Source organism: Chamaea fasciata, unplaced genomic scaffold, assembly GCF_029207755.1.
Source record: "Chamaea fasciata isolate MVZ Bird 193981 ecotype frontalis unplaced genomic scaffold, bChaFas1.0.hap1 SCAF_17, whole genome shotgun sequence".
In the NCBI taxonomy this organism is placed as follows: Eukaryota; Metazoa; Chordata; class Aves; order Passeriformes; family Sylviidae; genus Chamaea; species Chamaea fasciata.
In genome coordinates, this window is record NW_027094102.1 from 2,367,876 (window position 1) to 2,437,856 (window position 69,981).

Genomic DNA, 69,981 nt, shown 5'->3' on the forward strand with positions numbered 1-69,981 from the left:
TCCATTTTGTAATGATTTTCCTTCCTTAACACAATTCAGATGTCAAATGTGGAGCAGCTGACTTCTACTGCATTAGAGGATATCAAACACTGTGCTGTGGAGGCAATAAATACTAACAGGGTTTGATGGGATGGAAACGTGATTTTGAGGGGCTCGGGACAGAGTGGAAGGACAGGAAGTCAAAAGTGAGAGAAACTCCTGAGCAAGGAGATCTTCCTCTTTCCTGGGGCCTTTCCTACTCTTTTCCAGGTCCAAAACCATCTGTTCCCGGGTCTCCAGGTGGCAAAAAAAAAATCCGTGTGGCTTCACTGAATTCCTAAAAAAATGGGCAGAACATTGCAAATGAGAGCAGGCAGGGTTGACTGTGGGAAGCAAGAAATATATAAAATGTATTTCACATTAAAGATCAAAACCTCCTCGTTCTTGAGTATTTAGCCAAAATTGTGAAACAAAGGGTGATTTATTGAGAAGAGACCTTAACAAACCAGGCAGTCACTTCATCTTTGAAATTCTGTTGTAGCATCCAGTGTGGAACTGGGCAATCTTTATATTTAAGGGGAAATCAATATCATTGATTCCACAAAATAAAAGCTGCTCCATACAAAACTGTTATAAAATCTGGCTGCTGGGAAAAAAAAAATACAGAGTTTTTAAATCAAAATGATGGAAAACAGGATGAGTTTCCTCCAGCCAGACACGATGATGAAAATGCACCATGAGAAGCATTTATTTGATCAGAATAAATCTGCCAGGAGTTTGGGAAAGCTCCTTTTGTCCTTGTTTCTTTCTGATGCAAACACTCCCTGCAGCAAAGCAATTTGCTGAGGGCTTTTATTTAAGTGTAACATTTGCATGGATTTCTTTTTTTCTTTTTTTTTTTTGACCCCACTCTTCCACAGGATGCTCAGAGCAGCCAGTGAAATCAGTGTCAAAATCCTGATCCCAGCCAAAAATCCAGTTTGGGACAAATGTGGAAGGCTCAGATTTAACTCTGGGAGCTCCATCCAGCATCTCTCCCACCCCACACCTTTCCCAGGGGAAGGAAATCCAGCTGTGCCAGAACTAAAGGGACATTTTTCAGTTTCAGCAGCACCATTCCGCCCCAATACTGAATTACTTTAGCCCTGGTTTTGTGCCTGAGGTGTTTTGGTTTTCTGAAATTCTTTTCTCAGGGAATTTCCTGTAAACAACAGAAATGTTTTTGTAACTGTACCTTTGTTTTCATTCCTTTCCCTAGGAGGGACTTCTTCTTGATGTCCCTCTGCTCTGACCAATGCGATTGAAGAGGTTTCGCCTTTGTTTCACCAATCAGATTGGTCTGTGTAGAACAGTATAAAAGGGAGACACATCCCAAAAATCAAGGAGTCATTTTCAGCCTTCTGAATCTCAGAGTCTGTGCTGTTGTGGTGTAAAACAGCATCAAATTTCTGCTTTAATAGTTTGATCAGTCTTGTATAAAGCCACGTTGGGTAATTAAACTGGCATCGAGATCACCCATGGAAATGTACAAGGGTTTATTTAAAGGCACAGAATAAAGTAAATTATGACTCAGGCTGCCACAAACCCGAATTTTCTATGCAAAGCAGCCGCTCCTAAATTTCTTTAAGGAGGTTCTTTGTTAAAGCCACACAGTTCCTTAAGAGAAAAAAAAACAAACAAACAAACAAACAAAAAAACCCAAACCTGTCTGTCAGAGATACTTCAATTATCTGTATTTTACACTGGTTTTCTTCTGGAAATAATAGTAAAGAAGGTGCTCAGGATGCTTTTATCTGAAGCAATAGACCTCTAGGATGTTCAAGTGTAATTAATTGCATTGCTTAAAAGTGAGGGCTTCCAGCAGAATATACAAGCCTTGACATTTTTGTTATGCATAAACTCGATTAGGCTCATGCCAGAATTAAGCAGGAGGATTAGATTTTCATTCCATTCTTAAATTCCCATTAAAAAAAAAAAAACTAAAATAAGGGAAGCTTCCAACAAAAGCTACACTTGAGTAAAAAGTGATGACACATTCCCAGACTGAGGGATGTGGGGATTGAGATCGGCGTGTCATAAATACGTTTCTTTCAAGTTTGTCAGTTGTTAATTGACATTTGAAAAAAAAAAAAAAAGAAAAGACATTTTTAAGGCTCTAAAAGCAAGCCAGGATTTGCAAAGAAACAACAGCACGGCCTTCTTTTCCAACACAGTCAAATCAACTCCATTTGCTGCTGAGTTAAAAAGCGATCAAAGGTTGGTAGGGATGGTCCCAGCCCAGCAGGATTTTCATGGGGTTTCAGGGAATTTCACCCCAAAAGCTCCTCTGGGGCTCGGGAGGCCATGTTTTTAAGGCTGTTAATTTGATTTCTGTTGTCTACAGCTTTGCAAAGTTGTAAACGGAAAATCCCAGAGTGGTTTGGATTGGAAGATTAAAGCTTAAAGATCATCTCGTTCCACCCCCTGCCACCTTCCACTGTGCCAGGTTGTCCCAAACCCCATCCAGCCTGGCCTTGGACACATCCAGCATTTATTGAATGTGCAGAAACTGGAACAGGAATGAACCCAGCTGAAGTCCCAGCATGAAATGTGTATGATTTTCTCCCTCCATCTTTGCAGAAGCAATTCCATTTTGCATTTGGACGTGACTTTTAGTGTAATCTCAGGGGTGAATTAGGAGTCTCTGTGTTCAGTCCAGCTCCTCCACCCCTGGAAATCTGAAATTCAAGACTTGCAGCTTAGAGCTCTCTTCGCACATCACTCTGCAATTTGTATAATTTTCTGGAGGAAGTTTCCCATATCGGGGCAGAACTTTTCATTTTGAGGATTTGTTAGCTCCACAGATCATCTGTTGAGTCAGTTCTGGCCAGACCAATGCAATAAAGCAAAAATTCTCTTACTTTTGTGTGCTCACGGTCATATTCAACAAAAAAACCAAAGCAGTAGCAGATGTTCTTGTCACCTCACACACTCGCTTTAACTTGCTGCATTTGCAATCCCAGACTCTCAGTCAGTTCTGCTCCAGAAATCCCCCAAGGCTGGCAGATCCACTGCCCAGGGTGAATGTGTTGAGTTCAATGTGAGATGTATTCTATTCCCAGCTGTTGAAACCCATTGAAGAGATGTTTTCCTTATCCCATAACTCCACAGGGGAGTGGGTGTGTGTCCTTCTGTCAGTGGCCCAGCTGTTAAACCAGCTGGGGCTGTGCTCTTTATCCCTTCCAGGACCCATCCTCCCTCCAGGGCCTATCTGCTGTTCATGGGCCATCGAGGCTCACTGCAGGGCTGAGACAATCCCATCATCCCATGGGGAGAGGCTCCACCCAGGGGGAGGAGCCCAGCATTCCCACCTGGATCACACCTGGCATTCAGAACACCAGCACAGCCTGTTTGCTCTGGATTCCCAGAGGAAAACCAGACCCATCCCAGCACCACTGGATCCTTCTCCGGGATCATTGCACGGGAAGGGAAGGGAAGGGAAGGGAAGGGAAGGGAAGGGAAGGGAAGGGAAGGGAAGGGAAGGGAAGGGAAGGGAAGGGAAGGGAAGGGAAGGGAAGGGAAGGGAAGGGAAGGGAAGGGAAGGGAAGGGAAGGGAAGGGAAGGGAAGGGAAGGGAAGGGAAGGGAAGGGAAGGGAAGGGAAGGGAAGGGAAGGGAAGGGAAGGGAAGGGAAGGGAAGGGAAGGGAAGGGAAGGGAAGGGAAGGGAAGGGAAGGGAAGGGAAGGGAAGGGAAGGGAAGGGAAGGGAAGGGAAGGGAAGGGAAGGGAAGGGAAGGGAAGGGAAGGGTGAAAATTAAATCACTTCTGATTTTAGCTCTGGATGTGTGCTCCATTGCCTGCTGGATCCTGTCCTGCTTTTGTGTGTGCTGATTATGTAAAGATCCCCTCAAAATCTGACTCACACTTATAAATAGATTTTGGGATCTGTTTAGAGTCTGTTTTTCCTGCAGGAGGAAGATGGTGATCGTCAGGCATTTCTCTTGGTGTCTCTCTCACCATTCAGAGGACATCAATAATGGCCACATTTTTCAAGCTCATTTAAGTGCGATTTGGTTTGTCATCAGTTTATATCTCACTCTGAAATTCGATCAGTCTTTATTCAGCTTCAGAACGTGCTAAATTGTTCAGATATTTTAAAACTCTTCTTCCTTAAGGCTTCTGAGTGAATTTCTACATTTATTTAATAAAGCAGCCAGAATTTACTACACCAGTGCTGGTAAGCACTTTTTACTCTCCTCAAGATAGATTAGAGTTGACTGTAGACTTTTTTTTTTTTTTTTTTGCTACAGCTGCACAAGTTTACAAGTCACAATTGAATTACCAAGCTGAGGAAAAGAAAGATTATTCCTGTGGGTGCAATGCGGGCTGCAGACTTGTTTTCTTTTAAAAAAGGGTTTAAAGAATTAGCAATAAATGTTATCAGCTGCAGCTAGAAAATGATGCTGACTTATTACTTTGTGGGGACCCTCCGGGGCATCATGAAAAACAAATTCCTTAGCTGAGCTTTCTAGAAAAAAACCCAACCTTGCCCTTTTGAGCACCTTAAACCCAGATTTACTACAGAGGACAAAACTCAGCTCGTAGGCACCCCTGGCTTGCCCCTGAAGTTGCGCAACCTGCCATGCAGAAAGAGTTATTGATTTATTTCCTCTTTAAACAGTGTGCTCCTGTCGCGACTTTCTGAACGATGTTTTCCCAAGTTTTGCAGGTGCTGTTGCACGTCAGGCTTTGCTCTTTTATTCCTGCATCTAAAAAAAAAAAATTAAATATTGTGAGCCATCACCTTTTTTTCTCCATAAAATGTGTTTGCTGCTCTGCTGAGCAGCCTTTCCCTGTAAACCCTCAGATCAGGGAAATCTCTCATCTCAGGGTGAGTTCCTTTCCCTGTAAACCCTCAGATCGGGGAAATCTCTCATCTCAGGGTGAGTTCCTTTCCCTGTAATCACTCAGATCAGGGAAATCTCTCATCTCAGGGTGAGTTCCTGACAAATCATCAGAGTTTCGAGGTGCTCACAGTTGTCATCTTGGGCTGCTGTCATTACTGCAAGCCTCATTTAAGTCTGAGCCAGGACTGACACCTACAAGCACAGAAAAGCCTTTTCCACCAGGTGTATGTGCAGAATATCTAATCCAGCCTCTGAAAACCCAGGGATTTGGGCTGCAGCCTGCAAGTCAGGCTTTTAAGCTCAGCACATTTCCTGTTCCTGACACTGTGATGTGATCAGAGCTGTGAACCCTCAGCTGTCTCTCAGAGACCTGAAGAAAAGCTCTTCCTTCCCTGCTCTTTCAGGGAAATAATTCCTGTACAAAAAGGAGCTGACAGTTGAATCCTGCCCACTGAATCAGTGTTTGCAGCAGAATGAGCCCAGACTATCTCACTTAACCACTATTGAATTCGAGGGAACAAAGATAGATGGGCTTGGAGTTATCTCCCCCAGAAACCTTTATTATTTTTTGTAGAAATCCATTTAAACACTCCACAGAAAGTAAAACACTCGATGCTGGCGGTGAATTCATTTCTTACACAGCCCCTGATGTTCCTTAGCGCTCCTGTGCTTTAGGTATTCATTCTTCAAATGTTTTCATTACTTGGCTTTCTAGAAATGAGCCAGGGTTTTATTTCTCTGAAAGAAATGAGGGATGAGGTGTCCTTAAAGAGATCTGCAGCTCGGGTTATCTCCTGTTCTGGCTGGAAATTTGGATGCTTTAGGAAACCAGTTAGGGGGATGAAAGTAATGATTGTGGGAAAACATTTGCTTTATGTTAAAAAAAAAGAAGAAAGAAAGAAATGAAAGAGATTTGGAAATATTACTAAAAAATATCTGAACAAACTTACAAAACTGTAATTTTTTTCCTAGAGTAAATTCTGGTGACAAAAAAAAAAAAAAAAAAAAAAAAAAAAACAAAAAAAAAACCCACAATACTTTGGAGCACGCCTCAGCTCACAGCTCACATAAACAAACTCCTCCAGCCACTTCCCCATTATTCCCATCATCAATTTTATAACAGGCACTGATTTTATCATCAGTCTTTATATTAATTCCCCTTAGGGTAGGAAAGGGCTTTTATTCCCCTCCCCATTCCCAACCAGCACCAGATAAATAACTTCAGCTGAGTGTCTCAGACAATTTTCTTTTCTCTAAGGAGCCTTTTCTGCCTGGACAGCAAGAGCACAAAAAAAAAAAAATGTTGTTGTGGCATGTGCCAGCCAATAAATTCTGTCCCTGGGCACCTTCATTTATTCCCATTGAGTAATCTGGGTGATGCTATCTTTACAAGACAAAGGGTTTGAATATTTTAAAAAGCTCTTACAATACAAAGGGCAACACGAATTGTTGAGGTATAAAAATGTCCCCAGCTCAGAACCCCCTATAAAAGGAGGAGAACATAAAGGAGGAGAACGTTTTTTCCTGTTTCCTTCAGCCCATATTTCATATTAATGGCTCAGCTCCTTGGTGTGGTTATGGCACAGAGCTCCTTGCATTTATTTCTCCTCTCTAAAAGCTGCTTGTAGAAATTCTCTGTGTGCAGGTGTGTTCCTCTGGGGACCTCAGCAAAGACCTGGCAGCTGATTGGGGAATTCTTCAGGAATTTCAAACTCTTCCACTGCATTCATCTTTCCAGGAATGGTATTTAGATATAATATGGAAGGGGAAAACACAGCAGAATTCCACTTAGTCCAGAACCACCCTTTGCATTTAAAAAAATGTGTTTTTAAAATGTCCTGTCTCAAGAAAAGGATTGATCCAGCAAACTGAACGGGACCAGGATTGGATGTGTTGGCACCTGGGAGTCACTTCCCAAACCCTTTCCCCATTTTCTCAGCCAGAAAAAGGCCCAAGTGATGGAATTAACCCTCATAAAATGTTCAGACACTGCTAGAAAACGGTGTGACATAAACCACATATAAAGCCTGGTTAAAAAATAAAAAAGGGGGATCTGTTTTCCTTCTCTGTGTCTCACAGTTGGTTTTTCCTTTTTATGTAGAGGCAAAAGAGCTTGTGAAAATTTCAAAGCTCCCTCGGTGCCTTTTCAAAAATACTTTTGCCACCAAGTCCTTTTGAACAGGATTTCTGGGGGGCTCTGCAGTTTTTTGGCCTGTGCAGCCCAAATTCTTCACAGCACAGAGGATTCAAGAGACAGAGCGGATTTCTACACTGGATGAACAGAGGTGAGCAGGGAGACCTGGCTCTATCAACAGCATTTACATCACTGAGGAGTGAAAAAAGGAAAACAGGGAGGGGTTTCCCTCTTAGATCCACGAAAAAATAGGGATAAAAGATGGATAAACCAGATAAAAAAGTAACAATCCTGATGTCGTTCACTAAGAAATCACCGATAACAAAATCAATCGGTTATTTTTAGGAAGCAACTTCTTTCTTTTGTCCTCATCACACGTGGCTGAAAAGTTTTCTTGCACCTTCGTGAGGTGCAAAGTTCCCTGCAGAGTGGGTGAAGGATGTGGGTACAGATCCTGTGGGAGGGATTCTGCCCTCCCCAAAAGCCCCGGGCTGCTGGAATTGGAGAGGATCACAAAGTCGGCTCTCACCTTTGCTGTGCAGCTCAAAGCAGGGTTTAAGTTCTTTGAAAACAATCAAACCTCTCATCTTAAATGCCCTTTGAAAAGGGAAGTGTCTCCTGAGCTGTTTCTTCTCCGCAGGAAAATGCTGTGGCAGGACATGGGAAGGCAGAAGGAATTGTATTTTATTTTATTTTATTTTATTTTATTTTATTTTATTTTATTTTATTTTATTTTATTTTATTCATTTAGAATTTTTGTTTCCAGCTCACCTTCTCTGTTGTGGGAGCAGCTCCTGCTGACACCGCTGAGGTGGGACGACACAACAAAAATGAGGGCAAGATCTGGCAGCTCCAGTTGTGTCTAAACCCCACAGTTTGTTCTTATTTAAATGTTTAAATGTGACCTGCCTGTCCCCAGTGGCCACCTCTGAGTGCTCAGTGTGGTGGTGACAGCAACTCCACTTAAACCTTTCCTTTAACCAGCGGAAGAATTAATTGCTAATTCTGTTTTTAGAAGCTTTTCCATCAAAATGTTTCCCTTCACTGAATGACTTTCCAGCCTCTCCAGCTCAAGTCTAAATAATCATTAATGACTCTGAAGAAATCAGAAATGTTTTGCTGAGGGGCAGCCAAAGCAATACTGAGATAGCTCAGGGTTATTGCTGGGTGCTAAAGCAGCCTGTGAAGATCAAAAGTTCACAAATTAAAGAAGTTGGATGCATTTGATCATTTGGAAATTATACTGACACCTTTAATGCCATTTTTCCTCTGTCTCAGTAGCAACATTTCTTTTACATCACAGACATATCCATGGGCAAGGGGAGATGGCAGATTTTACCAATTTCATACAAAATACCGATGCTCCCATCCGAAATAGACTCTTAGGACAAGTAACCTCTTTATAACATCATGCAAACTATGATCTGCAATTCCAGGCAGTTTAGATATACACACATTTATATACACACATTTTGGGGGGTACAGCAGTGACACGTTTTGATTGGGCATCAAAACTCTGTAAGATTTTTCAGCAACGTGGATCGTTCACCTTCCTGCCAGGTCCTTCCGCTTCTTCCCCAAGTGCAGTGGCCAGTCCAGGAAATAAACTGTGAGTAAAAAAAAAATCACCTCCTATCTGACTTACAGGAGTGCAAAGTACCCACCTATCCTCCTGGAACAGCCCAAAAAAATCCTGCGTGGTGGGTGAGGAAAAATCAGGAATTTGAGCACAAAGCTCTGCCACCAATTCCCTGATGTTTTTACCAGGAGCACCAACCAGATTTCCAATCAGTGAAATACCAACAGGACACGCTGCAGTGGGCCAGCAAGGGAAGGAATTGGAAACAGATCCCGAAAGCAGCAAATCCCAGCCCAAAGCGGCTTTTAGGGCAGCTCCCAGGTTGCTGCAGATGCTTCCACCCACAAACATTTTCAAGTACACAGAGATTTGTTTTTAATTCAGAACCACATCCTTCATGATATGCAAGGCACAAAGATCCATCAATTCCGTGTGTTTGGGGCATGAGGGATGAAGGTTTCCTTAGCAGCTCATGTGAAAATAATTTTATTGAGTGTTCAGGCTGATGGTGCTGGAGTTTGATGCTGATGGCAGAACATAAAGCAGAGGTTTCATCCAAAATCCTTTGGAATCAATGTGATTCTTAACACCAACTTCAGTGAGGCCAGGATTTCTGCCTAAATTTTACTTTTAAATAAAATGCATAGGTTATTTCTAGATCACTCTGATTACCTCCTGACGAACTCATGGCAGATTTTCTGCCTCCCAGGATATTTTCTGGGAGTCCCAAAAGCTTCCATTTTGCATATAATAATTATACTCACTAAAAAAATAGTATGAAGCGAACTCCCAAAATCCAAAGGTCAAAAATTCAGCTGACTCATGTTAATCTTTATTATGGAACAATGAGATAATAAATAAGTTTATGGATTCACACGACCTGTACAAAAATGCTGGGAAGCTTCTGTACCGAATTAGGTACCAGTTATTTGGGTTTCATATTTCTGAAACAAATGATCTAAAACTTTATACACCTGTGGAGTTAAGGCAAAACCAGATCAGACCTTTAACACAACAGAAGGGTTGGAAAATGCACAGAAACACAAACAAGGGGGATCTCATCTCCAGCTGACGAAGAGGAAGGAATCCCTCAGGAGCTGAATGTAGGTGTAATTGTCAATCAAGTTAATTCAAACTGAAGAACAAGTGTGAGGTGTCCCGCAGGGCAAAGCTGATCAGCAGAGTGGTGCCTCAGTGACCTCCTTTAGCCCTGAATGGTTATAATCGGTTATAAGAAGTTATAATTATCATAGTTATATTCTGCTTTTCCTTTTGGGAATCAGCAGGTGGAAAAGAGGAACCCCTTCCCTCTCCAAGCAAAACACATCCATGACCCCTGACGCTGGCAGAGGCTGGACCTGATTGTGACTGAGCTTAAATATTTGGGTGAACCATCCAACACACACAAAACAGGCAGAGGAGGACTCAAGTCAGCCCCTTAGCAATGGGAATGACCTCTCAAAGACAATGGGATGGAGCATGGAGCGCAGGCCCAGGACAGAAACATGAGCAATATTTCAATACACAGGTCTTTGGCAGCAACACACACTAACTCCTGCTTGAAGTCTGAACTCAAAGTCTCCTCCGTGACAGACTTGGTGCCAGTCTTTCCACAGTTAGAGAAAATCCACTTCTTCCACGAATCCCGTAAGTCCAGGGAATGAAATTGGGATAAATCTCGCAGGCAGCTTCAGACTGTAACCTTAAGCTTTGATATTTATTGCCTGCTTTTAGTCCCAGCCCAAAGATACCGTGTTTGAGCACACAAAATTCTGCCGAACTTCTTGAGTGGTTCAGATGGGGCCAAAATCCACGGAGAGAATCCAAAAAACCACCCACGAGAAAGCAACAAAGAACCATGCCGTGGGTTGACACAGCCTGGTTTTCAGTTGAAGAGGGAACACAAGCCATCGCTCCCGTGAGGACAAAAATGATCTGCGTGTGACAGAGGCGAGGACGAGCCCACGCCCGGGTGAGCGTTCACGGGAAAATCGACTTTACAGGGGGAAGACCAGGAAGCCAGAGAACGTGGAGTACTGCCATCCACCCACCAGATTTCCCTTCTCCAGCTTCAGGTAAACCTTGTCCTCCTTGTCCAGGTACAGCAGGACCCCGTTGGTGGCGGCCTCACGGGTGACATCCTTGTCCCCAGCGAAAGCAGAGATCACTGGCTTCCCGTTCAGCATCAAATTCACCTGCAAGAGAGCCCCTGAGAAGCTCTAATTGACTGCAAAACATCGAGAGCTACCCCTGAATATTAACCACAGTCCAATCTTCAGTGCTTTTGGGGTTGTTTCAAGCTAATAATGACATTTATTTGGCACAAGCACGTGGATGTTCGTGAGCTGGACCTGCAGCTGAGTGAGGCATCACTTCAGTTGGTATCACTTTGCTTATCTCAAGGGTTATTTAGTCACACAGGAGGAAAAATAAAATATTTTCAAGAAATTTGGGCACCCAGAGATGTTACAGGAGGTGTCAGAAGCACCACAGCGGGCTGGGAGCTGCTTACACTTCACTGGGGACAAAATGTGTGTCCCTCTCAGTACTGATGGCAGCTCAGCTCTGAAGTTCAGAGCAGATTTTTAGCTTTATAAACTGACTCTGCTCTTCCTATAAAACACTTCTGCAAGGCAGCGCAGCCTGTGCTCCAAGAGCAGCATCTCTAAATAAATGTGGGCAGGGCCTGGGGGAATGGGCAGATCCAGGCATTTTTCATTTCCCCCATGGAAAGCCACCAGCTTTGCTGTTCCTCCTCTCCAAGCAGCCCTAATGCAGCCCCAGGGGGTGAATTATGGGATGCTTACCCACACGCACTGTGCTGGCCTGGCATGTGGTCCCGGTGATTTTAATGGGAGCCGCCACAGAATAAATCCGTGCACAGCAAGAGGCTGGGATTTATTTGGGATTCACCTATCTGGGAAATCCACTAAATCAGGTGTCTCCAGGGAACCAGCTGCAGTTCTAACGATGTTTAATGGCTCTAACAGATGTTTTGGGGGCAGAGGAACATCCCTTGTGTGGGAATTCCGCAGGTGATTTAGTGGGGCTGGATGTGGCTGAGGCTCAAATCAGTTGGATCCACTGCAGGGGTTTCTGCTCCTGCTCCTCCCCATTTACCTCGCAGAAAAAGGGCAGCAAAGGCTTTGCTCATTGCTTGGCTTGGGTTCCTCACTCTCTCTCTTCCCTCAGGTTCCCCTGGAGTCATCTGACAGGAATTTAATCACAGCTGAGATGATCTCACACTGACTCTTCCAAAACGGAGCCGAGCAAACCCATCCATCACTTCAGGATCTCTGATCCGTAAAAGGTTTCAGGCCACAGGTTGGAACCTTCCCTGCCAGGGACCCCAAACTCCCAGGACAGAGCTCCTGCTTTGTGAAATGGACTTCCAGAACCCAAGGCTTGGCATCTTGCTTGGTAGAGGTTAACCCTAAATCCCTAAATAACCCTAAATCCCCAAATAAATAACCCTAAATCCACAGAAGTGGCTGACATACTGTTGTTCAACCTTCAGCGTGCAAGAGAGTGTAAAGAACACTCTTTGAGCACATCAAACAGATTATAAGCTGTATATTATTGTAACAGAGATTTTTCTGTGAGGTCAATGTTTCATTTAAGGCTTTGCCATTGACCTGGTTGGAATTAGGATTTTGCACTGTAAACTGAAGGGGAATTCCAGCAGAGATGGGAGCGTGGCTTTCACCAGCTCTCTGCCATCTCCACTTTTCCCAGGAGCTTCTCCAGCAACCCGGAGAAATGCCTGACCCCTCCTCCTGCAGAAATCCACCTCAGCTCAGCCTGGCAGACTAAAAACCACCTCCAGGAGCAGGAGAGGGCGGGGGAAAGCATCAGACACCTCCGTGAACCTGGAGGTCCCGTGGGTGGAAACCAGGGAAGCCACAGATGTTCCTCCAGCCCTGGAAAGCCAGGAGAGGCCACAGTGTGACCTGGCAGGGAGATGAAGGAATTACACCAAGGAATTTGCTGTTGGCTCAGCAAGGGGATGTTCAGGAATTTAAAGGCTTTTTTTTCCCTCTTGTATTTAATTAGGCAACTCCATTGTTATTAAGCTACAGAAGGAAGCGCAGAATTATCCTATTTCTCTAACACATCACACAGTTTTCATACATTACATGATGAAAAAAAAGAAGTTTAAATTGCTGTAAAGGTTCCCTAGAAGACATTGCGATAGGGATATAACCAACCTTGGTCCTCAGCACACTGAGGGCATAACCAGGCACCGGATGCCAGGGCACAAATTGTTCCCAAATTCTCAGATCTGGCACCCAGAACTCCTGTTCTCCACACAGGGGGTTTAACCTGTGGCCAGACACGACTCTTCAGCAGCACTGAAGTGAAATTCAGAGCTCTCTTTTACCCTTGGGTCATTCATTCTGTTGAATGCTTTATGTCACCCCAGATATTCCTGGCGTGGAAGTGAAGTTGTGGTGATTTATCTGAGGTAAGGATCCTGCCTTGTTCCCGTTCACTTGAAATTAATGGATTCTACTGCTAGGAAGTCAACAGCACAGGCTGCTGTAAATTAAACTGTTTTTTCCTGAAAATCATGTTCAGTGCTCCCGAGCTCAGTCAATATTCTATCCGAAATGAGCAATTTAAATAAAGGTTTTGCAATCATACTCATCAACATACCTGAATTGTTTGGCTCTGGTAGACCTTAATGACGTGAAAATTGAAGCTGTAAATCCCTTTCCGTGGTGCTACGAAGACAGACTCCAACGTGAAAAAATTGCCCACGTTCACAAGGATCTACAAGGAGAAAAAGTACAGCATGGGGATCAGTGCAGAAGAAAAAGACAGATTATTGACTTTAGAAACCGTTCACCTGTGGGAAAAATTTAATCTGCATTTAAGATGGTTTATTCATTTTCACCCAATTACTTTGGAATAACCCATGAAATGGGTATTTAGCTGTATTTGTAGGACAACTTTACTACAGATGAACTAAGATGGGAATTACGTCTCACTTTGCTACTGTACCATACCCTCAAGTCTTTTCTTCCATAGACGTTTTTCAAAACAGGCATTTTTGTTCATCATTCCCCCAAAATGACAAGGAAACACCAGTTCTGGGGGTGGCTTTTGGCTGAAAAGCAATGGGAAGAAAACACCAATTTTGGCTTTTGGCTGACAAGGAATGGGAAGAAAACACCAATTCTGGCTTTTGGCTGACAAGCAATGGGAAGAAAACACCAGTTTTGGCTTTTGTCTGAAAAGCAATGGCCAAGCCAGCACTGCCTTCCCCAAGAGCCAGGTGTGAGCAAGGACTACCGGAACAACAGGAGTCATTCATTCCCAGTTCCCAGCCAGACTGCGTTACTGGAGCACACCCCAGCAAAACCTGGGAGCCTTCAGCTGCTTTTACGAGCACCGATAATAATTTGGGTTTAATTAAACAGAGAAAAGTGACAGAGGGGAATATACCACATGAGTGCATCACCCACGTGCTACATACCCTCTGTAATGACTGCACTTTGCTCTCTTTCCACCTAATTATGCTTTATTTCTAATTGATACTTCCAGGCTCCTCTGTGCCAGGCACAGCCCTGGGAAGCCTCTGGGACTGCCCCTGTTTTTAGGGTGATTTACAGTTTTAGGGTAATTTACAGTGCCAGCACTAAGCTGTGTGGCACATCTGGCCCCAGCTGTTCCCACAGGTTACTGCTGGCCACAGCAGGGTGTGAGAAGAAGGAGAACCATCGGTGTCGGGGACTTTGGGCTCGCCCCAGGACGGGAGCTGGGATTAAAACGTGTGTTGGTATCTGCACATTGATCTCTGTGCTGAGCTGAGCGGAGCTGGACCGTGAATTGTGCTGGGAAAGGTAAAAGGCTTTTCCCTTGAAATTCTCTCATTTTCCCCTCTCACGAGCTGCACAAACCGCCTAAACCCTCCCCAGGCTGCACCTGAGATCCCCCTGTGCCCCTCGGCGCGATGTCACCCCGCCGGTGCCACCAAGCGCTGCTGCCCCGGCACCTCCCGGGCTCTGTCCCCGCTTCTCCGCGGGGCCGCACCTGCGGAGGGGCCGGTGCCGTACCGGGGGGACAAACGGGGACCCTCTGCAGCCCCCCGGGCTCGGCCGTCCCTTCCCTGCCCCTCCTCCTCGGCGCGGATTCCCAACTTTCCGCCGGGATGCAGGGAAAGGACCCAGCGGCACCTGTTGCCGCGCGGGGGATGCGCGGGGGATGCGCGGGGGCCGCGCTCACCTGGTCGAAGTAGATGATGCGCGTCTTGTTGCTCATCTCGGAGGGCTCGTGGTTGGTGCTCCGCACGGCCGAGAAGGCCACCTTGGAGTTGGCCGCCCGCACGGAGATGCCCAGCGGCGAGGAGGACGAGCCCTTGGCGTCGGGGGCCGGGTTGGAGTCGCAGACCACCAGGCACTTGCCCTCCAGCACGATGGGCTCCGTGTCGTTCTGCGCGGCGGCCACGCGGCCGCCCAGCGCCAGGGCCAGCAGCAGCAGCCGCCAGCCCATGGTCCGCACCCGCGGCCGCTCCGCGCCCCGCTCCGGCCACCGCGGGAGCTCCGCGCACCCTCCGGACCCTCCCCGGTACGGGACAATTCCTCCGGGAAAATGATACAAATGGCAGAGTGATGAGAGTCCTAAGCCGCGAGTGTTGGATTTCGGATTTCTGGGCTGAGCACGCCGAGTCCTAATTCACAATTCCCTCCTGAGATTTCGGTAAAAGTCGCATTCGAATGCAGAACGGAACTGCGCTCTCCGCCGGCTCCTGCCCGAGCTCTGCTCTGCTCTGCTCTCCTCCTCCCACCGCCACCACTTTGTGCCGTCGTCGTCTTCTTTTTTTTTTTTTTTTCCTTTTCTTTTCTTTTCTTTCTCTCTGTCCCCGGCTCCTCTTTAAATCCCGCCGCACAAAGCCGCCCGGCGGAACCCGCGCTGCCCACAGCGCCCTTCCCTCCCCTCTCTCCACATCAAAAAAGAGCGTGAGAAAAAGGGAGGCGGGGGGCGAAAAAAGCCCTCAGGTGAATGAATTATTGCTGAGAGACACGAACGAGAGGAGAAATGAACCCGTTTGGCGCTGCCATGAGCGCCGACGATTCCAGCTGGAGATCCGGGATGCAGGAGCGGAGAGCCGGGAGCTTCCCCCGGAGCTGCCAGATGCTGTCTGTGGTAGCAGCGGCAGCAGCTGCACACTCCCCTCTCTCTGTCTGTGTCTCTCTCTCCCCGCCACAAATCCCCGCTCCGCAGCTCTTATGTCACAGCCAACCTGCCCAGTTCTCACCTAGCGCCGTCTGCTCGGGGTTTCGCTGCCAAAAACCCTCCCCTCGGCATCGCCCCCCGCTCGCACACACTCCCCGTCCTCCCCGGCCACTCCTGCAGCGGCTGCACAGCCCGAGGGAAAGCGCCAGAGCAGCGCAGCATCCCCAAATTCAGCAGCAGCAGGAGGAGGAGGAGGAGGAGGAGGAGGGTGGGGAAGAGCTGCAGCCCCCTGAAGGCAGCACCTGAACCTGCCGGGGGCTCACCGGGCACGGAGCTCCCGGGCAGGTGTTGGCAGCTGGGATTGGGGCAGGACAACCCCAGGAGGGAACAGCTTTCCCCAAAACCCCGGGCAGGTGTTGGCAGCTGGGATTGGGGCAGGACAACCCCAGGAGGGAACAGCTTTCCCCAAAACCCCGGGCAGGTGTTGGCAGCTGGGATTGGGGCAGGACACCCCAGGAGGGAACAGCTTTCCCAAAACCCCGGGCAGGTGTTGGCAGCTGGGACTGGGGCAGGACAACCCCAGGAGGAAACAGCTTTCCCCAAAACCCCGGGCAGGTGTTGGCAGCTGGGACTGGGGCAGGACAACCCCAGGAGGAAACAGCTTTCCCCAAAACCCCGGGCAGGTGTTGGCAGCTCGGATTGGGGCAGGACAACCCCAGGAGGGAACAGCTTTCCCCAAAACCCCGGGCAGGTGTTGGCAGCTCGGATTGGGGCAGGACACCCCAGGAGGGAACAGCTTTCCCCAAAACCCCGGGCAGGTGTTGGCAGCTGGGATTGGGGCAGGACAACCCCAGGAGGGAACAGCTTTCCCCAAAACCCCGGGCAGGTGTTGGCAGCTCGGATTGGGGCAGGACACCCCAGGAGGGAACAGCTTTCCCAAAACCCCGGGCAGGTGTTGGCAGCTGGGATTGGGGCAGGACAACCCCAGGAGGGCACAGATTTCCCCAAATCCCACCCCGAGCTCCCCGACAGGACTGTGCTGCCGGCTCTAGGAGGGTTAACGCGGCCAGGTGCCAGCTCTCGGTGCTCGTGGTGTGATTTAACCCCTCTGCCTGCGGTTAATTTACTTCCGTGGTGTGTGATGCAAGGATTGGGAGGCTGAGCAGGTATCTCAGCCTAGTTCTCCCACGAATTTCCACGAGATTATTAAAAACATGAATGGCTCGGTGCTGGTGGTGGCTTCCAGACAAGACCTTTCCTGTATCACCTGGCCCCGTGATTTTATTTGAAATAATCTCATGGTAAAACCTAAACTCACTTCAGGGACAGGCAGGAATGGCACAGTGCTCCCAGCAGCAGAATTGGCTACACAGATTTCCATCCAAAAAAAGAAGGAAAAAAAAAAAAAAAAAGCACCAATGGTTTGTAAGAAATTGAGCAGATTTTAGATTGATGCCTTTCAGTACAGCAATTTTTTTTGGTAAGAGCTTTGCAACAAATATTGGGTCAACCATTATCCAGCAGCAGACTCCATTCCCTGCTCGGCCAAGGCATCTCTGGGTGCAGACAGAAGAAACTAAAGAAGCAACAGGAAACCAAGAGGAGGAATCAAAAGCACCAAAATCCACCCTCATGCCAAAGCTTCCTGCAGGCAAAGGTGAGCTGGGACCCGTTCTCGGCTGAGGTGGAGAACTGAGGGTGAAGCATTCATTCTGCAGAACTCAGCAAAGTCTTCCAGAAGCCATAAAGCAGCCGAAATTCTTCTTAGCAAGCATCAAACTCCCTAAAATTCAGACGGCCAGACTCAGATTTTAAGGAATCCCGTTGATCAGGCAAGAGGCAAAAAAATATTTCTGCTTTCTAGGAATGCATCGATATCCTGCTGCTCAGTGACACAACAAAGGTGGGTGAAAGGGTCCAGCTGGGAAGATGCATTTACTGTGAGGAGAGGAAACAAGAAATCAAACAAATGCTGACAGCTCAGCTTTGCATCTCTTGGAGAAACTTGGATCTGCAGATTGAAAGATTCACTCCTGTGCACAGGAACCTCTGTTGGAGGACTCCAGGAAAACACAACTGTGGGGGAAATATCTTGTAAAAAAATACAAAAGTATAAATAAACAGTTCCACACTATTTCAAGATCTGCTTCAAACCTCTGCTGTCCCTAAAGCTGCTGAGCAGCCTTTGAACACTGCAGTAGTAACGGCAAATGTGACTCCATGTGCACAAAAATTTCAACTGGAACTTGACACTGCTGATGATTTTTGAGAGATCAATCGTTTGTCAGAGATTAAAAACTTGGCAATAATCTTAGAAATCTGGGTTTGAATTTGTTTTCTTGTGGACAATGACACCGACTGTCTCAATAGATATTGTTCCCAATATCCCACCCAGCCCTGCTCTCTGGCAGTTTGAAGCTATTCCCTGTGTCCTGTCCCTCCATCCCTGTCCAAGGCTTCTCCGTCTTTCCTGCAGCTCCTCCAGGCCACACCCAGCTCACCCCAAATCTTCTCCTCTCCAGGTGGGCAATCCCAGCTGTGCCAGCCTTTCCTCCCAGCAGAGCTGCTCCATCCTCTGCCCATCCTCTGGCCTCTCTCCAGCAGCTCCAGATCCTGCCCGTGTTGGGGTGATTTTCACTGGAGTCAAACGGGCTGGAATTTGGCCAGGGGACCCCACACCTGCACCTGTGCAGAGCTGAGGTGTGGCCACCAACTTTCCCCACCTGCTGCTCCAAGAGACATCAGGGCTGTAAATAATAATATCCATAATTCACAAATCCGCTCCCAAGGAAGCAGCCTGGAGAGTCCCTATCACCAAAATACCTGATCCACATCAGGAAACACCTCCTCCTTTTTTTTTTTTTCTCACCCAAACAGAAGGAAGAGAGCTCCAAGGTTATTTGTGATAATCCTCGTTTTGAGCTGGGCTTTAATTGCTGAGCTAAACAAGGGAAGTTTGCAGGGGATGCTGTGGGAGAGGTGAATTGAAAAATGGAGTTTGCATTTAATTCGTAAGCAACAAGGTTAATGACTGTTCTTATTTCACCTGACAAAGAATTTCTCAGTATTGATCCAGCTCCCTCTAACAGGGATTTTGTGTTTCTTCCTTTGAAGTAAAAATGAGCAAAATAAACAGCAACGGCGCACAACAATGGAAATTCAGTTAGATTAAGCCCACAGCTTCTTCCCCTTTCTGGACACACACTGTGAAAGCCTAAAACTGCCTCCAGTTGGGAGAGTTCTGCTGCTTCACAGGAGACTTCCAGCACTGAGGCAGCTTTCTGACAGAGGGAAGAGCCGCAGGGAGAATCAGGATAAATCCACGTCTGCATTTACATTTCCTTCCACCTCTCGCCTTGTAGCTGCGTTAAACACAATTTCTGTATCAATATTGCATGATACCTCCCAAAGCTCTTCGGAAACAGAACATCTTGCTTTGTGTAATTAGTCTTTTGCCTCACTAAAGGGAGGAATAATCTGCCTCAGACTTCCTCTCAGGCTTTCTGAGCTCCGTGCTCGGAGGCCTCTGGAATATTTCTAACCCCTCGGTGACGGATCCCTCCTTCCTCTCCTGCCTTTCTTCTTCAGCCTAATTATATTTTCCCTTCTGTCAGGCTGAGCTTTGTGTTTGCTGAGCCTGGAGAGGTTTCTGCAGGGAGCTGAGCACCCCCAGCCCCTCCAGGATCTCCCACCCTGGCCAGGAGATGTGGGGTGAGGGGGAACAGGGGTGTTCCATCCCAGAACACTGCTGGCAAACCCCAGAAAATCCCTCAAAAATCTTTTTCTGACCCAGAGATGGGGCAACTGAGAGGTGTTTTAAAGACTTCTATTCCATCTCCAGTCTCATGAGAAGGGTGAGACAGGAGAGATGTTACAATTTATGCTATTAAAATCAGAAGCCAAACTATTTCCTAATTACAATTCATTATGAGCGTTTTTTGGCCTATCAGCTTTTGCCACACAATGCTGCCAATGTGTTTAAGTCAATAATCTATTAAAATACCTCACGTGAGTCTTGCTACAACGCATCTCTCATATGTTCCATTTTCATATTTATATGTTCCATATATTCACCTTCCATAGTCCTGTTTCCCCGAAACATCTAGGCTGGGTCGTCATTTGAAACTTGGCCGTGCAAGGTCATCATTTAAAACTTGTTTCCCGTTCCATTTCTCTCCCGGCAATGCCTGTCCTATCCCACGGCGTTTCTAAACCAGCATTTTTTATCTCAGAGTTTGCGTGCAGGTGCACAAGACCATGTGAGAATTTTTTTTTTTTTTTTTTTTTTGAGAATTCCCTACAGATCTACTTCCCACCTGTGCTCGTGGCCAGGTTTTTCCCTGGGTTCTGGCATCCCTTCAGGCTGGCATTGCAATTCCTGAGCTGGCTGCTGTCTCCATCTGCCCGCTGGCTCCCGGACAGCTGGCCCGGGGCTCCGCTGCTCGGTTTGTTGGCCAAACCCGAGACAAATTGGCCTGGCTAATGAGCCTTAAAAACAGCCTGGAAATGGTTCTTAAAAACAGCCTGTGAGTGTTTTATAAAGTAAATCTCACTTCATTTACATGAGAGTAGAATGTAAACAGATCCTGTAGGAATACAATAAAATCTTCAGCTGTACACGTGACTGCAATGAATGGAAGGTTTGGGGGCTTTAATTCGCACTGATGGAGACTCGAGCCGAGATTTTCCTCGCTTTATTTTAATCTAAAATCCAATTTTCCTTGTTTGTTTTTTTTTAAGCAAGCTTTTTCTGTAGTTCGCCTATTTTAATGCACCTCACCTCGGTCCATCCCGTCTTCAAGAATTTTTTTTTTTAACTTTCTGCAGCAGCAGAACAGGGAGAACAATGAAAAACAATTTCCTGCCTACATTTGTCGGGCTGCTTTAGTTTTCCCTGACACTCTGCTATGATAAATCCGTGTTTTGATGGCCTCCTCGGCAAAGAGAATCTTCAAACTCCCCGTGAATTTTCGAGGTGATTAAGAAAATGAGTCAGCAGGATGCCTGCCTGTGTAAAGGTAAAAACTGCTCAGATCCGCTGACAGCTCTGGCACTTGAGCTCTTTATTCAGCATTTCCTGAGCAGCCAGACCTTCCCTTTGAGCAGCCCCGAGCGCCAGGTGAAAACTGGGGGTTGAAATTCTCCCAGGCAGATGCTGCCTGCCCTTCCTTGATGGATGTCTGGGAATATTCCAGGTTTTTCTGCTGCTCTGAGGCTGTCCAAGGCTTAATCTGGGTTTACATCAGTGTAAAAATGAGAGCAGAAAGTGACCCTGGAATTCTTCTTGCTCCTTCTGAGACCCCCAGGTCGGAGCCAGGTGTTTGGAACATCAGTGGGCCAGCAAATGTCACCATTAATCTTCACTAAACTACCCACAAATAGCTTTCTTCCATTTATATTTATTCAAAATATTCCCAGGAAACATTCACGTGTTTAACCCTCCTGGGAAAACAGAGGTTAGGTGGATTGAGACCATAAAACCAGGTGCACACATTACCTGCTTTTAAAGCAGGTATTTGCATTGTAAACTTGTCATGCAGCGGAATTTAATTCCTGGTTTGCTGTTGTATTTCAGTCGTTTTGGGGTTTTTTGGGGTTTTTTTTTTGTTTGTTTGTTTGTTTTGGTTTTTTTTTTTTTTTTGCATGAATTCCAGCCTTTTTGAGGAGGGTGTCAGCACAGCTTTCCTGCCTGAAGAAAGGGAGAGAGACAAACGCAGAAAAAGGATTTGCACACCCAAAACACAAAGTTTTGTGCATTTTGGGCCGAAGAAGTGGAGAGCAGAGTCATCCCAGCAGGGCTGTCCTTCCACGGGGCAAGCTCAGTCATTCCATCAGCTGAAGGGCTTTGGATGGGGTTTGATTTTCCTAATCAGCTTAATTCCTGACAGCAAAGGGAGAGATCAGATTGGTTTGGGTGGCAGGGTTCCAAGGAGCAAGCTCCAACGTCAGCATCAGCGACAGCAAACTTGGGATTTGGTCTGGGAGTTGTTTACTGGCCGAGAAAAGTTCCGGGGCTGGAATGGAGTCCAGCAAATTTCTATTTATAACTGCATCATTTCAGGCCAAGTCCTGCAGAGCTCGTTCAGAAAAAATTTCTAGGAGCTACGAGAAGAATTTTGGGATAAATTTGCTTATCAGTGCTTGATCTTTATGGACAAGAACCTTCGGGGGTTTTGTTTAGGTCAGTGCTCATGAGCAAGTGACATCACCACGGCAGAGATCATCAGTTATCTCCCCTTATGCAAAAGTGTCGGTGATTTGTGTTTCTGAACACTTTGCGGCACTCCTAAATTCCACCCAGGGACTTCAAATCCGCATCTGAAACCTTTTGTTTCGAACGTCTCATTCGACAAATGAGCTTAGAGCAATATTTAGCTACTTTTGTGGCTTTCTCTTGTTTAATTACTGCTGGCTGCCGATGTGTAAAGTGTCCCCGGTGGGCAAAATTCATCCCTGGGTAAATAGGCAGGGGTGTGGGAAGGCTTAAAGCTCCTTTAGCAGCGCCTGCAGTCACTTCAATGCGCCCAAAAAAGCTGCTCAGACACATCCCACCACGCCGTGAGGTGAAGGATTCGAGTCAGGGCGAAAGAAAATCTTCTTTTCACCAAGTGTTCGTACCTGAATTAGTGGGAGCTTCCAGAAATTCTCCTGGTTTTTGTTGCTCTGGGAATAAAGCAGCCGGTTCAGCCCTCAGCACATTCTAAACAGTGAAAAGAAATGGATATTTACATTGAATTTAGGGAGGAAAGTTACCAGCTGAGCATTTTGGCAGCTTGGCTGAGCCGTGCGTGCAGGGATCTGGTACCTGGGAATATCCACATCCCAAATTCTGGGAGCGAGGCAGGGCAGGAGCTCCTGGAGTCACCTCAGCTCCTCATCACAGCAGCCCCTGGGTTCGGACTTTTCCACGTGGTCTTCTTTAAGATGAGCACTTTAAAACTCGTTTGTGCTTTTTCGGAGCCATCAACAGCAGCAGCTTCTCGAGCACAGGGGGGATTTTCTAAGAACTTAAGGAATTAATTTTTTTTTTTCTCTGACTCTAGTGCTGGATAATCTCTGCTCTTTACTTTATTGGGTTGAAGAAACTCTGTGAGACTTGAAAAAAAACCTCACCCTTGTGCAAAATAAATTCAGAAATAAAGAATTAGAGGCAGGGAACAAGGTCCAGTTATTTTTCCATATAAATCAGGATGTCTCAAGCTCCCAGGCACTGAAGGAACAGCTTATCTGGGAAAATGGAAACATCTCCCCAACTCCCTAGGAAAGCTTTGTGCTCTCTCGAAGGGGACAGAACTTCATGCCAAGAAGGTTCTTGGGCATTAATTTCTTTTAATTAATGCCCCAGGACGTTCCCACAAAGGCACAGCTATCGACCACTGGGCAGGATATATTTTTAATTGGGAGAGGCCTTGCCAACTGAGCTATAAAACAAGCACAAGCTGTTGAACAGAATAATGGAGAAGAAAGACCTGGAGGAAAAAAAGGGTTTAAAAAAAAAAAAAAAGGAAAAGGGAAAATATCTTTAGTTAAATGAGACCTAGGCAGGATTTTGGAGCTAAAAAACCGTGAAATTTATCATGAGCATCACGAGAGCTGCTCAGGGATGCAGGGATCCCGGTACCATGGAAATGGTGTCCAGGATTGTCTGCTGTGATTCCCATGGAAATGAAGAGGGTTCAGGTTTTGGACCTGTGATCGCACACACACCAAAAGCTGCCCGTGCTGTTCGCAGGGCAGGGACACGCACTGGGCAGGGCGCTGTGGGATGGGGCTGCGAGGAATTGAACAGGAATTGAATTTTTCCTCTGGCAGGCAGAAAGGAGGGACGGAAGGAGGGATGTGCATCTTGTAGATATCATTGCTCCGATGCTGACTCGAGGCAAACACAGCCAGTTCTGTGTAAAATTAAATACTTGAGTTGATTCTGCAAATATTTTTTTATGTAGAAGTCGCAGGGCTGCTGATCTTGGTTCTGTTTTATTCCTTTTGCCCCTGAGGAGGTTAACTGGGAGCACAGTCCTGACGAGACTGTTGGGAAGCCCAAACGATACATTTTTCTGGTTCAGACAGGAAGAAAAACCTCCCATCCCCATATTCCAGGCAGTGTCCAATGATAGTTTAACTGGTGGCCAGAGTGTCCTGAGCCACCTGTAAATGTATCAATCTCTGAGGGTCCAGCCCTTGCGGATTGGCTTAAAGTAATTTTAGCGAGGCTGCTCTTCAGAGGTGTTTTGTGAAGCAAAAGGTTTAATAAATGAAAAATAACAAACCTTACAGGAAACAAAAGAAAAACTGCGCACAGGTGTCGGAGAAAACCTCAGACACCCTGCTAGAAACACTCCAAAAATCCCTTTTAACTTCCTTTGTGCTCCTTCCTAAATACTGAATGTTTTAGGAGGGACAATTTGGCTTGCTGTCAACAGGGAGAGGTGCAGGGTTTGGAGAAGGGTGAAAAGATTCAGTGGGTGCTTCTCTCTTGGCACTGAGTCAATCACTCTCATGACAGCAAAGACGTTTCTGGGTTTTTTACCTTATAAAAACTGCAAGGGCTGAGTCTTAAATTTTTTCCCTACATGGAAAACACTTGCTGGGTGTGGGAAATGCATTTCCACAGTCCCTGCACTGCTGGTGACGGTCTTTGCACAGAAATTCTGTGTACAGCAGCAGCAGCAGCAGCAGCCAGGCTCTGCCCTGCCCCTGCGCCCCTGGGTGTCGCAGGTCACTCCTGGAGCGGGATCAGTGTTAAATGCCAGCCCAGAGTGGGCTGTAAGCATGGAATTCTCAGCTCTCAGTGCATCCAAGCCTTCCGGAGGGGTCAATCCCAACCCCTCTCAGTGCCCCAGTCAAGGGGAGCGTTCAGCATTTCCATCAAAACACGGGGCAAGAAAGACCCGAAATAAATCAGAAATTTTCTGAAATAAATCAGGTTCGCTTTTCTCTCAACGCACGCTGCTTGCGAAACGTGATGAAACCCAGATTTTATCAACTTTTTATCGGAACTTTTATCAAACTTGTTGCAACTCTTTTCTTCTTTTAATGTTAAACGCACCCATTTTGCATTTGCAATTCTTTTCTTCCCATACATCGAGCTCCAGATAATCACTCTAATTAAAAACACGTTAAAAGCCAACAAACACAGCAGAAATATTTTCTCTTTTGAAAACCATGGATAATTCCCTCCCATATCCACTCCTTTGATGCTTCATGACACTTTTCTCTTTTGCTGCTCCGACGTTTTTCTCTTCCTGCCAATGCAAATCTTATGTATTGATTATTTCCTATGGCATTTTTGGCAAATACATGACATTGGCCATAAAAAGCATTATTTTATTGTCCTGCTTAGTGGGGACAATAAAGGCAAAATAAAACACTCAGATACTTTCTTCTTTACATACTTAGGTTGCAATGTTTTAATAGCAAAATAAAGAAGAATTTGTTTAAATATTCCCCTCTGTGGGTAACAGCTCCTCATTTCATTACAAGATGTGTGAAGCATTCTGTAGAAATTAGATCGAGAAAGTTAATCATTGAAAACGATAATTAAAACTGGGCCAGCAGCTGGGGCATTCAAAGGAAAAGATGGAAAAGAGAAATTATAAAAGGTCAAATGTGGGTTTTTTCTCAATATATGGGAATCTTAAGATAAAAAAGCACAGAATTGAGAGGCTCGTAAGTGATCTGGGATATTACAGGTCAAATACCACTTAAAATGACGCATTGAAAATTGAATTTCTCTCAAAACCAAGGTGTTCTTCTGCCCAGGTGAGATTGGCAAGGTGCTGCTTGTCAGTAAAGAAGAAAAAAAATTAAAAATTGTTTCCTGGAGTCCTCTTTCTGTCACCTCTCCATAAAATCTGTGTTCTTACGGTGTGACTTCAGCACGCGCCTTCCTGAACTCACTGATGAACGAAGAGATCCACCCAAAGAGTTCCTGCGAGTCCAGGTCTGGGGGCTCCCCAAACTTCACCTGGAAATTGGAAATAAAAGGAATGTTTAATATTTAGTGTATCTGAGTGTTCTCAACCATGTCCAGGAGCTTCATGAAATTTAAAGAGCAGAGAAAAGTTAAATACCTCCATTGTTATTAATATTAATATAAAGAAGAAGAGGAATAAGAGGTAAGAGAAGAAGGGGAAGAGGAGGAAGCTTTGAGCTGTCTGAAATCTCCAGGGAGCTGAGATCCAAAATATCCCAAATAAAAGTGATCTGAGGAGTTGTCATTGGACCACCTCAGTAACCTGGGTTAATCTCTCTGGCTGGGCTGCAAATCTCCAGCTGAAGAGGAGAAAAATCAGAAAATCCTGAAGTTTCCTGGCTCTGCAGCTGGGCAGATGAATCCATTCATTAAAGAAAACATGGACAAAAATGTCCCAATCCCAGGATCAGGATTTTTTTCCACTTCCAGAGGTTATCACTGCATTTCTATCCCTTTCCTTAACATCTCTGACCACTGTTAAAGATGGGATTTTCTTTCTTTTTCTCCAGCCAGTATAAATATAAAGCAAGTAGGAATTTTTTGCACTCCTTTCCCCTCCTTTCTTCCCTTTTTCCAAAAAAAAAAAAGAAATGTGGGTTTATTTTCACTGCATTTTAATATGATTCATACCAGCACGCTGCTATAAAGCTTCTTCATTTCCTCACATCTTTTTGACAGCTGGGAGAGATCCCCTTCATATTTCTGAATTAAATCCTGTAATAAAATAAAACCTCCTAATTTGCTGTGGGAGCACACGATTAAAGCAGGAATTAAACAGCAGCCAAAACAAAAATCATTCAAGGCGGAATTTTTCACGTCATAAAAATTTCACATTTCACAAAAGAGGAGCGCGCGCGCACATTCCCCTGCAAGTATTAAGGCATCAAAGACAAAAATAATAAAAAAAATGAAAAGTTGATGTTGGAGAATTTTAACTGCATTATAAAATCATAAAACCTAAGCTCATTAAAAGTGGAAGAGCCAGAGAAGCATCACAAGGTCCTGATGTTTGGTCTTTTTGCCTGCGCAGCAAACCCTGCCAGTTTCAGGTCCTTAAAGGGCAGAAAAAGGGCTTTAGAAACAAGCCTGGGAATAAAATCTCTTCATTTCAGCTTGTCTGGGACACCCACGTTTTCAACAGCTTGCAACAACTTCAAAAAAACATTTCAACACCCAGTGTCCCGCCCGTGTCCCTTCATGCTTCCAAAACCATCGCACAGAACGGCACAAAGTCCGTGTTTCATGTCTGCTCTTCCTCACATCACTTCCCAAGGACACACAGGATTCTGCAGACTCCAAAACCACTGTCTCAGATCAGGATTTTGAGGCCAAAATTCAACTGATGCCACAAGAAGCAGAAGCATCCTTTATTGACTTCCTCACTTTCTCTATCAGTGTCTTCCCCAGTTTTCTTTAGCTAAACACTCTTTTTTTTTCTTTTCTTTTTTTTTTTTTTTTTTTTTTTTTTTTTTTTTTTTTTTTTGGCTAATTTTGAAGCAAGAATCAGTTTCACATCAGGGTTTTTCGCATGTAAAAATGTTTATTGAAGAGTCTCACACGGGAGCTGGGGTGGGGAACAGATCCCACCCTGGTCCCCAGGTGTGAGCACAAACTCCCAGGTTACTCCTGCCTTACTCCAGCCCACAGGAAGGTTTTGTGGCTGATTTACCTTTAGCTCCTTGCAGAATTGGGTCTCCTGGGCTGTTGCCTTGCTGGCTTTGGGTTTAATGAGCCTCCTGCACTGGATAAGGTTCTCCAATTCTTTTTTTAAAACTAACAGAAGGGAAAAGAAAAGGAGGAATTTTCACCAGCACGAAGAGGTTCCTGTCCCTCCTGTCGACTTCGCTGGTGCTGGAGTCTTTTTCAAAGAAGGAAACCAGCTTGTTTCCAGAAAGTTCTTGAACTCCAGGAAGTTTTTCTTCGCCTCCCACCTCCCAGAGACTCTCCCAGCCATCCCTTGTACCACTTAACTTCTGTATTTTATGATAAACTCTATTTACCACGACCAATACATTTTATTTTTTTTTTTTTTTTACATTTCTAAACCACCTGGACACACTTCAATATTTCTTTTTTTTTTTCTTTTTTTTTTTAATGCTTCACAGTAAAATGGCAGGTTAAGCATCTCCATGGCAACACTTCACCTCAATGTTTTGAACCTTTAACTCTCTTTACAAACTACAAAGAGGTGCAGCGAGAAGCTGTTCCAAATGGCTGCACAGTGCATAAAGATCTGCCTGTGAGTGAAGAGACCACATTTACATACCATCAACCTCAGCACTGAGGCCCTTCATGGACGCTGGAAAGGAAGAGAGAGGGCAAAATCATGATAATAATAATAATAATAATAATAATAAATATCATTTATACAGCGAGAACGGGAGATTGGACAGAAATTGAAGGGCTTCATTTTATTTTTTGATTATTTTCCACCCCTTTCCCTCCTCTCACCATCAGGGACAGCTTCAAACTCCGCCAGCTCCTGAGGAAAGGTGGCCAGCTCGGGCTGGTGCAGGAGGATCTGTTCCACCAGGGCGTGCAGGAGGGTGAAGGTCCTGTCCCTGCCCCTCAGCAGAGGCAGCTGCAACAGAGCACAGCACACACACTGAGCCGCCAAAAAATAAATAAAACACGAGGGAGGGACGGCAGAGGCGCCGAGAGATCCCAGGTATGGAAAACAACGGAATGAAACTTCTCCTCTTGCTGTTTCACACGCGTTCCTGGTTCAGAGCTGGCGTCTGCAGCTCAGAAAATTCCTCATGCCAAGCGATTTTAATATCAGGGCAAGCAGCGTTTTGATGTTCTGCCTCATTAGAGGCACAGCAAATTCAGCAGCACAAAGCCGGCGCTGCTGCCTGAGAGGGGCAGCACAGCTTGTGATCACAGACAGGACAGAATTCATTGTGAGACGGGGTTTTGTTCTCTGTAACCCAGGGAAGGTGGTAAAATGCGAGCTCCTCATTAGGAATTATTTCCTCTCCACACTCAGGGAGAGTTCAAATGAATGGCAAACAAACCTCAGAGTGGGATGACTTTAATGACAAAGGAATATTTACTCACTTTGGCCAGAGACGACAGCCGGAATCCTTTGGCCCCCTCCTTCCCAGCTCTCTCATTCAGGTGGTTCCCCATGGCCAAAATGTACTCCAGGACGGCAACAAACTTTGGGCAGGACTGCAGCTGCCTGCTTGCTTGGGTGTTCTGGATTATCAGCTGAAACACACCAACCTTCCCTCAGAGGGAGCGAAAACGTGGATAAATCCGTGGGGTCTGTGCCTTCCCTGGGCCACCCCTCGCTGTCCCCACCTCAGGTCCCTCCCTTGCCCAAGGACGTGTCCCTGTCCAGGTCCCTCCGGGGTTTTCAGCCAGTCCAAACCCCCCAGGACAAAGCTGTGCTGGCACAGCCACCCCAAAAGGAGTCACATCCTTTCAGCCCTGCCAAGGGCACTCCAGCCTCCTGTGCACGAAAAAGAAAAGGGTTTTGCTCTTTGGTTGCCCAAATTCCAGGGATCAGGGGAAGCAGAGTCTGGAGCTCCATCCTCCGCCTCCCTCCCTTCCCTTTACACCAGCTCGGCGCTGTTATCGAAAGTGCTGTTATCAAAATTCTTAGCACAGTTTCCCCACAAGGAAGAATGATAATTTCCTGTGCTCAAACCCAGAAATTCAGTTTTCCCAGGGAAGCCACCTCCCTTCGAGGGCTACAGGCACAGGAGGTGGTTTTGTTCTCAGTTTAAAAAAATTTGTATTTTTTTAGCACCGCACCTCTTTTCGTCAGTCACCAACATAAAAATTAAAAAACAGGGCGAGGATGAAGCACATGAAAGATGCTGTTGAAGCATTTATAGCACAGCTCAGGGCCAGAGGGTGCTGAAAGCCAAGATTCACGTTGTCCCTTAGGATTTTAGGTGGTTTAAAAATAGGTGTTAGCATGCATAAGAACACACTCAGACACTAATTAGCTCTTCAGTGAACATTAAATATCCATCAAAGCAAACTGTGCACTGAATAACTTTCAAATATTCAATATTTGGCCTCAGTGGAGGACAGCAAAGGTGCAGCTGCACCAGGCAGGGTCAGGAATCTCTGCTTGTCCCCTGTGCTTTCCATCTGTTCCTCTTCGGAGCTCCCCTCACTGTTCCCGTGGTTTTGGTCACAGCCAGGCAAAGGATAACGACCTGATCTGTCAGAACTTTTCACATTTTTATTTTCATTCCCACACAGAACAAGGGCAAAACCTCTGAAATGTTTTCCATGGGGTGGAAATTCTTGTTTTCAATCAAAGCGTGGACAAAACCTGGCAGGAACAGCGGGACCCAGTCACCAGACTGGCCCTTGTTTATTATTTGCCTCTCCCCACCCTTAGGTCATCCTGGGAAAAGGCAGAGAGGGACTTGAGCTCTGCTTCCCAAAAGATTTCAGTCCAGAGCTGTAATCCTTAGAGGGAGCAGCTCCTTCAGCCTTCAGGAAATGATAAATCTCTTTGAGATTTGTCAAATAAACCTCCTCTGTGTCTTAGATTGATTCTTTCAGCTCATGGGGCCAGAACATCCCCACAAAGGGAATTGAATTTTAATGGTGAAATTCACTTCTGTCTTATCACCGGCCAGAGAAGGAGAAAAGTTGAATGACTCCAAATGAAATTTTGAACATCTTTTCCCCCTTCTTTTCTCCCTCTTTCGTGGAAGTTTATTCTACTGCCACGCCCAATATCTTGTAATTTGGTGGAACAAGGATGAGATTAAACACACGAGTGGGGGAAAAAAACAAACAAAAAAAAAAAACCAAAAAAATCCCCAAAAAGCAAAACAAAACAAAACAAACGAACAAAAAACCCAAAAACAAACAAACAAAAAAACCCCAAAAAACCAAAAACACCCCAAAAGAATCCTCCCAAACTCCACAGCTTTGAAATCTGCGCTGAGGTGATTTGACCCTCTCTTTATCAAAGCTGACCACAAACACACCATGACGGCTCCTTATGGAAACACCTCCTGGAGCCAGATGTTTTTGGCTCTACGAGGGTTCAACACACTCTGAGGGTGTCCAGCCCTCCTCAGAATGGCTCAGGATAATTGTGAGGTGGCTCTTCAGGTGCGTTTGTGAAGCAAAGGTTTTAAGGAATGAGAAAATAGCAAACAAAATAACAAATAACAGAAACAAGAGAACGGAGCCGAGTGTGGGCGCCAGAGAAGCCTCTGGCTAAGGATGCCCCAAAAAACACCTGAGCACCTCTGGGCTCGTTATTAAATACACAATGATCAAGGAGGGACAATTTGTCTTGCTGCCAATGGAAACTAAAGGTTTTGAGAAACATCCCAAAGCTCAACCAGTGCCCCTGCGCTGGCTCTGGGCCAACCACGGGAAGAGAAACACGGAAAGTTCTGGTGCTCCTCCTCAACAGTCAGGGGTGTGGTAATGCACCCCACACCTCCAGCAGGGGCTTCCAAAGAGGGAAAGAGTCTCAGTTTATCTTTAGACGTTTTAGGAGGTTTAACTGGAAAGTTCTGCGGGTTTCTCGCTGTAATTGGCTCGAGCCAGCCCAGAAGTGTGGATTCGGCTCCGGGAATGTGACTCAAAGCCTGTTGTTCATCTCGTTGGGCCAAGGGCCAAAAAGCCCACCTAAACTGTTGAGTACTGAAGAGAGAGAACAAAGAAACTCCACGCTCTTCCAGGTGTTGTAGCAAGCAGGAGACTTGTCTCTATACTGTGCTCAGCTTTGCCTTTGTGTTTGTATTGTTTTCTTTCCTTATTAAAACCTTTCTGATTTTTCAAGACACACTCGATGGTGCCCTCTCACTAATTAATATTAGCCACGTCTCTGCCAGGCTGGACCTCCAGAGGTGTGGGTAAAACCCATTCAGGGGTGAAACTGGAATCCCTTTTCCTTCTTTGGAAGCGTTTGCTCAGGTGTGGAAATGCCCTGGGACATCTCCTGGTACTCACAGGCTCCAGGTCTCTGATGCTCTGGGGGAGCTCACGGACACTGAGCAGCAGATCCAGCCTCTGGCCCAGCTGGGGGATTTTACACATCTGCACAGAATCCAGCAGAACCGGAATAAAAACTCACAGTTATGCCAAAACATGCACGCACCTTTCATTATTTATCCAGAAGTTCAGCTGTGCCATTGTTTGCCCGGTTTCTGTGCTCATTTATTCGTTTTATTCTTAATCCTGTGGGTACACTCTGGCACATACCTATAAATGCACTGCGTGCTCCTGGGCAGGCATTCTTAAAATCAACAGCAATTCATTCTTGTGAGCAAAACTGGTTAAATACACCGAATTTTATAGATGGTGGCTTCTAGATTTTTGGGAATCTAGATTGAGGTCGGGATAAATCAGTTCCTACTCTGTAGGGAGTAGGAGTGTGACTTGGAGACACAAAGGGACCCACAGTTCTCTTTTTGTTATCTACCTGTCTGAATTCTTCATCAGAATAATCCTTTAATTCTGATTCTGGGAGAGATTCATGAATTTAGGTTCTAAACAACACCTTCTCGCAGTGTTTTTAGCTTGGAGAATGTCCTAAAAGCAGGATGTGGTGTCTTTCAAAATTGAAACTCCTCGCTGTAAAATGAATAAAAATAAATAAAAGCATCACACCTCACCTCCAACATAAACTGGTCAACCACGTGCAGCTCAGAGCAAGACCCCTTGAAGGACAGGTACCTTTCTGCATCTTTGGGGGTGGGCAAATACCTGCAAACAGAAAAATCAAAATTAGGTGTCCTCTTCCCCCTCATTCTGTATTCTGATAAAATGATTATTCCATTCCTTGCCCTGGAACTCCCTGCATTTTATGTGGTTTATGTGTTTCATATTTATGCCTCATCCTGTGTTATTTGAACCAACCATGGGATGGGGAGCAAGAGTGACCTGCAGATCCCTCTGGATATCTGGGAATGCCTCTGTGTAGGGAAGGCTTGAGCAGAGCCAGGATGTCCAGAAAAGTGCCAGAGAATTTAGAATGACAGAATGGTTTGGAAAAGGTGAAACCAGGGGACAGAGGAGTTCAGGCCCTGACTTCCAAGGAGGTTGGATCCTTTCTTATCTCTCTTATCTTTCTTATCTTTCAGAGATGAGACTGGTATCACAGAATGATGCAGTTTTACACCATGACAACACAGACTCCGAGCTTCAGATGGCTGAAAATGACTCCTTGATTTTTGGGATGTGTCTCCCTTTTATACAATTCTACACAGACCAATCCGATTGGTGACACAAAGACAAACCTCTTCAACCACATTGGTCAGAGCAGAGGGACGTCAAGAAGAATTCCCTCCTAGGAAAATGAATGAATAACATAAATACAGTTACAAAAATATTTCTCCTGGTTACAGAAAATCCCCTGGGAAAAGAATTTCAGAAAACCAAAACGCCTCAGGCACAAACCAGGGCTACGACAGAATGTCCTGAGCTGGAAGTGACCCCAGGGATCATCCTGTCCATCCTGGCCCTGCACAGACACCCCAACAACCCCAGCCTGGGGCGGGGGGTTCTCTCCTTCATCCTGACTTTTACAGGGTTTTTTCCTTGCTTAAACAGTGACAGCACAAAACACAGACCCACAGCTCCCTCCCTCCTGCACGAGGTCACGGAACATCCTCCAGGGCCACAGGTTTTTAGGAGATCGGTGTCTTCAAACACTGGGAAAACAAACACAGCAGCACAGCCGCCTTCTTTCGGAGATGCTCCTGCCTGCCTGGGCAGTCACTGGGGGCATCCACAGCTCTCCTTCAGAAAAATGGAATTGATGGCGGAGCTCCTGTGTGAGGAGCGTAAAGAAGCTGAAATAAGTATTCAGGTCTCCTCTCTTTTCTTTCTCTTAAAACAAACTTCTAAATTTGCAGCAAGAGTGATTAAACATTCATGGGCAGAGCTCTACGTTTCCAGTAAAAGTCAGGGGGTTTACTCAAAGATGGAAAAAAGCAAATATTTTAGCACGTTAAGCGCAGGACAAACACTAAGATTTATTTTACTGTTGTCAATAATGAATATGACGTTTCAATTGTAAAATTGCTGGGGCTTGAATTAACTCAATACTGTAGCAGATTAAAATGTAATCCTTTCAGCCCACTCTACCATCAAAGAAAAGAAAAGAATTTTCATTTAAAAATAAGTGAGTTGTTGGCAAATGAAAGGGTGTTTACTCATCATTAAAAATAGTTTGAGCTTTTAAGCAAATTCATAGCAGGTCTTTTTAAAGGTGACAGCAAACACCTTCATTTAATCAGAAGTCTGATGCCCCATAAAATTCTTTAGCTGCATTATGCATAGAAAATGGAACTAACAGATTATCTGGAAGGTTTAAAGCTTAAAGCATTAAACAATGGGGGCCGCGAGAAGGGAGGCACAAAAACACGTGAGCTCATTCCATAAATATCATTTTACATGAATGCAGCTCTAATGGAATTAGAACAACAAAAGAGATCCCCATTTCTCTGAAAGAAAAATGAACTTCAGGGAGACGTGGAGTGCTTTGCTGTTGAGACATGAGGATAAAGAACTATTCAGAGATGGAGAGGTTTCCGGAGCAAATTCATCCCTGAAGTTTCCAGTGATATCCCAGCACTTCCACTGGGTGCAGGACACTCTGCTCCCCGGTCACAGCCTTGAAAACGGAATTTTGGCTTTGACTTTTAAGGATTTTTCACTTTCCAACAGTAGGATTTCCACACTGTGCCCAGGATCAGAGTCTCTGACAGAAACAATTTGCACTGAGGGGAATTTTCCAGCCCTGGACTAGTTTGATTCCTGTTCTGCCCGTGAGTTCTCAGTTAACTGGAGACCACAGCTCCCAAAGGTGAGATTTCCCACTGGGACACCTCAATTTTGGACCCTGCTAAATTTAGGTTACTTTTGAATTTTGATAAATTTAATTTTTATAAAATTTAAGTGATAATATATTTGTACCCTATTAATTTAAAGTTTTAACATGCGGGTTTTATTGTTAATACAGTTTAAGGTTCTTTTAGCCAAAGTTGACTCATGTTGAGTTGAAGCATTAAATGGAGCGGGAAGCTCTTCAGAAGTGCTGAGTGCCCTCCCTGTGTGGCGCCAAGGCCAGCACAGAGCCCTGGACCAGGGAAATTTGGGAGTGGTGATGCTCCATGAGAATTCCTGTCTGCTCCTTCACTTTTCCAGAGCCTTGGGAATCCAGTCCTTCATTTTGAGATCAATCTCAGCTGCTTCAGTCCCCCTCAAAACTCTTGGGGTGGAAAAAAAAAAATGCAGCTCCCTTTCAGTGCAAGATTTGCTGGTGGATTCATCGATTTTGGCAGTAAATAATAATCCCAGGGACAGAATCCTTGGAGCCAGAGTGCATCGTTTGAATCCTTGAAATTATACAACACAACAATCAATATCCCTCACACAGCCCACTGCTGGGAATACTCCCTCAGCATTATTGCCATCAAAAAAAGACATCAAGGAAAAAAAAATTATATTCCAAGCTTCATTGCCATTATTATTATTATTATTATTATTATTATTATTATTATTATTATTATTATTATTGTCTGATGGCAAAGAGCCCAGAGGCCATAAATTAGTGATGCCACAGCAGTTTCAGCAGCCTGAAGATCCTGGGCTGAGTCTGCAGAGCCAGGACTGAATCCTGAGCAGCAGAGTGGTGCAGCCCTGGTTTGTGCCTGAGGCATTTTGGTTTTCTGAAATTCTTTTCCCGGGGGATTTTCTGTAACCAGGAGAAATGTTTTTGTAACTGTATTTATGTTATTCATTCATTTTCCTAGGAGGGAATTCTTCTTGATGTCCCTCTGCTCTGACCAATGTGGTTGAAGAGGTTTGTCTTTGTGTCACCAATCGGATTGGTCTGTGTAGAACAGTATAAAAGGGAGACACATCCCAAAAATCAAGGAGTCATTTTCAGCCTTCTGAATCTCAGAGTCTGTGTGGTTGTCGTGTGAAGCAAAGTCAGAGCAGGTCCACGACTTCCCTCTGAGCCGAGGTGGGAGCAGGGGACACCCTGGGAAATGGGGCTGCAGAAATCTCCTTTCCTTTGCCTTTCCAGGAACAGCCCCGTGGCACTGGAGAGCACCTCGGTGTCCCAGGCATTTCCCTGCAGTTATTTCCTGCCCAATTCCAGCTCTGCAATGACTTATTTCTGTTCTCATGGAGCCTTTAGGGTCAGATTTTCAGCAGTCCCCCCGGTGGGGTGAGCCACCTTCCACCAGATCCTAATTCCTGTGCACCAGAGTGGGGTTTAACTGGGAGAGCTCTGGGACAGCAAGGAAATACCTTCCAGGATTCAAAAAAAACATTTCAACACCCAGTATCCCGCCCGTGTCCCTTCATGCTTCCAAAACCATCGCACAGAACGGCACAAACTCCGTGTTTCGTGTCTGCTCTTCCTCACATCACTTCCCAAGGACACACAGGATTCTGCAGACTCCACAATCACTGTCTCAGATCAGGATTTTGAGGCCAAAATTCAACTGATGCCACAAGAAGCAGAAACATCAATTATTTACTTCCTCCCTTTCTGTCTTCTTTTCCTCAGTTTTCTTTAGCAAAACACTCATTTTTTGTCTCATTTTGAAGGAAGAATCAGGTTCACATCAAGCTTTTGCATGTAAAAATGTTTATTAAAAAGTCTCACATGGGGGCTGGGATGTGGAACAGATCCCACTCTGGGATCCCTCTTCTTTCCTTTCTTTTTACTAGTCTCAAACTCTTCAAAAAGTTAAAATCCAGTTCCTGTGAATTTCACCTGGAATCTGCCCAGTTTTGTTAAAGCTGCAGAAATCTCCACTCTGCTTTAAACCCCCAAATTTTTGCCACCCAGACACACAAATATTCCCAATATCCCATCAACCTCCTTTAGCTCTTGCCTGCCTTCCTCCTCTCCACACCAACTTTCCAAACTTCATTCGCAGAAGGTTCTGCCTTCTCCAAGAGGTCCCAAACCCCAAAGAATTCCCCCCAAAATTACCGTCTCAGTGCCGTGATCTGCTCATCTGTGAGCCCGCCGCTCTCCTCGTGGATGATGAACAGTTTGTCCTTCAGCTCGCTCGGTTTGATACGGAAACTTTTGAGGAAAATGTCTGGAGGAAAAGGGATTCCTGGGTTACTTGGGAAGGAAAATCACTGAAGTTTCTCATCTATACTTAGCAGAATTAAAAAAGAAAAAAAAAATCCACAGAAAAACCCCAACAAAACAAACCAAAACCAAAAAAGACTAAAAAGAAAACAACAAAAAACCCACCCAAAACCAAACAAAAACAAACAAACAGAATAAAAAATATTTAGCAGCTGCTATCATAATGCCAAAACTCAGTCTTCATATTTTCTTTAAATTTACATAGCAGCCGTTAAGGAAAAACAAATCTGAGGATGATTTTCTTGCAGATTCCTGCTCCCTGTGTGGCAGAAATCTCTTTTTTCAACAAGAATCCATCAGAGAACTTGGCTTTTATTTGTATTTTCCCCTACACTGGCCTTGAATTTGGTGTGGGAATCTCTCAGAACTCTCATTTTCCCCTGGTGTTCACAACTCCACTCGAAATCCCCCAGAATTTTTAACCTACTGGCATTTTGGAGCTTCATCTTTCTATTCATTAATTTAAGGACTGTGGTTTGCAGCACTTGCAGGAAGATTAATCAGAATTCTCAGGATCAAATTAACTTTTGATCTGAGCAACGTCCATTATAATAAGGATATGCCGAAACTCTCAGAGATGAGGATAAGATTAAGAAAGGGATGTTAGAATGTCCCAGTGAAGAACACTGTAAGAGGAGCAGGATCAAAAGGAGGAATGGTGCTATTTGCAAAGCAAAAGAACGACATTTCCTCAAAGAAACTGCAGTAATTCACCAGATAAAAGTGCTATTACAAGATTCTTTTATCTGCACCAGCACTTTCCCGTCACTCTTCCTTTTAACCCTTCAAATTGTTAGTCAAGGGATGCAATAATCCCGAGTTATCCCCATTTACATTTCCCAATTAAAACTTTACACTCTCTCCAAGACACGATTTTTTTTTTCCTTATTCATATGCATCGAGATGAAATCATTAAAACTTCAGAACTGACTGCCCCAAATTCTTTACACGTGTAACCGTCTTAAAGCCTCTCTAGGTTACAGAAATCCTTCGTCGCAGAAATCAGAGTGCCCTTTGAAGAACAATTACTGCTGCTCCTTTAATACCCACCGCTCCTCGTCGAGGCAATTAAAACACCTTTACAATGTTTTATCGGGAGGACCAGGAGTGGGTGCTGAGCTGCTTCGTTAGCTCTGAAAGGCTGTCCTAGGTCAGGCTTGTCTTGGGTTTTGTAACCAAAAAGAAAAAAAAAATTATTCCATTCCATCTGTTGAAACCCACTTGGGGAGGTGTTTTTTTTCTTTAGAGGGAGGGTGCAACCGCCTTTCTGATAACAAGCCAAAAACCCTTCCTTGATCATTAAATACTTAAGGGAGAGCACCGAGATTTTTGGGGCATTTTCAGGGTGTTTTAGCAGCTGTAAAGGTCCTCCCTGCACTGTGAATGGCTTGTTCTCACTTGTTTTTTATGGTTCGTTATTTTCATCTTCACTAAAACCTTTTTGCTTTTCTAAACACCTCTTATCATGTTGTCTCACTATTTTTTATAAGGCATTTCTGAGGGGCTGCTGGCACCCCTCAGGTGTGACACACCTTCGTGGGACTAAAAACTTTCTGGCCCCACGAAGAAATTCATCACTGCCCCAGGACAGCAGCATCACAGCTCAGCTTTGTATAAAATCAAAGCAGCTTGGGGGGGGTTAGCTCTAGAGCATCCAGGGCCATGTTTGGAACAACTGAGTCATGGTTTTTTGGTGGGTTTTTCTTGTTTGGTTGGTTGGTTTTTGGGGTTTTGTTTTGTTTTGTTTTTTGGGGTTTTTTTGGGAGGGGAGGGTTGGAGTTTTTTGGGGTTTTGTTTTTGTTTCTTGTTTTGTATTTTTGTTGTTGTTGTTGCTGTTGTTTTGTGTGGAGGTTTTTTGTTTTTGTTTTTTTTTAAACCAAGAGAAAAGCACCGAATTAAAAAATGATTTGCACACAGCCTTGATCGCTGCCTGTGGAATTGCAAAAAGCACAAGCAGCAAATGCAGGCAGAGCTCAGCCCAGGCTCACAGAGAGCAGCACACAGCCCCTGTTCGTTCATCCACTTACTGAAGTTGTGTGCAACTTTTCTGTCCAGCAGGATGTGCTGACTCCCTGCAGGCTCAGTGCCCAGCAGCACTGCTGCGTCCTGGATCTGGAACTGCTCACAGAGCCGGCACACATCTATTTTCCTCTTGCACGGGTCACACGATCCCCAGACGGATTTTTGAATCTAAAAATACCGGGAGGGACACGGGGTAAACAAAAAGCCAGAAGAACAGAGGCCCTTTGTTCCAGACAAACACAGGGAGGGGCGTCCAGGTCATTCTGTGGCACAGTTGGATCCTTGTAACTGCCCGTGTCACACAGGCTGCAATATTTGGGTTTTGGTTGGTTTGGTTTTTTTCTTTCCTTTAACGGTCTCATCCTCACCTTGTCCCAAGGAACGACATCCCAGTGGAAGGCTTTGGTTCTCCTGGCTGCCGGAGAGAGGCTGCAGGGCTGTGGGAGGGCAGGTGGGGCTGGTGGGGGCTCAGCCCTGCCCGGGGCAGGTGACAGAGCTGGGGCTGGGGCTGTGTGTCCCTCTGCGCCTCCTGCCAGGGATGCTGCGGGCTGCCTCAGGCTGCTCCTTGCAGAACTCCCCCCAAAATTGGGACTCTCCTCTTCCTGCTCGTTCAGAGGCACGATAAATTCCTCGTAATCAGCCTCGGGGTTGGAGCATCCTTGGTTTCCCGGCTGGGTTTCCCCGCTGCCCGGCTGGCAGTGCCTCTCCAGCAGGGACAGCCACTCCCTGTGCAGCCTGACGGCGACCTCGGGGCTGCTGCTGCGGGCAGTGGGGGGAATCCGCAACCTGGAACGGGAAAATGCCATCGAGGAACGCCAGGAAGCGTAAATGACATCCTGAATAATGATAATAATAAACATTCTGCCCAACACAGGTTGTAAATAACCTGTAAATAAAGCGGGAAGTGTAAATAACATCCTGCCTCTGGGCACTTCCAGGGATCCAGGGGCAGTCACAGCTTCTCTGGGAGTCTGTACCAGGGTCTGCCCAGCCTCACAGGGAGGGATTTCACCCCAGTATCCCACCTCGACCTCCTCTCTGTCAGTTTGAAGCCATTCCCCCTTGTCGTGACACTCCATCCCTATAAATTGTCTCTCTCCGTCTTTCCTGCAGCTCCTCCAGGCCACGATGGGGTCACCCCAAAGCTTCTCCAGGCTGAACAATCCCGATTCTCCCAACCTTCCCTCACAGCTGGGGGGGTCACCAGTGCCAACCCCAGTTGGGACACTCAGGCTGGGGACGTTTCCTGTGTTGGCGGCAATAATTTAATAAACGATGAATTCCCAGCTGTACTCACAGGTAATGGTGGTCTGCGGTGTGAAGGGAGAAGGTGCTGCAGGCGCTGTCCCCGCTGACCCCCAGGCTCCCAGCTGCCAGGGGAACCGTGGCTGCAGGGCTCCTGCCCCCCAGCCCCAGGCTGTACAGAGCCAGCTCTCCTTCCCGCAGCTGTGCCAGGCACCTGAGGGACGAAGGGATGGACACACAGCTCATTCCTGGCTGGATTCTTATTTACACAGCCTGGCCCTCGTTAAAGCACCTCCTAAATGTCAATAAATCTCCACGTTTTTACAACATGCCCCATGGAACGGTCAAAAATATCAATAGTAGAAGACAAAAATCTCGGAGATGTTCTTATCTGAGAGTTTCCTGGGCTTTGTCTGGCACCTAAATAAAGTGTGACATAAAATCTGAACAGTCTGCCATGCCCAGTGAGAGGTAAAATTAATTCTGACCATCAATTAAAAATCACCCAAGTCCTGGTAATTTTTTACCATGGCCATGCTCCGTCCCTCCCTCTCCATTTACTCCTCTTGTTTGTTTGGGATGGTGGATCTTTGGGACTCTGAGCTTTTAAAGGAATCCACCTGTGACTGAGCAGTGACAAGGCTGCAGTTTCTGTGTCTTCCAGGTTCCACTCCACCAAGCTACAAACAAATCACCAAGTTTAGTTCCCAACCGTCCAGTCCAATGTCCCTCTCTCTTGGAAACCCAGTGGGAATTCTGGAGCCCCTCATTCCCAGGAGCCACTTGGCAGGAAAAGGTCAAAGTATTCTGCTTTTGAGGGCTTCCAGCAGAAGTGGCTGTGCCAAAATTTGGGGAAAAGCTCGTTAAATTATAATTAATCCTGGAAGAAATTGCCGGAGCATTCAGAGCTTCCAGTCCAGCAGAATCCTCTGCTTCAGCTTCTCCTCTGGAATTCTGCCCTGATCTTTATAACAAAGGCCCCAGCAAGAGGTTGGGTTTTACTGTGGTTTTTTTATTCTTATTTAAGCTTTTGCCTTCTCATTTTTCTGGCGAGTTTCTGCATTTTTTTTATCATTCTGGCAGTTCTAGCAAAACTCTCTTTCCCTTCGCTCTCTCTTCAAGGTGTGGCTGGTTGATGAAGGTGTTCTATGAAGAATCTAAATAAGTTTAGCTACTCCAGAACAAATTAAACGTAAACCATAAATTGCATCTATTCCCACACAAACAGTCAAAGTGATAAGGATTGTTTAATGGAGCTGGCAGCGCTATTGATCTCTCCTTTCTTCCAGGCAGGGACTTACGGATTAATCAGATCTCCAGATGCTTCCACCATCACTTACTTTTTCAAAATAAAATAAAATAAAAGGAGGAAGAGAGAGGATTAATACCAAGAAGAAAACAGCAAGGGCTTTGCTTCGCAAGATAAACAGAAATCAATTTTTGTTTGTTAACAAACCTGTTCAGTGTTGCAAGGTAACAAACCCTGGGCACACTCGAGGATGGTGTTTACAACACATACAGTGGTCGCCTTTTCAAAGCAATTAAAATCATTTGCTGTGAACTGTGAAGTCTTTTGAGATAATTGCCCTGTGCAGATAATTACAATGTGGATTTTTTTCATTAGCTAGACAGAATTTTTTTTTCCTCTCTCTTTCTTTCTCTCCTTTGATGGTTTAAGAAATTGCCAGGTGTTTAAGGAGCTGTCTCAGGGAAGGGTGGTTGGTTTGCAGAACGGAGAGCAAACCGTGGAAAATCACTGGATTACTGAGAATGGAGGGAAAAACCAAGAGAGAAACAAAGTCCCAGCATCAAAATCGTTGTGAGCACCATCACCACGACAGATTTGTGCTGCCAATACTTCCAGCAGGCTCCAGATCACAACTTTGGTGGGGTTTTTTTGGGTACCACTACTGCACCGACAGCTCGTGCAGATTGGGCATCTACCTTTACACTTTAAAAAAAACAACTAAATAATTAAGTTATTATCAGCACATTCAAATCTAAATGCATCAATCAGAAATTGTAACAAAACCCAGGGTTCATACTTCACCCATTCAGCGGAGGTCGAAGTGTTCTGCTGCAAATCCAGCAGCCCTTCGTGGATCACATCACATTCTGCAGCTCTCCCAGGGCAGGACTCCGCTGCTCTCTTGCAAGAATTGCTCTGTATAACTCTGCTCAGCAGGTAGATTATCTAGATAATAAGTGGCAGCAGGGAGAGAAAAAAAAATGTTTCCACGTTAATTCCCTCGAATGAGACATCAATATTTGGATTTTACAAGTACAAAGCCACAGTCAAATGGGCAAAATAAATCAACAGAAAATAACCCAGGTCTTTCTATGATGCAAAACTACTTAACTGCAATTTGGTTTTATGCCCACAGTTCTAAACCTGTCAACCTAAGGAGAACATAATTTTACTCTGAAGGGGTTAGTGGAAAAAAAACTTTTTAATTCATATACAAAGCAGTCCAGGACAAAGTTTCTGTTCAGCTCAGTTCTAGCCCGAGCAGAACTCGACTGAAAATCTCAGACAATGCTCAAAGATGAACCGCTGGGTCTTTTCTCAGCATGAGGACGATCCTCATTCATCCATAAAATCGGGCATTTTAAGAAATACTTTATGCAGAGAACACAAAGTGCCTCAGAAGTTCCAATTAGGATTCAGCTGTGCACATCACCAGCTTTGTTTGCTTGTTTAAACACTCCCAGGGCAGTTCCACCCACACTGTGGCTGCAGAACTGCCCCCACGCTCACATCTCACCTCGAGCTGGCTCCACACCCCCAGCCCTCTGAGCTGTGCCCAAATCCTGAGGCCAACCTCCATCCTGAGCTCACATTCCCTTTGTTCCGTGCCGTCCTGGGTTGCAATATGTAACCAGAAGTGTGTATTCTATTTGCCACCTGCTGAAACTGTTTGGGGAGGTGTTTTTTCTTTTCTCCTTTATAACCCATCCCTCGTAACTCCAGAGGGGAACTTCTGTCAGTGGCCCAGCTGTTAAACCAGCTGGGGCTGTGCTCTTTATCCCTTCCAGGACCCATCCTCCCTCCAGGGGGTATCTGCTGTTCATGGGCCATCCAGGCTCACTGCAGGGCTGATACAATCCCATCATCCCATGGGGAGATGCTCCACCCAGGGGGAGGAGCCCAGCATTCCCGCCTGGATCACACCTGGCATTCAGAACACCAGCACAGCCTGTTTGCTCTGGATTCCCAGAGGGAGCCCGGACCCATCTCAGCCTCACTGGATCCTTCTCCGGCATCATCTCTGCTCCAACAGGACCACAGCTGGCACTGCAGGAGGATTTATCTGGACTGACACCAACACCCTGACCAACAGCGGGTCAGGTCATGTTCTGACTCTCAGTGTTAATAAGGTTTTTTGTGGGGTTTTTTGCTTTTTTTCCCCCTACTACTACATTTGTATTTTTTAATATTCCTAAAGAACTGTTATTTCTACTCCCACATCTTTGCCTGAAAGCCCCTTAATTCCAAAATGATAATAATTCAGAGGGAGAGGGTGTACATTCTCCATTCCAAGGGAAGCTCCAGCTCTCCCTGGCAGTCACCTGTCTTTCCAAACCAGGACACATTTCCCAACACCCACGGAATGAACCCATCCCTCCTCCTGTGCCTGCACAATTCCCAGCAATTCCTGGCACCTGCTGGGGTTTACAGCAGTGTGCTTTACAAGCTCACCTTCCTTTTATCATCCAGGGACACGGCCTCCAGCTCATAGTCCTGCCTCCCGTGGAACACGATGCTGAAGCGCCTCCTCTCAGAGTCCTCGCAGCCCTTGACTTGGGAGAAAGGGAACTGCTTCTTAATTATCCCTTTCTCGATGTTAAAAATGGTCCTGGTGTTGAAATCAAGCTGCAACGGAAAATTCTGCATCACTTGGAGCCATTGGTAAAAAAAAAGAAGCATCCCAGTATAATCACATGAAGGTGTTTAGATAGAAGATCGGAATAAATAAAATTAAATAATTACATTTCACCATCAAAATATTACCCAGTGCTTGTTTTAGTCACCAAAAAACCTCCAGATATTCCTTGTAAGCTGTGTTTCCACGCATCTCTTTTGACAAATATGCATCAATTTATCGCTCTGAAATATTATTTCTTTTTTAAATTCTCCTTGTCTCACAAAACCCAGTGCAGAAACTTCCCCTCCAGCACAAAGTGAGGCAGAACCACACATTCGGTTCCTCACTCCTTCAATCTCTGAAATGCAGCTGGTTAGAAAAGCAGTTCTGAGTTAAAGGTTGAAATCTTGTACGTGCAGACCACACCACCAAATGCCCACATTGCGGCCTTTCCCTCTGTCCTGTCTACAGCAGGAAACCTCCAAAGCAGAACCTTTCTCATGATTATCTCTGACTTTTGAAGGCTGCTGGCAATTGGAGAACTGAAATAAAACTAATCCGGATTCCCAGACTGATAACTTCCACATCGACCACACGTCTCTCCATTTTTCCACTTTATGTCTAAACAAATAATCTTTTCATTCCAAAAAATTGGTAGATAATGCTGGAAAAATTATATTTTTGTAGAGGCAAGATGTAGTAAATAAGAATCGCCCTGTAGCATGAATGATTTGGACTCGTTCATTGTCAAATTTTGTCCAAATTCTTCTTGTGTCCAAACTACAAGAAGTTTTAGCGAAATCCAGGAAAAAAACATGAAACCTTTGTCCCTCACTTCATGGAAGAACAAATCACCATCGGATGTTGTTGACAGAAGTTTGCTTTAATATATTTTTGTACGCTGCACCAAAAGTGAGAACCTTTAAAGTTACCTGCAAAATTCGCTTCTGCCACCGGTAGTGTTTGTATTTGTAGATAATGAAGTTAAACTGGGAGGCAGTTAGCAAATCCTGTGGATCCTGGAAAACAGAACAGGGATCAGCAGCACATCCCAGGCTGGGATAATGTTTGGCCACACAAATGCAGCTGTTCTCAGGGAAAATCCCTCTCTGTGAACAAAAACAACACTGGGGCCCTGCAGGAGAGGTCCACATGGAGACAGATGGAAGCGTCCTCCTGGCTTTTGTTAATCACCTTAATGAAGATGGGGACAGAGCTTATTCACAATAATTAATAACGGGGGTGATGGCTTCACACTGACAGAGAGTGGGCTTGGATCAAATATGAGGAAGAAATTCTTCACTATGAGGGTGGTGAGACCCAGGAAAAGAGAAACCTCCCGGTGCCTGAAGGAGCCGCAGGAAAGATGGGGAGAGAAGGTTTCCAAAGGACGGAGTGCCAGGACAAGGGGGCGTGGCTTCACAGTGAAATTGAGGAGGTTTAGATGGGATATTGGGAAGAAATTCCTCCCTGTGAGGAGGACTGGTTGTCCAGGGAAGCTGTGGCTGCTCCTGGGTCCCTGGAAATGTTCCAGGCCAGGCTGGACAAGGCTTGGAGCACCCTGGGGCAGTGGGTGGTGGAACAAGATGAGCTTTAAGGTCCCTTCCAACCCAAACCATCCTGTGATTCTGCAATTCTATCATTCTGCCCCACATTTATTCATCCAGGACTCATTACTCCCCTTGGAATAACAACCCTGGCGTGGATTTGAGCTCCTTAATCCTGGTCACGCCATCGGTGTAGGCACAGCATTTCCATGGGACACAGGACACAGGCAGCACCAGCCAGGCATCCCTGTCCTGTTTGCTTGGGAACTGGGCTGGTTGTGATTCCCAAACCGGGATTGTATCCTTGAAAGCAACCCAGGCACGCTCCTCACCTCAGCAGGGCCCTCCAGAACATCTGGATGTATTACAAAATACATCAAAGCACCGGCCTCACCTTTTCAGCGTACACCTCCTTCTGTGCCAAATGCAGAGCTCCCTCAATGCTCACTTCTTTGTTTTTCACCATGTTCATAATTTTGAGGATTTTCTCCTGGCTTAACTAGAAAAGAAAAAAAAAAAAAGAAAAGTCAATCAAATGTTTTTAGAGACTGTTTTTTTCATCTGGCTGTAGAGGACACAGAGTGCTCGTGACACAGCCACGGCAGCTGCCATAAAAAAACACAATTTCACTCATATTTAATGTTCTACTGACAACCCGACCAGCAAATATAATCTCCCTTTGAAACCCGGTGAAAGTCCACAAGATATCAAATATACAGGGGCTTTTACAACTTGAGAAGGTGTGATGGTAATATCTGGAGATAGAACTGCCAAGGAGGAAACCTTTTTGAGGCAGAAACCCCGGCAAGAAGTGGAAACATCAATTTTGCATGGAAGCCTGTCTCATCCTGTGCGTAAAGCCCAGCACACGGGACGACATGAAAGAAAAATCAGCAACATTTGAAATTTTCAGGGTGGAGAGGGGGGCAAACTGCTGCTGGTACGGGGAGCTGCAGCTGCCACGGGGACTTTGGTGAAGCACATGAAAAGCCAGCGTTGCACTTCCCCTTTTTCTCTCACCAAAAGAGGGGCTTGAGCTGCCAATAAACTCGATTTCTGTCACTGCTTAGTGCAGCAGGTGTGGCTGTGATGGCAAACAGGAACCAAGCAAAGAAAAACGGGCGAGGGGAGGCAGCAGGGGCACGGAGCTGCAGCTGTCACACTGGCGAGGGACGGCTTCGTGGAGGGATAAACAATAAATAAAACAACCTCCCTTGGAGACGGAGCCCAGGGTCCCCCCGTGTGACAGCCACCTCTCGGCAGAGCAGCAGAGTTTGGAGCCTGGCGGTTTTACCAGCACAGCTCAGGAACTCGGAGGTTGTTTTTTTGGTTTTTCTTTTTTTAATCCAGACTCCAAGATCCAATGTTCCCCGTGTCCTGAGAATGATTTCACCACCGGGAGAGATTCCAGTGATTTCCAGTCGTTCTTTTCAAGCTCTCCAAGTGCAGAGCACAGGGCAGGATGTGCAGGAGCAAGGGAAGGGCAGGAGGGGTGGGAAGAAGCAGAAGGATTGGGAAGGGGCCAGAGGGGTTGGGAAGGACCAGGGGGATTGGGAAGGAGCAGGTAGATTGGGAAGGACAGGAAGGTTGGGAAGGACAGGAGGGTTGAGAAGGGGCCAGAGGGACTGGGAAGGGGATTCCCCAGCAGATGGAGATGTTGAGGACCTGCCCTGCTTTTCCTACGCCCACCACTCCCCACAAACAGAGCAGCTCCCCTGCTGAACAGCCCCGCAATGCAGCCCCGCAATGCAGCCCCGCAATGCAGCCCCGCAATGCAGCCCCGCAATGCAGCCCCGCAATGCAGCCCAGCAATGCAGCCCCGCAATGCAGCCCAGCAATGCAGCAGAAGGTCCTCTTGGGGCCACACAGGATCGCTGAGGTTGGAAAAAACCTCCCAGACCATTGTGTCCAACCTGTGATTGATCCCCACCGTGTCCAGCCCTTCCTTGGCCACCTCCACCCACCCAAGCCGCACAGACACCCGGGAATGTGCCCCATAAAAACTCCCAGTCCCAGTCCAGCAAACCCCCAGGTTCCCCCTTTCCCCAAGCCTCACTACACCCAACACCCTTTATTTACCAAATATTTATTATTTTCCCAAATATTTATTATTTTCCCAAATTTCTGCCAGCTCGCCCAGTTCCTGGGAAAGGGGCTCACACACTCTGCACGTTTTTACAGCCTCCAAATGAAACCGGGAGCAAGAGAAATACATGGTTTTTAAAGGTTTGCCTAATAAAAAAATACTTATTTCTTTTCAATGCTAACAGAAAGGTAACTGATGGCCCAGCTTGGAGCTGCGAAGGGAACGGGAGCAGTGAGGGAGGAGGAGGGAAAGCTGCCTGATCATTCATGCACAGGAGGTTCCCTCAATGACCTCCCCGCTCGCTCGCTGCTGGAATTTTAAAGGGCCTCACATTCACACCTCGCATCGGGGAGGATCGGGATCTTCACCAGGCGATTCCCCACCGAACGAACGGGCTGTGTGTGAATAAACAGGAATATGGATATATTTGTACTGAAAAATGCGATTGCCTCAAGGCAAAGCTCTGCCAGCTCCGAAGTGCAAGAGCTGTTTATTCAGGATAGCAGCTCCTGAGACGAGGCTGGAAACTATTTTTCCCTGTTAGGCCTTTTGGAGAAAGGTTCAAAGAATTTTTTGCAGCACGATGACAATTTTAATTCCATTTTTTTTTTCAAATTTAATATTTTAAGATATTTTCTTTAAAAAAAAAACTGCAGAAAGGAAGACATTCAAGTCAATACTCAACTCTTCCTTCTCCTTACCTTCACCAAAGTCTCCCCTGGACTCAAATGAATTTCTGCCCAAGATGTGAAAGAAACAGGGAACACGTCTTAATTTGCTTAATAATGGATGAGGGGAAAAAATGTTCACAAAAGAGAAACAAATCATTCTGTGCATTTAAATCCCGGCAGGTTTGTTAGGAAGGCAGAGCCCTGACAGAGAATCCATCCCCGAGGAGCACACGAAAGGAACTGCTTGGGGCAGGGTATTTTTAACAGCACATTGTTGGGTTTACACCTCTCTTCACTCTCTGCACATCTGGAAACAGATGTGAGAACATTTCCAAAGCCAGAAAAGGCAAAAAAAGGCATTTTTCAGCTCATGAGAGCTGTCAGAATTATCTGTCAGAAGTCTGTCTGGCTCACTTAGGTTGTTGACAATCATGTTTCATGGTATTTTCACTTGCAAACAAGACTTCTGTATCAGACCCTGACCTTTATCATTTTCTGTCTCTGGGGCTTTTCTCTCAGCACGACACAACTTTTGTAGTGTGTTTGTTTTGGCTATATTTTTCTTAAAAAGAAAAAAAAACTTGTCATATTATCCACCAAAACGCCGTCAAGGCCACTCCGCGTTATATTACCTAATAAAATGTGACTGAGCCACGCAAACTGAATGCTTTAAACGAGACTGAGTAACAAAACTTAGGGAAAAAAATGAAATTCTTCTAATACGAAGCAGGCACATTAAGGAAATACACGAGATTGTGTTAATAATGCCCTCACCTGCCGGGTTAAAGCAGCTTGTTTAGAAGAGATTAAATTTTCATCACCCCTCCCCAAATTCAGTGGAGCAACACAAGTGGTTTGAAAGAATTCACAATTGAAGGAAGAGCGTGGGGCTCCAGACATTCTCTGGAAGGAGAGGTGAGGGTTTTATAATTCTTTTTTGGCCTGGTATAAGATGTGTTCAGTGGGGAGAGGGAGGAGATTTCTGCCTTGTTCTGGGGCCGCTGCCAACGCTGCCCTGCACGTGACCCCTCCCCGGCCTTCCTGCCTCTCCCCTGTTCCCTCGAAGCCTCCACCAGAGGCTTTGCATCAAGTCTGGACACTGCGGGAATATTTCTGGAATAATCTCAGGACTTCCAAGACCCAGTGAAGAAAAAAGAGTTAAAGCCGCATCATCCCAGCGATCCTGGAGCAGGGCAGGGGGAAGAACACGGGACACGGGCGCTGCTCAGGGATAAAGCTTCCCCTTCCCCATTTCTTCACTTTCACCACGTTTGGACTCGGCCCAAAACACACGGAATGCTCCCAGACTTTTCCAGGGGAGTTTTCTCCCAGCACTGGGGTACCTGAAAGGCCTCCAGCTTTAATTTACATGAAATCTCCAACCAGGTGACTGATGTGGTATTTTTATGTGGCAATACCATCTTTTGTAGCCAGGCCCAGAGACAGGTTAATATTATTTGTCAAACAGAGCAGCTATTCATCAAATAAATTTTCCACCTGGAATAATATTTTGCATTATTTGTGCAGATCCATATCTGGGTGAAGAGTATCTGTCAACATTTATTCAGAGAAGAAGGGATTCATCAAACAGGAGCTTGATTTCCTTGAAGACACTGGAAATTCTGCCACCTCCAGAAGGAGCTGGAGGAACCCCAAGGTGTTTTGTTGTAATTTATTTCTCGCTGGTGTAAAGGTACGGAGTGATTGATTAGAACAACATAAAAATCTCCCAGAACTGTTCTCAGAAATATGAAGATATAAACTGGTGCCCAGTGACGTGTCCATAGCACAGTTACAATACCAACAATTTCAACAATTTTCACTATTGAAATTATCACCATATTGGGGAATCTCAAAGCCTTAACATTTCTTAAAACTCTCTCTGAAAAAAATGACATTTTGTGGGTCTCACATGAGGCAAACACTTCAGATTCTCCCTCAACCACCAGCACGGTCCCTCCTGCTCCATCAGCTCTGAGAACTCTTCAGGAAATGACACTTGGGAAGTAATTTCACTGTGAAAATTCAGGGTAAATGGAGTGGTGCTGCTTGCACAGGAGACTGTTGTGTGCTGTTCACTGTTTCATCAGTGATCTGATGAAAAGATCGGCTGAAGGACTGGAGATTATGTTTATTAAATCCGCAGATTTTGATGGGCAGCTGGGAAGAACCGCCAGGGAAACTCAAATTCCAAACAGCCTTGACAAATGAGAGCAGCCATAATCTATAATTCAGCAAGCAGAGGAACAGGGAAAAAAAACAATAAAATCTGGATGTTCAGCAGGAGCTGCCAGCTTCACAAGCACTGGCTGAAAAATGGGTGTTTTTTTTTTTTTTTTTTTTTTGCAGAAAAAGCCCAGAAGTTTGAGCAGCTTGCACAGTGACAGCAGTTCCCAGCATGGTGCTGGTGCAATAAAAGGGAATTTCCCTCGGGGAGGTTCCTGACAGCACAGAAACACCGAAATAAGAGCGCTCAGCCCTGACAGAGGATTCTGCTGGAATGGGGGGAGAAGATTTCCATGACTCCAGAAAAGAGCCGGGTGAACTCAGCTCAGGAGAATGAGAACAGTCAGAGCTTTGGAAAATCGGGATTTCCAAGGGAAGGGTTGGGATTTCGGGGCAGGCACAGGCTGCAGGTCCACAAAGAGCTGCTGCCAAAAGGGAAGGAGCAGGAGTGTGGTGGGGTGAGGAGAAATACGAGAGGAATCACAGCCAAAGAGGGTCTGCTGAGATGTTTGGGAGATAGGAGGATACCACTGAGCCATCCTGGGAAATCATGGGGTCTCCCACCACTAAATATCCTCAAGCAGAATTAAACCAATGCTTTGGGCCATATCTAACCTTGTTTTGCACTTTAATTCCGCCCAAGCCTGCAAAGAACTGGAGGTTCCACAGGAGAAAGGGGCAGGCAGGGATTTAAAACCTTTGGAAAGCTCCATCCAGCCTATGAGCTTTTATTCCCAAGGCAGAGATATTTCCTGGAAATCTCCTCCAGGCACCATGTGCTGCTTTATCAGAGCCAGCCTCAGCATCATAATATATATAAATATCATCCTATTTTATATTAGAGTTGATTGCAAAACAATAGTTAAGTGTGAACTTGCCCAGCAATTTCCTGGGGTGCTGAGGTATAGTTCAAATGCTCTGCTACAAAATGGACTGAACTAGAATAAAGAGGGCGGCTCATACGGGAGCATTTCGTTCGCTACTCAAATAACAACATTCTGTGCCTTTAGCAATGGCAATTAGAATAATCCACAGCGAGAAGAAGCATCAAGGATTATCGTATTTGCTTATTAACGTGAGAGGCAAATTAATTTGGTGAGGAAACAAAGATTGCTGGGCTGCTTAACAGTGACATCTGATTATTTTGGAGAAAAACATGCATCCTCCTGCTCACAGGAGGATCACGATCTCAACTTGTGCCCCCGTGTCTTGTAAAGATTCATTCCAGGCAAGAGCTGGGCTGCTCAAATTCTTAAATGCTGAGCAAGAGATTTCATTCTGCTGGAGGTTTGTTAAACCACATCAACACCTGCTAAGCAGGAGGAATGAAGTGCAATAGGGAGAGAGCAGCACTGATTTCATGCACCTTTAACTGAGGGTCCAGGGTCACCATGAGCTCCATGTTAATTAGCTGGAAGATTTAATGAACAAACCCTTCATTATGTTCTAATCAAAACATGGACTAAGAGCTAGTAAAATTAAAAAAAAAAAAATTAAAAAATAAAAAACGATGAGCATTCCTCTGCTGATGTATCATTCCTGACCTGACTTCTCCTTTCCCCAGGATTCTGGGTTGTTAATAAATCACCCCAGCAAAATATTGTGGTCAATTTCTCCTTATCCATCTCCTGATAGGCTCCAACAGATTCGGCAGGATGTGCGTGGTCCTTGTCTGTATAAATGGTTTTGTTCTGCTCTGAATGCTTGCCTAGAAAAATACACCACGTTTTCCAAATGGGCAGATTCTTCAGGATCATCTACCTGGATTTTGATTTAAGCTGAGTCTTAAAGTCAGGAAAGAATTTCTGTTCAAAAGAAAGGCTTGGGAATATCCCTTGTGCTCCCAGTTTCAGGAATTTGGGCAATATTGAGGATGAAATAGGACAGGTGGAGCTCCAAATGGCTCAGGAGCAGGGAATTTAACTGGATTTAAGTAAATTCAGCCTTGTCTGGGAGATGAGGAGGATCAGGATGTGCTTCACCCCTGTCCCTCAGGCCACCAGAGCTGCTGGGCGCACGTTCATGAATACACAATCAGAAAATATGGAATCATTTGGCCTCATTTAAATAGAATTGATCCCTTGGTAAGTATTCAGTAAAAATCCACTTTAAGCTACCTTAGAAAAGACCAGGGAAATTAAAAAAAAAATAAAATAAAATAAAAAAGGGGAAAAAAAATCAATCACCTAAGAGAGGTGGCCTTTAAGAAGAAGTCCAATGAAAATTGTCGGGGAAATCCATGGGGATAAAGCACTTTAAGGCAGTTGATTAAAGTAAAGCAGGGTGGAAAAGCGAAAGGTCCGACCTTGCACCACGACCTCACCAGCTCTCAGATGAAAAGCCTCAGGAAGACATAAAGTCAGCTTTTCAAGGGAGTTCACGAGAAGTGCAAAGCTCGGTTTTTCTCAGGCACAGGTTCACTTTGTGGGTATTTCGGTGCCGGTGCGAGCTGAGCTCTGTGCCCCTGTGCCTGTGCTTCACTGCAGCCCTGCGGGGGTGAAAATCAGTGACAAGTGGCACCATCTGGCCGTGGTTTCCTGTTTGCTGCTTCTCAGCCCTGCAAAGCCCTCTCTGGTAGTAAACATTTGGTTGTTCGCACATCTGTGCTGCCCCCGACCTCCCCAGCAGTGCGGGAGGGAAGATGAGATTTAAAAACTTTGGAAAACTCCATCCAACCTATGAGGTTTTATTTCCAAGGCAGAGATAATTTCCTGGAAATCTCCTCCGGGCACCACGTGCTGCTTTATCAGAGCCAGCCTCAGCCTCAGCGCAGAATGTTTGAAATTGAGAATGAAATTGAGAATTGAATTGAGAAATTATGGCCTGAATATTTTAAACTGAGCCTGTTGTGCCTGTGCCAAGCCAGAACCCCCTGAGCACGGGCAGCGAGGAAAGGGAGAACACTTCCAGGGATGGGGTTGTGCCTTTCCAACCCTTCCAGCATCAACAGCTGCTCCAAAGAGATCTCAGCATCTCCTTACAGCCCTGCCAGAGGGGAGCTGCACTTTATTACACTTCCGGAGGAGGGATTGATGTCTGCCAAGCTCAAGAGTTCAGGTTTTGGGTCACCTGCCCCTGCCCTGCTCCAAACCCTCCTCGGGCCAAGGGTGAGCAGCTAACCACAGGCAGCCCCTGCCCTTCTGCCCCTGTGACAAACCAAGGAGTCAGAAATCGGTTTTTCCTCCTCGTTTGTGGTGATTGCTCCGGGGTTTTGGCCTGGCAAATCTCTCACACCAGAGGAAGGAGAGGAACCGAGCAAGCAGGGCTGGATCCTCCTGACCTCACCCTTTGCCAGCCAGGAGAACTCAGACCCTGAACCCAGCACAATCCTTTTCCCTAATTACTCTTTTCCCTGATTGCCCTTTTCCCTCTGCCAATCCCATCAGCCGTCCCAGTCAGAGAACAGCTCCCCACAACTCGATTCTCCAAGTTCCAGACTCCCCAAAATACAAATACTGACACAAGAATGCTCCAAGTCTGTGTGTGTGGCAGGCGCTCAGACAAACCCACAAGCTGATCTATATTCAGTCCTGGCACATCAATCACCTCAGATTCCAGCAGGATTATCAAAAGACTGCTTTTGCCCATAACATAAAGCACTTTTCCTCCCCTCCAATTACCTTATGGAAATTTTTTAGCACAGATAATCTAAAGTGTTAATAAATCCTCTCCAGCATGGCAAGAGAAAGACAGATTTTTCTCTCCTTGTATCAGGAAAACTTCACACGTTTCAGCTTCCTCGGGAATAAAGCACAGAGAAATATTGTCTCCTGCACACCTTCTGCAAACACTCTCTGATATATTAGAGCAGGCTGAGCTCATACCCCATAATAGTCCATTACATCAAACCCTGCTGCAAATTCCTCGCCAATAAAGCACAAAGTCATTCCCAGCTTCTGCTCAACCATCCCCAGCAGCCCACCACACTTTGTGCCTTTACCTGTGAGAAAGTGTCTGCTGTCCTCGTGTTATCCATGTCTGGGGAGCTTCTATTTGTCTCATCAGTGTCCTACAGGGTGGCAAAGAGCAGCTCATTCACAGATCACACCTGCTCCTCCGCAGCATGCTGCTCCTTCTCTCTCTCTCTCTGCTTCCCTTATGAAATCTTGCAGCCAGTGGCTTTTATTAAGTGTTACTTCCTTTTATGCTGAGAGCTGAAAGAAACAATAACGATGCTTTGTTTCCTTATGGCAGCTCCGTGGAAAGACCAGAAAAAAAAAAAAAAAAATGTAGAAGTTGTTTGCTTTTCCTGAAATGGTATTTATGTTCCTGGGACCTCCTGAAATCGCCAAGCCCCTGAATGCTGAAATTATGATTCATCGCTATTTATTAGGATTTATTACTATTTATTAGGATTTATTACTATTTATTATTACTTATCACATTGCAGCTGTCTGAACACCCAATATATGTTAGCTCCCAAATAAATTCCATGCTAAACGTCAGGGGGTTTGCCAGAGGAGCTACAAACATAGTGCTCAACGATCCCAGCAGTGTTTTCATGCACAGGAGCAATTTTAACACCTCTCCAAACTCCAGCATGGATGGGAGCACCAGGGCATGTGCAGCTTAATGCAAAAGATAAACAGCATTTCAAACTTTTTTTTTTTTCTTTGGAGGCGAGAACTGTGATTAGGAGAGGGAATTACCAGCACAGCAAAATTCCTGAAATCCAACAGCCCTGACGAAAATCCTTCAGCAGCTGCAGGGAAAACACCCCTTGGCTTCCCCCCCTTTAAATGGTGACTCCTGCAACATCACAGACCCGTGTCAAAACCAACCTGGGGACTGAAAGTTCTGAGGAGACACAGCTGGAAAGGGGAACCCTTCACGATTTGAAATTTCTGCTCCTCCAGGCAGAGGCAGAGGAGAAAATCAAAGGCTCTGAAACGTCAATGCAAAGCAGAGTTTGTAAGAAGCAACAGGAATTGAAAACGTTTGGGGTTGACAACAGGTCTCCTTCCTCCGCTGCTCTAGAAGCAAATTTTTAATAGAAACAAGGCAGGAAGTTGGGGAGATCAGGGCAGAGCAGGTGCCCCTGGATCCCTCTGAGCCTCAGCCCCCACAGGCACAGATCCCACCCAGCAGTGCCACAGCTCTGAGACAAGAACTGGGAGGGAAAGGATTAGGATTGAACTCTCCCAGATCACTCCAGGCTCTGGAAATTAAAGGGAAGGTCGATATATGCTGATGTAAACAGGGTTTAATTGCTTGAAGTGATTAAATGTAAGTCTTTGAAGGAGTGTTAGCTAAACACGGCCAATAACGGAACAGGGCTTGGCTAAATCCAGGTCTTGGAAAGAAATATTTAATAAAAGGTCTTTCAATGCCCTCAGTTCTGACTGCTCTGTGTCCAGCGGGACAGATGGAAATTTTTCACTAAACTAGGAAAAGGATTCGTGGGAAATACGTTTCTTGGACAGCTATCTGAAGCCATTCGGTTAAAATAAAATAGCAACTAAGTCACTCAGAACCCCATTTCTAGTGCTGGCCTATTCCCCCTCAGATTCCTCAGCCCCTGAGGAACGACGATTTTCCTTTTAAAGAATCCCAAGGAGCTGCCGTTAATGAGGTGATGGTAGAGCAGAGAGCATTTCAGAGTGGGAAATGAGAGGTTTCTCTCACACGGGCTCTGCAGAGATGTGAGAGGGTCCGTTCCCCTCCGCTGCCTGGAGAGCAGCACGTCCTGCAAGTCTGGGAGAGAGCAGTTCATCATCACAGAGCTCAATTGCTGCTCTTGGAGCAAACATTTTCAATTAATCCGAAGCCGTTAATTACACCGTCCTTTAATAAAGGCTCTGGTGTCATTTCCTTTTTTCTTTTCTTTTCTTTTTTTTTTTTGTTTTTTCTGCTCTCAGTGAATCGATTCCAGCCTGTGCCAGAATCCTGGGCTGCAGCAAACACAGGGAAAATTCCCTGCTGGAACAAACCACCCTCCAGTGGGGATGAGAATTATGGGGCAGAGGGCTTGGATCAACCTGGAAGAACAAGAACCCTTTGTGCATTGTCTGAACAGTGCATGAGGCGAAGGTTTTGCTGTAGAAAAACATCAGCTCTGCCCAGCCTGGCCCAGGACACTCCCCACGGCTTCTCTCCCACCCTGTGCATGGCCTCACCACCCTCACAGGGAGGAATTTTTTTCCTGATATCCCATCCAGCCCTGCCCTGTGGCAGTTTGAAGCCATTCCCTGTGTCCTATCCCTCCAGCCCATGGAAATTCTCTCCCTCCATCTTTCCTGCAGCTCCTCCAGACACTGCGAGGCCACACTGAGCTCACCCCAAAGCTTCTCTTCCCCAGGCTGAACAATCCCAATTCTCTCCCTAAACCTCACGTTTTTTAGGCTAAAAAGACCAGATTCTCTCAGATTTACTCGCGGAGATTCCGAACACCTTTTCCCAAACCTTTTCCCTTCCAGCCACGAGGGGTGAGCGTCCTTTCCAACCTCCTGGTTTCTGTTTTCTCACAGCCCTGGAGTGACTTCACAGGCCAGAAACCAAATTCCTCACCTGCTCTCTGAAATTCGAAACCCCAAAGGGTTTTCCAATATCACCTCGTGGATAACCACGTGTGGCCTCATCGTTTTGTGCTTTTTGTGGAAGTTGAAGAATAAAAACAACTCTAAACCTATGACCAGCACGTTTTCAGTCAATCTAAATATGTGTTTAATGGGCAGAAGTCTCTTTTTCATTTCATTAAAGAATTCTCCTGAACCTTCTCGTACCTAAGAAAAGAACACCATGAAATAAGTTATTTCAGGTTAAAAAACAAGAGCTGAATGAATTTATTCTTTAAAGAAATTCATGAATAAATACAGCATGAACTTCACGGGCACATTTTTGCCTCTCATTCAAGCATGAATTGTTCCAGCAGGGCCGGAATGCTCTCACAGGGTGTTTCAGAGTTGGAAAACAAAGCCTTTCCCTGAAAACTGGCTTCACCTGAAAATTGCTGCCTAAACCTGTTTTATAAAAGAGCTCTTTCTTTTTTCTTTTTTTTTTTTTCCCCTCCCTTTTTTTTATTTTCTTTTTTCTTTTTTCCGTGGAAATGGTGCTGAAATAGAGAAGAAGTCAGAGCTCCTTGTGTCTGTTTTGGGGTTTGACCTCAGCATTCCTCCTCGTTTCCCACGATGGAGATTCCAACAAGATCTGAACAAAAGCCAAGCAGCCACGTTAGAAAGAAACTCTGTTCCAGGAGGTTTTGGGGTTTTTTTGTTCCCTCAGTGCCGGTCTAGCACAGAAATTGATGGAAATTCCAGCGATTTCCATTTGGTCTAATTTTAATTCTGGTTTTAAGCAAGGAAGATATTGATGTACAACAGTTTGTGCTACAATGAACTGGAAGGTGCGTTAAATGCAGGGAGGGAGGGAAAAGAGAGGGGGAAGTATGAGAACAGAAAGTGAGTAATTTAAAACTTCTGTGAAACTAAATTCAGGTCGAGGGTGACATCTAGTGCTGCTCAGCACAAATTCTGCCCGTTTCTGCAGCACCCTCACTCAGGAAGAAAATTTAAACTTTTACCATGTTTCACCAGCTACGCCACAAAAGAAATATTTTCCCATAAAATGTGAGTTTAATTTTTTTTTTTCGGGTAATACGAGGTAATTTTTAAAATCAATTCAGTATTTTGAATGCATAATGGGAGAATCCATAAAAGGAAAAAAAAAAAATAAAGGTAGGAACTTGGAGGTAGAGAAATTACAACTCCAATTACAATGAACAACTTGGTGCACGAGGTCTGATTGATGGAAGTGTCATTGGTTTTGGCTTCTTTTCTTATTCTTCATTTTTTTTAGTACAATAAAGCTGCAAAGCACAGTGGCAGCCTGATACATTAATAAAGCAAATCAAGTAATTAGCAACGGAGCTATTAGTAATTCCCTTGACTGATAATGCACGAATGACTCAGCTGCTGAATTACGAACAACAACAAATGTTTCCAGCGGCTTTCTTTGGTTCATGGTCAGCACCAGGGAAAGGGGCAGCCCACACGTTTCCAAAAATAACAATTCTTCATCCACCTGAGCGACTCCCTTTGGGCTCCTCACTGTGTGCAACAAACAGCAACAAAGGAAATCATGGAATCACAGAATCCCCGGGGTAGAAAAAGAAATTTAAAGCTCATCTCATTCCATCCCCTGCCGTGGGACACCTCCCGCCATCCCAGGTTGCTCCAAGCCCTGTCCAACCTAGCCTCGAACAATTCCAGGAAAAGCCAACGCACTAGTTCCTAATTTAATTAATTTTTCAACTGCTTAAAACCCATTTCATGCAGAAGTCTCGCCCTCTGGATCTCCCTGGTGATCTCACCTTGTTCGTTCTGCTGCCGCGCCTCAAAACCGAGAAGTTAAACCCACATTACCCCAGTGCCCAGAGGAAGTGACACCTCCACAGATCTGCTCCTCTGTGACACAAGGTGGCACCAGAAACTGCCGGAATTTCAGCCGAGAAAAAGTGAAGCACAAAGCGAAAACTTGGCAGAGTTTGTGGGGTTAAATGAGAGGAGTCAGAAAACCAGAGACTCCCCAGTGGCTGCGCCCAGGGCACAGCAGGGGCACAGCAGGGACAAGCTGCAGGTCCTGAAAGGTCTAAACCAGCAGGAATTGGCTGTGGAATCAAAGAGGGGGCAAAAGCAAGCCTGAGGGGAGCTGGATCATCTTCTGAAAGCCGGGAAACAGCAGCAGCCTCTGATGGGGCACAGTCAGGGTGTTCCAGGGTCCAGGATGGTCTTTTCCTCCTGGAATGGGCTCTGTGACCAAGGGATGTCCCTTCTCCTGCAACCTCCTTTTGAAACTTCAACCCTTTCCTCATTAAAAACAGATTTTCTGGCCTTGGCAAACCAAAAAATATTAATTCCTTTTTTTTTTTTTTTTTTTTTTTTTTTTAATTACGAAATATTAAGAAAGATGACAGGAGATTGCAGCTTCCTCCTCGCCTCCTCCTTATTTGTCTGCACAGCCTGGGACAGCTCTGGTCCTGTCCCTGACTCTGTTTTCAGTCTTGGGCAGCAAGGTGAGAATAAAGCAAAGGGTTCCCCATACAGGCACCGGAGCTCCTCACCCATCTGTGCCCCTGCACAGGGAATTCTGTTCCTGGCCACGCTCAGGGGTGCTGCAAACACAAAGCCCAAGCACTCCCCAAAATTCCCAAAATGACACTGAGGAGGAAAATAAAGGTATCTTGTGGTTAAGATAAAGGAATGAGGAACCCTGGCTGAGAATCTCAGCTCTGCGCTGCACAGTGCTAAAAGCAGTATTTTATATTTCGTTTATTTTGTGTTCTGACACTTAATTAGCCAGGGAAGGAGCAATAACCCAGGGGGCAGGGGGTGAATTCACAGCGGGGACAGATCTCTGTTAGCTCAGAGTCTCTCCAGACCTTCCACACAAACCTTTCCAGCTGGGATGGCTCAAATAAAGAAAATCCTGAGTGAAACCACCTCTGTATACAGTACCTAGACACATCTATTATGAATATAGAGCTAAAAATGATTAATAACGAATAGGCAGAAGACAATAGCAGAGCACAGATGCAAAGAGGGATTGAGGAGGAGTAGGAGGAAGGTTCACTCTGCCCTCTGCAATACTTTGCGGAGCAGTGACACAAAACCCTTCAGTGAACCAGGGAGCTCCTCAGGTCAGCCCTGATTGCTTGGAGCTCTGGCACCTGCGTCCTCCAGGGTGCTGGCCTGGAAGAGCGAGGCTGCAAAACATTTTTGGGGACTTTTCAGGCAGCCACAGAGGTGTGAAATCGGCCGCAATTCCATTATTGCTGCCCTCAGAGGTGGTGCGGGGTGAGTAACAGATGTAACCTTTTCATGACAACCCATTCTCTTGTCAACAAAACGTTCAGAGCAAACAAAACCTTAAACCTTAAACCTCAGCTCCTTCTTTCGTGCCAAACAGGAGGATGTGCTATTCAGGCACACCCAAATATAGATTATTATTAAACTCAAAGATGGGTAAATGACCTTGTACACTTCAGCTGGAAAGAAGAAAGAAGGAAAGAGATGGGAGAATAACCAATTGTCACTCCTGTTCTCCATAATAAATTCATACAAGGTTGCATGAATCATATTGGCTTTCCAAATCTGTTTTGCTTTCCAAATCAAGGCAGTTCTGTTTCTGACAGAAAATATTCGATATTGACACCCTGTAGTCTGGCATCACTCAAAGTACCTGGCTCACTCTGCAAACTGCAGAATCTGGAAAAGGGAACCTCTCTAACCCTGAAGAGCATTTCAATCCCATTTTATTGTTGAGGGGCAACATTTTGGAGGGCAGCAAATTCCTTGTTATCCCCAAAGCCTAACGAATAACCAGTTCTAGAAGTTATTTCCAAAAACAATGCAGATAAAAGCACTGAAGTTGGAATTTTTATAACCACAGGACACCATCCTCCACACACAAAAAGAGTAGAGCAGGAAACCCTTGGACAAAATCAGAAAGGCAGAAGTTAGACCTAACCGGTAAATAAAATTAAAGGATTGGGTCTGGTTTTAGGGACTTTTTTCTGTCCTTCTTGGTCTGGAAAGCAGCAACACTGGACTGCAAGCACTGCAACAAACTGAGGAGCTTTGAGCATTAGCAGAACAGTTTGTCCCAATATCCATCCATCCATCCATCCATCCATCCATCCATCCATCCATCCATCCATCCATCCACAGCACCTGACAGCTCAGTAAAATCATCTTTAAAACTTGCCAGCCTCCAGAATCCTTCAGTTCTCCCTGGTCCAGGAGTGAGGTCAGGCAGCAGCAGCAATCAGGTTTGAAAATCCCAAGTTCACCCATCCCTCAGCCCCAGCACCACAGGGCAGTGAGATCTGTGAAGCTTCCAGGGAGATGGGGAAGATATTCCAGGGATATCTGGGGCTGGTGAAGCTGAAGAGCAGAATGCAGCTGGCTCAATCACGTCTGCTTGTCTCTCACTGTGTAAATGAGAGAACAAAACTGACACTGAGCATTATTAGTCTAAAGCACTTCAAATCCCTTTAGCATGAGAAGCACCCGCAGGTGCTGGTGAGTGTTTTGCAATCAGGTCTGCTTTGTCTCCTTTCACCCAGGGATGAGAAGGAAAATTGCCCCAAATGTCCCCAAGTTGAGTCTGTTTAAATTAACCTTTTAACTGGCTGAAATTATAGAAATCCTCCTCTGAAAGGCCCCTCACTGCAATCAGCATTTCGTGCTCCTTCTCCTCACTAATCACACTTTGGCAGTGTGATCCCTCCTTGCAGTGCTGCTGCTTCTGCTCCAGCCAGGGCTGAAGGGAAATTCACTGGATGGCATCCCAAAGGATGCAGACTCCTGGATTCGGTTCACTGGGTGAGGTGAGGATTTACAATTCCTATCCGAAAACCTCTGGCAGCAAAGTGGTGCAGATAAATTTAACTTCCACTGACCTCAGCTGATGTCAGATCCACTCTTGCCTCAGACTAGAAAGAAACATTATTAGCTGTGGGCATGGCTGGGAAGTGTAGGAACTACAACTTCTTGGAAGAAATGGAAATCTTTCCATTATTACATCCAACACCTGATATCGCAAGAGATCCTGAAGCCTGTGACTGTGACAGGACAGAAGCTGCTCTTGGAAAGCTGTTACCTCAAGACATTGAAGGAAAAAAAAAACAACAGCATTTCAGTAGACAGAACTTAATCACCTCTGTCTTCACTTTGGTTTCCTCACATGCCAGGTCCTTGTGAGGCTCCTAATTCCAGATTTCTTTAGGCTTTATAATCAAGAATTAGAAATCATTTCATATCATTTTATGTTCACTTTGTATAATCACAGAAAATGTCCCAAAGCGGGTTTCTGCTCTTTATTCTAACGAGTGATTTCTCCACGTTTCAGTGAAAATCGGTAAAGAGGTTTTTGGTTTTTTAATTAAGTCAGTAGGCGAGCAGCTCATGTCCCACACGCCATGTGCTGAATCAGATCTGAAGTTTCATTCACTTCGCCAAGTATTTTGTCAAGTATTCCACTATCAAAAACTTAAATCTACCGAGGCAGCTCTTGAGCACTGAACAGCTCCGCAGGTCAGCAGAGCTCTGAGCAACCCCCGTGAAGTGCCCAGGCGGTGAATTCCAGCCCGTGTTTGCAGATATTCCCAATCAAACCTGACTGCACACTCCAGAAATCTGCACAGAACTCAAAACCAGCACAGCTTCCTCTGCTAAGAGAAAATATTTCATCTTTTCAGTCCTTTTCTATGAAGAATAACGCAGAGAAAAGGTCTTCAAGAGTTTTTTCACTTGCTGGTTTGGCTACTTGAAACTTCAGGATAACAATAATTCCCTGCTGCACGAGAGAAACCAACTGCTTATAATCCTCTAACTTCCTTTAAAATTTCCACTTTTGTCTGGCAGAAACTATTGTTGAAAAAGAGTGAAAATAAAGGAAAGTGATATTCATTTATCAGCTGTTATCAGCCTAATCTCGTGTCGAGCACTAAACAAGATTTTTCACACAACATCACAGGGGAATTCTCTCAGAAAACTCCATGATCCACATTTAGCACCAAATGTTATTTTCTCTTTACCTTTCCCTGAGGATTAAATAGTTTCACTAGTGAAGAAACAACTGAGCAATACCAGCATTAAAATAAATAAATAAATAGATAAATAAATCAGCCTTGCTTTTAACTGCTTTGTAAAACACAGCAGAGGTTTTGTTGTTTTTGTTTTTTGGGGTTTTGGTTTTTTTTTTCTACCTGGGAAAATTGTTCACTTCTGCTGGTAGCTAAAGCAGCCAAACGTTGGCTTTGCCTTCATCGCAGCCAATATTTCATTAACTGTGCTGACATCCTCTTATTTACGGCTTATTTTTCTTAGAAAATGAGTTATTTTAGGAAAGGACACGAATGAAAGTAATGTAAGAGACATCAGAATAAATCTAATTTCTACATTTAACCCATTGTATCTCTCTGGGCTCGGGGCGGGTTGTCCTGACATTTTTTTTTTTTTAAGGGCTGCTCACGATTCTTTAAAGGACCCATCTGCTGTGATTGAAGCACACAAAACTTTCATTAGAGATTCTTGGGCTGGATAATGAATCTGAATTTGGGAGGCTCAGACAGTGAAGGACAGCCCTGGCGTGGGCAGATGAGCAGAGAGGATGGCAGGGCAGGATCAGAGGCTGCAGCTGAAGGAAAAGCCTGGCGGTGCAAAACCCTGACAAATCCAGCTTTGTGCTCGGGAACTCTCATCTTTTCTCTCATCTTTTCTGGCCAGGAGAGGAATGGGGATCGGGTCTTGGACATCCCTTTTACGGGCACTGATCAGGAGCCCAAATACAGAACAGCCCAGAGGCATTTTCCTCTGAACACGCTCTGAAAGGATGAGGCTGCTGATAAATACTGCCAAATCTGGCCCTGTTTCAACATCATTTTTATGGGGTTTTAATCAATCCTTATAGAAGCACAGGAGGGGCGTTTTCCTCAGTAAAACCTGTCCCAGTTAGAGAACAGGTTTTAGCTGCAGCAGCCCACCCAAGGGCTGGAGTTTGCACAGAACCAGCACAAGTTTGGAACTCCAGATGCAACCCAAAAGTTTTCTATTTCTCAGCTAAGTGAGACCCTGAAGCCCCTCTCCAGAACCCAGCTCCAGTAAATCACTCTGGAGGCTGAAAAGCTCCTCTGCAGTCAGAATCAGTCAAGGGGGTCAGGTGAAACAAGCATAAAAATCACCCCCACACTTCTGGGGGTGTGAAAACTCCTCCTAAGAAACACTCAGCGGAGGGTGATCCTGGTGGCCAAACCCACGGAGATTTCTTTGTCACCCTGTTTGATCAGCACAGCTATGAGAGCCTGAGTCATGGCAGCTTTTTGAAACACACATTTCCTCTCCATCTGCAGGGAGCAGAACAAGGTCAGGGATTCTGGAGGCCGGAAGAATAAAACATGGGAAGGAGACACAATGTTCTTAATGGGGGAAAGAGGGAGGGAATGAAGGAACAATGGCACAAGGGATGTTTTTCCTCCCAAGAACTCACTCTCCCCTGGCTTTTGGCCCCAGTGCTGTTGGGCTCAAGCATGGCATGAGAGCACAGGCAGGAGGTGGCAGCTGCCTAGCAACTACAGGGACAGCAACCAAGGAGTCCTCCTGTTCACACACCAGGGGATGGAAAAAACAGCAGGTTTGGGGTTTGAGTCCGGGGAGTAAACAGGAGCACGGCTGAAGGAGGACTCTGCACCCCGGGTGACAAACAAATGTGCTCTCACAGTGCCTGGAGAGCAGGCTGGGAATGGGAGCATTAGCCAGGGACTGCAGGGCCAGACAGGAGGGGAGGAGAGTGTTTCAGTCACTGGTTTGAGCCGATGATGGCACTTTCTGGACATCACCAGAGCTGCAAGGAGACACTCAGATGTACCACGAGCTTCCCGACTCACCCTGGTCCAGCAAAGCCCAGAGATCCCAGGGCCACTCAATCTGTGTATTCCATCAGAAAACATCCACTGGATCCAGTGGATCTCCAGCAACAACAGCCCCCAGCACACTCCAGGCTGCAGTTCCTTCCCTCCAGCCTTAGGCAAAGAGGGGGATGTAGAAATGCCCCCCACACCCGAGCAGGTGTCTCCATACAGGGAAAGGTTTAAGACTCACCCCAAAACCTTTTAAGGGAAGAGCACGGGAAGTTTCTTTGCTCTCCTGGCAGTAATTGGCTCAGCGTCAAGACAAAACCACTGACGGGTCTCTTTACCTGTTGCTCAGATTAGCAGCTATTCTCTATTGGGCTGCTTGCCAAAAAAAACCCACTTAAACCCTTCAATACTTAAAGGAGGGCACGAGGCTGCTCAGTGCATTCCTGGGGTGTTGTAGCAGGTGTGTGGGACCTGTCCCTACACTGCGCCCGGCTTTGTTCTTTTATTTTCCCATTGTTTTCTTCTTTTATTAAAACCCTTTTTGCTTTTTCAGGACGTACTGGACCACGCTGTCTGAGCACCCTGCCTGCCCCAAACCCTCCCAGGGGCAGGGCCCGGCTGCCCGGAGCGGGCAGAAAGTTTTACCGGGTGAAAATCCCATTTTTCCAGAGGAATTTTCCGGCGAATCCATCCCGCTCGGTCTCTGCAGAGGGCGCCAGGCAGTTTGGGATGTGCCGGGACGCCGCTCCAGGTGCTCCGGCTGTCACTCACGCAGGTGCTCGCTCTCCAATGGCCAATGCTCTGCTCGCGGGATGAAGTAGGAGTTGGTTTGGGTTTTTTTCTTTCTTGCATGCATAAATCCCCTTCGTTCTCGTCTCCTTTCTTCCCGCTGAAATAGCAACAGATGCTTGGCTGAGCTGCGGCGTGCTGGCAGCACAGCTGCCCCGGCAGCCGGGAAAACTCCCTGCTTTTCATCGCCAGGAGAGCTGAGCCCAGCAATGCCCTGCTGCCGATCCTTCCCTGCAGAGGAAACTGTTTGCTGCCTACAGGCTTTGGAGATCGCTTTCTTCTAAAGGAAAGAGCAGCCTGGCATAAAATTAATCCACTGTAAACGCAGATTGTTTGATGCTTGCACTCGTAAAATTGGCTAAAAGTCTCTTGCTTGGTTCCACCCCGCATGCACAGCAGCAGCTTGGAAGGACTTGCTTTTTGTTTTCCTTTTTCTTTTTCTCTTTTTATCCTGTGCTCTCTCAGGTCCACGATCACTGGTGAGCTCAGCTGCCTCGCTGACAATGAACACCACACGCTTCGCATTCTCCTTCCAGCCCGTGCTGCTCAACGCCAGCGAGGACTTCAACGACTCCGTCCCCAACAACAGGAGCGGCGACGGATTCTGCGAGCAGGTCTTCATCAAAGCCGAGGTCTTCCTGACCCTGGGGATCATCAGCCTGCTGGAGAACATCCTGGTCATCCTGGCAGTGCTGAAGAACGGGAACCTGCACTCCCCCATGTACTTCTTCCTGTGCAGCCTGGCCGTGGCAGACATGCTGGTGAGCATGTCGAACGCCCTGGAGACCGTCATGATCGCCATCCTCAGCAGCGGCTACCTGATCATCGACGACCACTTCATCCAGCACATGGACAATGTGTTTGACTCCATGATTTGTATTTCCCTGGTAGCCTCCATCTGCAACCTCCTGGTCATAGCCATCGACAGGTACATCACTATTTTCTATGCCCTCCGTTACCACAGCATCATGACGGTGAAGAAAGCCCTGACCCTCATTGTGCTCATCTGGGTGGCTTGCATCATCTGCGGCATCATTTTCATTGCCTACTCGGAGAGCAAAACTGTCATTGTGTGCCTCATCACCATGTTCTTCACCATGCTGCTGCTCATGGCCTCGCTGTACGTGCACATGTTCCTGTTCGCCCGCCTGCACGTCAAGCGCATCGCGGCGCTGCCCGTCGAGGGCGTGCCCCCCCAGCGCACCTGCATGAAGGGGGCCGTCACCATCACCATCCTCCTGGGGGTCTTCATCGTCTGCTGGGCGCCTTTCTTCCTCCACCTCATCCTCATCATCTCCTGCCCCATGAACCCCTACTGCATCTGCTACACCGCCCACTTCAACACCTACCTGGTGCTGATCATGTGCAACTCGGTCATCGACCCGCTCATTTACGCCTTCAGGAGCCTGGAGATGAGGAAGACTTTCAAAGAGATCGTGTGTTGCTGCTATGACATGAGTGTGGGACAGTGCATGCTATAAAACACCCGGTTTGGGGTGGAAAAAAACCACGCCATAAGGGGTATAGATAGAAATATATTTATGTATGTGTCGAGGTGCAGAGCAGCTCACTTTAAACGCAGTGCCTGAAGGAAGGGAGCAGGAAAGGCAAAAGCCTCCTACGTGATGCCTTGTTTCCTACTTTTTAGAGTGAAAACCAGTTTCGACTGAATTATCTGAATTTATTTTTTTTAAAATAGTCATAACGGAAGGAAATCCAGAGTGGCTTACAAAGCAGCTTCAGAAACTTACTGGGAAAAATGAATCCTGAAAGGGAATGCCACCTCCTAGAGACTGAGATAATATTCCCTCTAGCATTCGTTTGTGCCTGTTGCTTTATCTCTGTGCCACTGCCAACAAGTCAGTGTTTTCTGAAAGATTTCATTAGTAACCTGTGTGGAAAGCTGTTTTTCCAAACGCCAACAGGTAACAGCGTTGTTCTACGCCCATGCCTCCACCTTTTAACGCAAGAATAGATTGACATTCCTGCTGCTTGCCATAAAGCAGCCTGAGTACAATTTTCAAAGGGTGAAAGCAAACATTTCCCTTGCACTGAAATCAGTTTTCAGTACAGTATCAGTGACGGCGTGGCTTCACCAGCTGCCTGAGAGGATTGACTCATGTGATGGCTTTAACATTATTTATTGTGATAGAAGAGTATTATACCCTTGAATTTTCAATTATTTTTTTAAAGTTGGAATGCCCTGATCAATGTAGTAATTGCTATATTTGTAAAAACTCATAGAAGTCTCCTTTGGATAAATCCTCACTAACGAGATCCGTGGATCCGAACATCAGAAAGAGCTAAAGTGCAAAATACTCTGGATGCAGCTTTGTGTAAAAGCTGCAGGGAGTGCTTAGAAATATCCACCTGTAAGCTCAGCAGCTGGAGGAAATCAGAGAGGGCTTTATCCATCGAGAAATAAACGTCCTGGGGCAGTCTGTCCTCACTTCAGCCTTGCCCTGCACCCGGGGGCTGTGTCCTCCTGCCCTGTGGGAGCAGGAGAGCACCAGGGCTCTGTGCCACCCTTTCCCAACCCCGTGTGTGTCAGGGGCGTGCAAAGCAAACACCTGCAGCTGCAGCAGGGCAGGAACAAACCCTGCAGGGCTCAAACAGCACATTGGCACCGAGCAGGGGCTGCTGCAGGACACAGGCAGTGGCACCCCAGTGCCAGGCTGAGAGCCCTGAGCCATCCCAAAGGTATCCCAGTGCCAGGCTGAGAGCCCTGAGCCATCCCAAATGTTCCCCCAGTGCCAGGCTGAGAGCCCTGAGCCATCCCAAAGCTCCCCAGTCCCAGGCTGAGAGTCCTGAGCCATCCCAAATGTTCCCCAGTGCCAGGCTGAGAGCCCTGAGCCATCCCAAATGTTCCCCCAGTGCCAGGCTGAGAGCCCTGAGCCATCCCAAAGGTATCCCAGTGCCAGGCTGAGAGTCCTGAGCCATCCCAAATGTTCCCCCAGTGCCAGGCTGAGAGCCCTGCGCCATCCCAAAGCTCCCCAGTGCCAGGCTGAGAGCCCTGAGCCATCCCAAATGTTCCCCCAGTGCCAGGCTGAGAGCCCTGAGCCATCCCAAATGTTTCCCCAGTGCCAGGCTGAGAGCCCTGAGCCATCCCAAATGTTCCCCCAGTGCCAGGCTGAGAGCCCTGAGCCATCCCAAAGCTCCCCAGTGCCAGGCTGAGAGCCCTGAGCCATCCCAAAAGTTCCCCCAGTGCCAGGCTGAGAGCCCTGAGCCATCCCAAATGTTCCCCCAGTGCCAGGTTGAGAGCCCTGAGCCATCCCAAAGCTCCCCAGTGCCAGGCTGAGAGCCCTGAGCCATCCCAAATGTTCCCCCAGTGCCAGGTTGAGAGCCCTGCGCCATCCCAAATGTTCCCCCAGTGCCAGGTTGAGAGCCCTGAGCCATCCCAAATGTTCCCCCAGTGCCAGGTTGAGAGCCCTGAGCCATCCCAAAGCTCCCCAGTGCCAGGCTGAGAGCCCTGAGCCATCCCAAAAGTTCCCCCAGTGCCAGGCTGAGAGCCCTGAGCCATCCCAAATGTTCCCCCAGTGCCAGGCTGAGAGCCCTGAGCCATCCCAAATGTTCCCCCAGTGCCAGGCTGAGAGCCCTGAGCCATCCCAAAAGTTCCCCCAGTGCCAGGCTGAGAGCCCTGAGCCATCCCAAATGTTCCCCCAGTGCCAGGCTGAGGGCCCTGTGCCATCCCAAATGTTCCCCCAGTGCCAGGCTGAGAGCCCTGAACCATCCCAAATGTTCCCCCAGTGCCAGGCTGAGAGCCCTGCGCCATCCCAAATGTTCCCCCAGTGCCAGGCTGAGAGCCCTGAGCCATCCCAAATGTTCCCCCAGTGCCAGGCTGAGAGCCCTGTGCCATCCCAAAGGCTCTTTGCACCATTCTGGTACTTTGCTTTCAGAACCCCCAAACTCTCAGAGAGGTATGATGCTTTCGAACATCTCAAAGATCTCATTTGACTTTAACTCTCTGTTTTATTCCCCCTCACCTTCTTGTTTTGGGTGGAGTTGCTGGGTTGATATCATTATTGGTTTGGGTTTTTTTCTGGGACTCCCCTCTGCCAGGTGGGAAACTGTCCATGCACCCAGAGCTTCCCCAGCTCCTGTGTCGCCAGTTCTGCCCCACGCTGGTGTTTCAGTGCCCGTGTCTCCAGAGCCAGCCCTGCTGCCTGTGGGGAGTCACATTTCACACTCCGCATGTCCTGGCCTGTGTTTGAGCCTCCCCATCCCACAGGGGACAGCCCCATTTCCCAATCTCACGGGCTGTATCATTTTCCTGGGGCCAAGAACGACCTCCCCCCGTGCTCCAGCCACACTCCGCCCCACCACA

The 69,981-nt window shown here is 46.2% G+C and overlaps 3 protein-coding genes and 1 long non-coding RNA gene across 4 annotated transcripts; 1 reads left to right on the forward strand and 3 right to left on the reverse strand.

Moving 5' to 3' along the window:
- Nucleotides 1–8,300: 8,300 nt before the first annotated feature.
- On the reverse strand, nucleotides 8,301–15,899 carry CBLN4 (cerebellin 4 precursor). Its single transcript, XM_066198790.1, has 3 exons — nucleotides 14,804–15,899; nucleotides 13,232–13,348; nucleotides 8,301–10,770 (listed from the first exon to the last, which is right to left on the reverse strand). The coding sequence occupies exons 1-3, from the start codon at nucleotides 15,068–15,070 to the stop codon at nucleotides 10,573–10,575; spliced, it is 582 nt and encodes a 193-aa protein (XP_066054887.1). The 5' UTR covers nucleotides 15,071–15,899; the 3' UTR covers nucleotides 8,301–10,572.
- Nucleotides 15,900–17,095: 1,196 nt separating this feature from the next.
- Nucleotides 17,096–18,361, reverse strand: LOC136298324 (uncharacterized). Its single transcript, XR_010723293.1, has 2 exons — nucleotides 18,256–18,361; nucleotides 17,096–17,692 (listed from the first exon to the last, which is right to left on the reverse strand). It is a non-coding gene; the product is annotated as an uncharacterized lncRNA (long non-coding RNA).
- Nucleotides 18,362–25,060: 6,699 nt separating this feature from the next.
- Nucleotides 25,061–54,559, reverse strand: LOC136298422 (uncharacterized). The gene is made up of 17 exons (XM_066199136.1): nucleotides 54,453–54,559; nucleotides 45,924–46,028; nucleotides 44,915–45,001; nucleotides 43,817–43,990; nucleotides 42,162–42,310; nucleotides 40,169–40,330; nucleotides 39,240–39,657; nucleotides 38,877–39,039; nucleotides 36,682–36,793; nucleotides 32,339–32,429; nucleotides 31,674–31,760; nucleotides 28,791–28,943; nucleotides 28,182–28,311; nucleotides 27,997–28,029; nucleotides 27,400–27,503; nucleotides 26,361–26,444; nucleotides 25,061–25,721 (listed from the first exon to the last, which is right to left on the reverse strand). Exons 1-17 carry the CDS (start codon nucleotides 54,486–54,488, stop codon nucleotides 25,617–25,619), a joined length of 2,193 nt encoding a protein of 730 aa, XP_066055233.1. The 5' UTR covers nucleotides 54,489–54,559; the 3' UTR covers nucleotides 25,061–25,616.
- Nucleotides 54,560–66,160: 11,601 nt separating this feature from the next.
- On the forward strand, nucleotides 66,161–67,138 carry MC3R (melanocortin 3 receptor). The gene has a single exon (XM_066198884.1). It carries the CDS (start codon nucleotides 66,161–66,163, stop codon nucleotides 67,136–67,138), a length of 978 nt encoding a protein of 325 aa, XP_066054981.1.
- The last annotated feature ends 2,843 nt before the right edge of the window (nucleotides 67,139–69,981 follow it).

What these genes read in the sequence shown, in the direction of transcription:
- CBLN4 (XM_066198790.1), bottom strand. Translation starts at nt 15,070, where the DNA reads ATGGGCTGGCGGCTGCTGCTGCTGGCCCTGGCGCTGGGCGGCCGCGTG. An exon ending in GCATCATCTACTTCGACCAG is followed by an intron (nt 13,349 to 14,803) that starts GTGAGCGCGGCC and finishes TTCTCCTTGTAG; the next exon opens with ATCCTTGTGAACGTGGGCAA. An exon ending in ACCAGAGCCAAACAATTCAG is followed by an intron (nt 10,771 to 13,231) that starts GTATGTTGATGA and finishes GCTCTCTTGCAG; the next exon opens with GTGAATTTGATGCTGAACGG.
- LOC136298422 (XM_066199136.1), bottom strand. Translation starts at nt 54,488, where the DNA reads ATGGATAACACGAGGACAGCAGACACTTTCTCACAG. An exon ending in AGGAGGTGTACGCTGAAAAG is followed by an intron (nt 45,002 to 45,923) that starts GTGAGGCCGGTG and finishes TCTGTTTTCCAG; the next exon opens with GATCCACAGGATTTGCTAAC. An exon ending in ACCGCAGACCACCATTACCT is followed by an intron (nt 39,658 to 40,168) that starts GTGAGTACAGCT and finishes TTCCCGTTCCAG; the next exon opens with GTTGCGGATTCCCCCCACTG.
- MC3R (XM_066198884.1), top strand. Translation starts at nt 66,161, where the DNA reads ATGAACACCACACGCTTCGCATTCTCCTTCCAGCCCGTGCTGCTCAAC.